General features: G+C 44.7%; 2 protein-coding genes across 3 annotated transcripts; one reads left to right on the forward strand and one right to left on the reverse strand.

Annotated features, from left to right (window-relative positions):
* The first annotated feature begins 5,835 nt into the window (after positions 1-5,835).
* TSHB (thyroid stimulating hormone subunit beta) lies at positions 5,836-7,987 on the forward strand. 2 transcript variants are annotated; one of them, XM_010404445.3, is made up of 3 exons: positions 5,836-5,943; positions 6,797-6,959; positions 7,660-7,987. In XM_010404445.3, the coding sequence occupies exons 2-3, from the start codon at positions 6,798-6,800 to the stop codon at positions 7,900-7,902; spliced, it is 405 nt and encodes a 134-aa protein (XP_010402747.3). In that variant the 5' UTR covers positions 5,836-5,943; position 6,797; the 3' UTR covers positions 7,903-7,987. The 2 variants fall into 2 exon arrangements, with proteins under 2 accessions (XP_010402747.3, XP_010402748.1); XM_010404446.3 differs by having other exon boundaries at positions 5,844-5,980.
* Positions 7,988-11,851: 3,864 nt separating this feature from the next.
* TSPAN2 (tetraspanin 2) lies at positions 11,852-35,701 on the reverse strand (the record flags this gene model as incomplete). The annotated part of the gene is made up of 8 exons (XM_039565554.1): positions 11,852-15,862; positions 17,413-17,496; positions 18,226-18,300; positions 19,510-19,611; positions 20,121-20,195; positions 20,636-20,733; positions 33,449-33,551; positions 35,516-35,701. Coding segments are annotated over 8 exons (789 nt in total), but the record flags the coding sequence as incomplete, so codon positions are not given.
* Positions 35,702-56,316: the final 20,615 nt, after the last annotated feature.

Here is a 56,316-nt window from a genome sequence, read left to right on the forward strand (position 1 = left end):
GGGGCATTGCGTGCTGATGTGAGCTCAGGACTGCAGGGTAGCTTTTAGGCGAGTCAACTAGTGAGAACTTCTGAAGATTACAAGGGGAGAAGATGTTACTTGAGTTTTGCAAACTTACAGTCAGGTTCTACTGAGGAAATTTACTTTGCAGAACCTGATTTTCAATATTTTAAGCAATTTATACAAAAAATATTTATATTATATAATGCAAGTATGTTTGGTCTTTGTTAAAATCTATAAATATATGTAATGTTACATTTTTGGTAGCTTTTTTTAGTAAATATCCTATTTTTCTTAAATATAAATATAAAGTTGAATTGAAAATTCAGTTCTGAAAAGACGAATACTGAGCATTTACCTCTTCTATTCTAATGCTTGTCTTGGTGCTCTAATAAAATATTCAAATGACAAGTTGGTATCATTTGTCCATTCATGGTTTTAGTAAGCACAGGAAATTTCAAAATTATCAGCCTTTTATTCCATTAGTACACAGTGTTGGGGGTTTACTCAGAAGCTGAACTTTTTAAATGAATATCCCAACCCCTGTTATTACCCAGTACGTAGAGTTAACTTCTATACTGCATAATACTGAGAGATTCAGCAAGAGTCTCATACTTTGTGGTGGCCCTGTGTAAAGAGAGGCCTTTCCCCAGCAAGGGAGCCCCAAATCCTTCTCTTTGGTCTGTTTTCTTTGTTGTTAAATGCACAGTACCTTGTAGTGACAGTGGGGGTTGGCACCTACTGTGTCATGAATGCAGTTCTAGAACGGTGACAAAACTTGATGCAATATAACAAGTATTTCCTCCCAGACCTCAAGCTTATTTTGATAACTTGAGAAAACTCACATGTTGTATCTTAGTTGAACAAGAAGAATGTAACCACTGCCAGAATTTAAAACTCCAGTACAGGGAATGCATGTACAGGCACTTCCAGAGACATGTAATTGCCACTCAGCACTACTGGAAGTCATTTCCCAGGGGTATTTACAAATCTGTGTTGTATAAAGCTGCAAGAGCAGAGTGTGCAAAATAGAATGTGGAAAATAAGAACAAGCCTGAAGAAATCTTACTGTTAGGACTCACCCAGGAGTGACAAGTTGAATGCAGTGTGCCTTGCTTCTACCAGGAGTATCTTGGAGAGGAAGAGTTCCTGGGGAAAAACAGCCTTCCCTTTTCCTTCCTTATAGCCATTTTCATTTTTAGTTGGAATCTGAGAGTGGCTTCCCTGTTGGGAGGCATTCACCTGGCAGGTCTTAGGCTGTCACACCTGGGGCAGACTTTTACCTTCGGCATTATTATGATCCTGGGTTGGTATCCATTCATCCTTGACAATACTGCAGAAGGCTTCTGGATTTTCTTTGGTGGTGTTTTTTTTTGTTTGGTTTTGTGTTTAGTTTTGCCCTCAGCACAGTGATTGTGTATCTTAGACTAAAAGAAATATCTAGCACTTTCCAAAGAAATGAAACCAAATCCAAAGGGCTCTACTGTCAGAGCCAAACAGCAAATAGGATTATGAAGTATTTTCAGACCATAAATGGAGATTGCTGGCATATGATATGCAACAAAGAGATTTGCTGTTTTAATCTGTGGTTGATAGGAAATGCTGCAGCTAATCCTAGGAAAGAAAGAGAAGAACAGTCTGTGAATCTATAAATTTCAGAGATGAGAGCTGTGTTTTGGGCTGTTACAGAGATTGGCAATAGGCAGATCAGCTTTGGAAATTCAGCAGCTACAGGCTGTTTAAATGCAAAACCTGGCAAAAACACTTGTTTCTATGGCAGCATATCAGGATCTTATTTCCTTTTATCAGTGGAGGGCTCTAACAGGATGGGGTTGGAAATAATTCCTCTACCAGAATACTCATCTTTCAGAATCTGATGGGTTTTGTCTGTTTTTCATCAGCAGAGCTTCCAATTCTTGGTTGTTTGCAAGTGTGGATGTGTTTTTACTTTACTATCTACAGTTCCATGTTTTGTGGAAATAAGAGTGGCCCTGCTCTGTAAGTAACCTGCTCATGAGATCACAACGTTTTCTTTGTGTTGTACCACTACCAGGGGCAGGGTGAGTAGGAATAATGTCTGATAACTTCTCATTGTTCCTACTTTTATTTTAGGCATTGGTCAGTGACAGACAATCCTACTGAATTACTGTTAGATATGAGCTTCTGGTATGCACTGAATTTCTGTAGCCCATTACAGAGACTCCTGGGGAATTAACCCAAGGTTTTTATAATTACTAAATTCTATTTACAGATATCACTTGAAACAGTTCCTGTAGAATATCAGCACACCATCATTCACTTAATGAAAGTGTAAAATCACTGATGTCAGGGAATGAACTGGTTTAGTTAACAGAAAGGTTAAAGATAAATAATTAACAGTGTAACTGGCTGTTCCAGAACAGGGCTGCAAAGCTGGGCTATAAAAGCACATTAAAAATTTCTGTCACTGAGCCTCTGCAGGTCAGCAGGAGGGCAACAAAAGGAACGGATCCATAAGCATCAGACTATGGATGATGGATTTTAGGAAACTGTATGGAAGAAGCCTCAGGCACTCACAGATTGTGACACTGGACTTTGTTGTCCTGCAAGTCTTTTGTCTTGCTGCTCTCTGTAGCTCGTGGGATCTCACTGCCAACAGAGAGGTCAGTAGTGAATGAGCTCCATGGTCATAGTCAGAAGGACAAGCCAGGAAGTTTTTTACCAGCTTGGTGCTTTGTGTAAATGGCTGAAGATATGTGAATACCACCCTGGTGCTCTTTAGATGGGCAAGATAATGGTGCCAGCAACAGAGAGGCAGCAGCCAAGAGGTTCTGTGACCATATCAGCATGAGGCTGAGCTGATAAGCAGCAGTCACATTGGTCCCAAGCTCCACTCCGACTAATTTACTGCCCTTCCAGATGAACGAATTTTCATTCTTAATACCTGGTCGGGTATTTCTCTAGTGCACTGCAGTGTGTTCAGAGGCTGGGTAAAAACACTGAAGTGAATAAAGGCACTGTTGAGACTACACTGACTGCTCCAGTGGTTCCAGCATTCAGTATCCACCACACTGGTTGTATCCACCACACTGGTTGTATCCACCACACTGGCTCTGCCTGACAGCTCTAAAACTTCCTGACAGGGGGGCTCTGGACAGATGGAACCAAAGACATTGCGTCCGTGCAATTGCCTTAACAACCAAATTTGTAATCACTGCAAACAAGGAAATTGGGTTTTTGTGGCATGACCTATTTTATGTAACAACAGTAATTATGTTTTCATCTGTTAATTCTTTATTGCTCAAATCCTGTATCAATTTTCTGTTATTTTACCCGGGTGGTGGAGAGTTACCTGGGTCAACACTCCCTCCTTAAATATTGCCATAATATTAGCACTTTCTTTTAATATTTTGAAATCTCCTCAGTATTCCAGACTTGCTGAAATGAGCATTAGTTAACTAATCATGTTGAGTTTCAAATATTTATTTCTTATATGATTTATTTAATAATTTTTGTTGTGTGGCTTTCAGTCACTATGTTTTCAAAAGCACAAGTACTTGCTGAAGCCTTTGTACTTTGCATCAACAGCTTGTCTTCATCTTGTAATGTTCCCTGACTTCATTATTGGCCTCTGGCCTGGCAAAAGTGTATTTCCTACTCTTTAGCTTCCTTTACAAGTTTTCTGCATTTTCTCACCTCCAACAGTTATTGTTGGTTTTCTCTATTTTTATTGCTATAGTTTTTATTGTTGCAGTCTCTTTTTCATGTTCATTATGACTTTAAAGCGTTGTTATAATTTGCTACTGATGTTTGCAGACATTTCCCTAAATCTTGTTAAAGCAAATTCTTAAACCTTTATTTTTCACCCTAATCTCAATCCCCTCCTTACACCCATTTTTCTCAATTTAGAAAAATTGGCACCTTTGGGCAGCAAAGAATACACATCTTCACACTCTGACCTGTTCTCTCCTGTGTTCTTATAAGGGGTGTTGAGACACTTTAAACCTGGCTGCGGGGGTTTCCAGGGTGCACAAATCCAGCTCCAACTGCCTAAAGCAGTGAATTCTTTAGAGGAAAGGATCAGCTGTGCATGCAAGGATCACATGTGATATTTTTGCTTTAGGAATGCTGTTTTTTAATTTACTTTGAGTGCTTTTTGTCCTCTCCAGGTTTTAGTTTTAGGAATTGTGTTCTTTTCCTTCCAGGTTCTTTGCATCCTTTGAAATACACTTTGTATTTCCCAAGAAGAAAAATTCTTTTCTGTGATTAAAGCTCTAAACAACCAAGCCCATACATGTATATGTGGTGTGTATGTGTGTGTAAAGTGTCTATATATAAACATATATGTTATCTATGTGTGAGTTGTGCAGTGTATACTGAGAGAACCTGTTTGTATTTCAAATATAGCATAAAAATACAGAGCTCAATAACATAGTGGGGTAGTAGCAAAGTGAGTGTTACACTGCTGTTGCTAAGTGAGGTGGACAGATGTTACAAAGAGTACAATTAATACTCTGCTCATGTCCCTAAGCCAGAAAGAGGTTTAAATATAATTAAATTATATTTAATTCCTGAGAAATTATATGGTAGAAATTAACCCAGAATTAAAGATTCCATGAAAACAGAAAGAATTTGGCTAGTCTTAACAGAACAAAACCTCTATTACATTATCCAAAAAATTCTTGAAAAATTAGCCCAGGACACAGACCTGTGTGTGAAAACCACAGGAAAAGGAGACACTATTATTCAGGAATTAGCTGAACACCAATTGGGACCAACTGGATCACTCCTCCAACAGCTCAAAGTGACCGCATTTACCACCTCAAACTCATGTTTTCCATATTTCTTATGGCTATGTAAATCAGGAAATGTGGTTGACGTGCATAAGACATCCATCAGATCAAGTTGGGAGTTAGGTGATTACCGGGAAGGGCACGTGTTGTTCCCAGAGCTGCAGGCAGGGAGCTCAGGGAAAGGCTGACAGAGAATGGTGGCTTTGTTGACCTGTTCTCCCTCTTGCTCCCCTAAATGTGAGTGTTTTTCCCCCGTCTGAGGACATTGTTTCATTGGTATTGATGCAATATTTTGCTTCTTACTGTGCTGTGAAGAGTGGTTTTGTAAAAGTTTTTTCCCTATCAATTAGTATTGAGTGAATTGCTTGTTACTTCAATATTTGCTGAGTAGGTTCCAGGCGGGACAATTTCTGAGTGTGTTTTGCTTGAGCAGGTAAGTCAGGCTGTACCTGAGCAGGCTGCAGAGTTTGATTTCAGATTTGTTGCTTCATGGGCACTGCATAGACTTAGAGAATCCCAGAATGGTTTGGGTTGGAAGGGACCTTAAAGCTCATCCCATCCCACGCCCTGCCATGAGCAGGGACACCTTCCACTAGACCATGTTGCTCCAACCTGGAACAGTTCCAGGGATGGGACAGCCACAGCTCCTCTGGGCAACCTGTGCCAGCATCTCCCAGCTGTGTGTGCCTGGTAAGGAGCAAACAGAGCGAACTAGACCTCGTTAAACTTTAGCAAAACACAGGTGTAAAACTCATCATCTGTGATCATGGAGAACTCCATATCCATGAGAGCCTTCCTGCCGTGGTCTTGCTGTCCTATGGAGCAATTAAATTAACCAATAATAACAACTTTTTAAAGCACTGGTTAGTTTAAAAGCCTGAGGAGAGAATGACTGTTAATATAATTAGATTTCCAGCTCCAGTTTCCAGGTTAGGATATTATGGACACGTCTGTTCCTATCACATTTGCTTTGTGGTTCAGTATGAATTTTCAATAGATGACTTTGTGATAAGAAAGCAGCAATTCAGATGCAATTATATAAACAGTAAGATCAGCCTGGAATTAGCCTGGAGAGTATAAAGCACGCACAGAGCTTGTGCTGGGTCACTGCCTCTCCCAGCTCAAGGCAGAATCAGGTTCCTGTAATAGGGAAGAATTCTGCTGACAAGAGGTTGGTCTTTCCAGACTGGTGGTGTTGCAGCTACAGGGTAAACCAGCCTGTGTAATGGATGGCTTTGCTATGGGAAACTGGGAGCTAGAAGAGACTAGAGGGTGATGTCCAGATATTGGTAGATACTGTCATTTAAAGTTTGTCATTTAGAGGCTTTAGAGTAGTTCCTGAAATTGTCTTGGAGCTAATTAAGGCTTTGTTCTTGGGATCCCCCCGCAGGTCTGAAAAATGAGGCCAGCACAACAGACAGATAAAGCAGGATTCATTGAGTTGAACTCTTTGCTGATATTCTTTATTGTAATTTACTTGAATCTATTATTTAATTCTTGGCAGTGTTCCCATCTCATCATGCCTCTAAGCCACTGGAAATTGAAAAATCCAGTTTTATGCCTGATATGCACAGCCTTGTCTTTTTCTCTCTTTAACATTTTATAAGATGCTTTCTTTAGAAAATTATTTTTAAACTGTGAGATTATTTTAATATCTCTGGTTAATTCTAGAGCTCATGTTCTCTTACATGTCACACTTTCAAATCTTTCAGCTCCTGTTATTTGTTCTGTGTCAGGATTTTATCACTCATTAGTGAGAAGTTCCATGTAATATGCTTTAGTGGGGGGAAAGTGAATTTATTCTATGTTGTTAATGGCCTCTTTGCCCATGTTCTCTGTTTAATGGTCAATATAATTTCAGTAAGGTCTGAGATTGGAAAGAAATTGTCAGGCTGTAGCTAGAAATGTTAAGATTACTCCAAGACTGTGACTGTCTTGGATGTTCCTGTTGAATGCTGAGGACAGGGCTGGAAGGCCTGTCCCATTTTACCTGTGGTTTGCTCTGTTTGTTCTTCCCCATCCAGCATGAGTCCCTTCTTTGTAATGTCTCTCCTCTTTGGCCTGACTTTCGGACAAACAGCATCACTTTGTGCTCCTTCTGAGTACACAATCCATGTGGAGAAACGGGAATGTGCCTATTGCCTGGCCATCAACACCACCATCTGTGCTGGATTCTGCATGACTCGGGTACGAAGCACTGCTCTGCTCTAGGCAGATGTTTCTGTAACAGCCACCACTGCAAACCAAGGGTCTGTTCTCCCAGAAAATAGTGTATAAATGATTTCATTCTAATAGAGTTTATCACAGGCAGAAAAACTGCACTGTCACCATGTTTTCAAGTTAGTTTTTTGCAAAGGTATGGATGAAAAATGCCAAGCCTCTGAAACTATGGAGTTGACAACACCAGTGGCACAGCAGAGACCTGACTGCTGCTGCCACTGCAGAGCCTCTGTAGGCAGTTTTTGAGGGTAGGATGGAACAGGTGAGGGGCAGATTATATTGGGTCACTCTTAATTAATGTAAATAACTTAGGTAACTTCTGCTCCCACTGCTGCTATCTCAGCTGGCTGTGGGGACAACTCTGCCGCAGCCACACCACTGCACACAAGTTCACTGTTCAACACAGCATTTTGAGTTCCAGCTTGGGCAGCAGGGAGCCAAAAGAGATCACAAAGCACAGGGAACACTCTGAGCCAAGCGGATTAGTTAAACCATAAAAACAAGGTGAATGTATCTGTGTGGAGAGGGAGCTCCGGTCACAATCAGAGCTCTGAACTGAGTAGTGCCAGAGCCAGGCTCAGTGTATGAGTTTTGGTCTCTGCACTTCACAGGACATTCTGACACACGAGTGCTTCTGTGAAACAACACATTTCTCTTCTCTTTGTAGGACAGCAATGGCAAGAAGCTGCTCCTCAAGAGTGCTCTGTCCCAGAATGTGTGCACATACAAAGAGATGCTGTACCAGACAGCACTGATCCCAGGCTGCCCTCACCACACCATCCCCTACTACTCCTACCCCGTGGCTGTGAGCTGCAAGTGTGGCAAGTGCAACACTGACTACAGTGACTGTGTCCGTGAGAGGCTCAGGACAAACTATTGCACTAAGCCACAGAAGCTCTGTAACGAGTAAAGCTTTCAATGGGATGTGGGTGAAATGTACTGCTCTGCTCACACCTGAACAGAAATAAAAGTGTACTTCGTATTTGGTTTGCAAACTGGTGTGCACAAAGATTTATTCTGAAGGTGTATCATTAGTTGCTTCAATTAATTGGGTGTTCTGAGACAGGCAGAAAAGAACCATAAAGGCTGCATGTTTGCATTTAGAACCCACATGAGTTTACTTTGGGGAAGAAGGAGACATGACTGTGTGGATTTATCAGCCTTTGCCCATAAATCCTAAATATTTTGTAAACAGATGCTCAGAGATTCAATATATTGACATATTTCAGAATTTGATATTGATTGATTTCAGAGATCACATATTTCACTTGATAGATTTTGGAGTTAAAAAAGAGGCCACATACATTCTTGGTATTGAACATTTTAAATAGATTTTGACACATACAGCCTTCAAATTAGCAACAGTATTTTTCCATCTATGTAATGTTAGTTTAGACACTGTAGATCTGTGTCCTCCCTGCTATTGTCCAGTATGACAGCTGGTGTGGGGTCAGTAGCTCTGACCAAGGAAGCTGTGACCGGTCCGGAGAGATGGTCCCAAAAAGAATCACCTTCCCGAGGCCCGGTGTCTTCCCTCAGCTGCTGGCCAGGAGGGCCCGTGCAGAAGCTGTCAGCTCTTTAGTGACTGTCAGCTCGTGATTTCAGCTCAGCTCTGCAGGGCAGCCTCCAGGCCAGACCAGGGAGAGAGAGACCAGAGGCCCGTGTAGCTGTTCCACATGAGGAAGCTTTATTGGTCCGTACTCCAGCGAAGGGGAGGCCAGGGACGGGCTCCCTCTGCCCTCGCAGGCACAGGGGGCTGGCTTTACAGGGATACAGGGGGTGGGTGTCAGAGGGTAAAGGCCAATGGGTTACAAAAGATCTGCATAGGGTCTCCCAGAGGATTCTGGGTTTGTCTTCTTCTTGCCGTAACTGAAAGTGGTTGCCTTTCCAGGGGAGTTCCTGCTGGGATATTGCTCAATCTCCTTATCTCAGCAGATGTCCCTCCAGGGCAGTGGCTGGGCACACCCTACAGTCCAGACCTGTGTTTATTGGGAATGCTTCTCCACGGCTCTACACGAATGGCATAACCTCCCCCTTTCCTGCTGAAATACAGTTTGAAATACACTTATCTCTGTGAGCACTGAGGAATCACTGAAGCTTCAAAACTTTTTGCACTGTTCTCCACAAGGGAGTGTGGTGCCATCAAACTGAAAGCAAAACTCAAAAAATCCCCTTTTTCCTCACAGGTCAACAGGTCCCCTGGGAATGGAAGGAGAGCTGAGCCCACCCTGTGTGCTGAACATGCACAGGTGAGAGGTGCAGAGCCAGGAATAAAGGAAAGTAATGCATGTAATTAAGTCAACTAACAACTGCTTCCTTTCCACTGAGATTGTAGCTCCCAAGAAATTAGATATTCCATTCACATTTTGCTTGAAATAGTAAATAAAGGAACCAGAATTCACAGCATACAAATATGAAATTTAACATTCTTAGAAAAGTCTGGCTTTCAGGACTGCAGTTTTCAACAAATGTTCCTGGAATCTACTTCTCTACTCTGAACACCTTCATTTTATTTCATCTGCAGCAAAACCTGTGAGAAAGCCCAAGGGAACCTGCTGGTGCCCCCCTGGAGTAGGGGTTTGGACCAGATGAGCTCCAGAGGTCCTTTCCAACCTCAACCAATCCATGGTAATTTGAATATGTGTCATGGATTCTACACAAGGTATGAGCTGCAATTATCATGTGCATAATTTGGTGATAAAGAAATGCCTTCACAGGCAAGGTTTGAAAATTTTAATTCTCCAAAAACACATTTGAAATTTACAGAAAGTCCAGAGCATCTGCAGGAGCAGTGGGAGCCCTACTTCTGTAAAACTGATCCCTTACACTTATGGTGTAGACGATCCAGTTATGGCTAATTTTGTACAAGACTATTTCTAAAACTGTTTGGAGCAGGAAAGGTGAGTTACAAGTAAGTTACAAATATTTTCTGGTGGTGAGAAGTCTGGTATGCCCAGCCCCTTCTGTGTATGACACAGAGGAGAGCTGTGGTCTCCCAAGCTCTCAAAGAAAGAGCTGCAACGTGAACTGCTGCTCTCTAGTTGGTGAAGAGCACAGGAATTGTAGAAAAAAATTGGGAAAAAGTTATTTATTGAACAAAGCAGCCCTTACAGTATCTGGTAAATGCCAAAGAAACAAAGTGTTCAGCTTTAAGATCAGCCAGAGCTTTTGCAAGGTGTCTGGACTGTTAAAAATGTTATTTAGCCCAGGAAAATATAATTCTGTTTACTATTAAGCAGCACTTGTACTTAGCAAAACATAAAAAAGGTACTTGGCCTACTTCAGTATCAGCAGTACTGCAAAATTATTGTAATGTTCTTTATGGCCTGACAGATTTCTCTTCACTACAAACAAAAACCAAGTCTACTTTTATGGCTAATGCCTATGCAAAATCATTGAGAGAAAAATAACTAATGTGTCTTCTTTTGCACTTCAGAAAAACCCAAATTGGGACGTTTGCATTGGGCTAACATATCTATTTAACTATCCATTTCCATGCACTCGGAGGACTGTCCCTCTGACCTTTAAGCAGATTTCATGTTCAACTTTAAGACCCCCATGTTCAGTGGTAAATCCCTGTTAAGGTGATGATTCCTTACAGACAAGAGTTTGTTACCTTCCATTTATCCTAAGATTCTTTTCACAGAACTGAGGGATGGATTTGCAGGCAATCCAAACATCTTCACCTTTTCTCCACATCTCAGTCCCGGTGGGGAGATCACAGAACGGGCTGGAGGGACACGGGGCTGGAGCCCCGGCTGCTCCCGGCTCTCCGCGCCCGCGGCAGATGCTCAGAGAAGCGCAAACCCGAACGCATTAACATACGGAGCCCGGAGAAGGAGAGAGAAGGAGGGAGAAGGAGAGAGGAGGAGAGAGGAGGAGAGTGGAGGAGAGAGGAGGAGAGTGGAGGAGAGTGGAGGAGAGTGGAGGAGAGAGGAGGAGAGTGGAGGAGAGTGGAGGAGAGTGGAGGAGAGTGGAGGAGAGTGGAGGAGAGAGAAGGAGCCCGCGGGCTCCGCACCCGCGCGGGGCTGCGGCGGCCCGGCCCGGCCCACAGGGGGCGCTGTGGCGAGGGCTCTGAGGGCCATCCCCGGGCACGGCTCCGCCTTTACCGGCCCCGCGCTCCGCCCCGCGCCTGCCGGGCCGGCGCCGTCTCCCCGCGGAAAAGCGCCGCGCCTAAAGCGGCGTGGGCAGCATTTGTGAGGGGGATTCTGCCCGTGTGCCCTGCTCAGGTGAGACCCCACCTGCAGAGCTGCCTTCAGACCTGGAGAAGAGGAACTTCGGAGTGACGATACTGTGGCCTTCCAGTACCTGAAGGGAGACTACAAGGAAGACAGGACATGGGGGAATGGCTTCACACAGACAGTACGTTTAGATTAGATATTAGGAAGAAATTGCTCCCTGTGAGGGTGGTGAGGCCCTGGCACAGGGTGCCCGGAGAAGTTGTAGCTGCTCCCGGATCCCTGGAAGTGTCCAAGGCCAGGTTGGACGGCGCTTGGAGCAGCCTGGGATACTGGAAGGTGTCCCTGCCCAGGGCAGAGGGAAACGGGATGAGCTTTAAAGTCCCCTCCCGCCCAAACCATTCTGGGATTGTGGCACCGCCCCACCCGCAGCACGAGCAGCCAATCCCGGGCACGCGGGTGCCTGAGGGGAATTCCGGCGGTGCCGGTTCGGATCCTGACGGGTCCCGATCCGCGTCCCGGTCCCCATTCCGGGGCCCTGCCTGCCTCGCTGGCCGAGGGCTGCTCCGTCACCTGGAGCCTACTCGGTGTCCTGGATGCAGCAGATGAGGCGGAGGCAGCCCCGGGGTGCCCTCAGGGCCTGGGGGGGCTCTGGCCGCGCGCATCGAGCTCTCTCTGGGAGTCGTTTATTCCAGGTTATTTTTATTAGGCAGTTGTTTCAAATTCAAGACACAAAACGCCACTTCGGAACACATCCTAGGGAATCAAAAGCTAATTTCAGCCACAGAGCTAAGTTTGTTTTCTCTCAAAGCAAGAGGTAATTCTGCCACAGACTTGGCAGCACGAACCAGTTCTGACCAAAATCAGAATTTATGCTCTACCATACACGTTATCCTGAAAGTGGTTTGTGTTTTGGAGAACCTCGTGGCTGGAGCACCAATAGAGAGGAAAAAGATTGAAAAGCTTTATTTATGTACATTTTCTATGAACAGCATCGTATGCTGTTAATCCGTAGCCTGCAAAGGCTGTACAATACAGCATTTGAGGGCTTAAGACAACTCAATTTCTTTTTCAAGACACATGAAACGTGTTTTGCTATAAAACTATCAGTATCAAGACAAGTGAAATACGACTCTTCGTTGTAGGGATGTCACAGGGCTGAGCTTCATCAGCTGCTGTGTGGTCTCTGAGAGGTACCAAAACTGGCTGAGGTTTCCCTGTGACAAAGGAAGCTCCCACTGAAATCAGTTACTTAGAAAAATTAGACAAGGGAAATGTGAATAAGGGATGTTTAGAGACACAATAAGGCCATCAGCAACTTACATCTTTATGCTTTAGAACAAACTTTGACAGGAGAACAAGAAAATGTGTTTGATGTGCTTTCAGAATTATCACCTGGAGGGATCTGATCTTTTGTCGCTTTCCTCTGACACAGGCGCCAGGGACGGGATAAATGGGTATTTTTGCTGCCTTATGTGGCAGTAACTCTTCCAATGAGTTAAAAAATACCTTCAGTTACTAAGATGCAGAGAAAACTGCAATTATATTAAGCACCTCACAACAGCAGGAAACTACAAAAGACCTTTATCCCTGGATTCTGTTAAAGGCACTAGTATATGAATAACATGTTGATTTCCAGCTTAATTTATACCAATAACTTAGAGAACGAAACCAGTAACAGGTATTGTCCTGTTCCTGGTATGCAGTGCAAGTATCCCCTAGACCTAAATAACAGTAACCCTAGAGCTTCTGCAGGAATGCTCAGAAAATTAATGCCCTGTTTAGAGGAAGAAAAAAATTAATCACAAACCCAAAACACTTCAGCATAAAGTTTGGTGGTTCAAGTCTGAATTTACAGGTTTTTGTGTAACACTTTTTCCTGTTTTCTTAAGGCACGGGGGTGGTTTTGTACTTCTGGGGGAGTGGAGGGCTGGGGAAGCAAAAGCAGGTTCTGCAAGCTGCCTTGGCATTCAGTGCATCTCAAAGCAGGAGTGGGTATCTTCCAACTTACTCAAGAAATAATAAATAAAGAGATAAACTCTGGTCCTGTCATTACATTCTGGTGCTATGAATTTGAGGAACGAAACCCAATTATGTGTAGATGTGTTTAAAATGAATAGAATACTGTCATTATGATATGGAATGTAACAGAAGGAAATTGCTTTATTTGCAATCAGTTTCTATCCCTGTAGGGCAACAATCTTGGAACCTGAACCACTGGCTGTGTTGCTATTTTTACTGATTTTCCTGGAAAACTGGCTTGCTCTGAGTGGTAAAAATTATACTTTACAAGAGTTTCTTCTTTCTGCCACTACTACCTTGGGACAACACACCCCAGCTGGGCACTACCCCATCATCTCTTCAGAGCAGAACCATTGCAGGGACACAGCCAGGAGCACCTGGGAGCCAGGAAATTGCTTTGCTGGCTGCTGTGTTAAACTAATTTCTAAGTTTCAGCTTGAAACCCTCATGAATTTGCTGCCAGTGCCATTCTCTCAGCTGAGCCTTTCTTAGGAACAAGCAGCAGATCAGGGCTGTTTCCTGTTCTGGTTCTTGCAGAATGAGGTCCCAGGCCCTGTTTTTAATTAACATCCATTGCTAATCAGCTGTGACAGAATTACATGAGCCTGACTCTTTCCTGGTGTGTGATCTCATGTGTCCCTGCCAGCCTAAAGCTCAGCCTGGGCATGGCTCAGTCAGCAGTGCCTGCCATGCCCAGCTCTTAGTGCAGTGCCACAGCTCGTGGTTGGAAGATTGGAAAAGAGAAATCCGTGTAAAAGGCAGCAAGATGTGTCAACTAAATCAGATACTTGGAGGAGCAGCACTACCCCAAATCCTGAAGTGACAGAAAACTGATGGGAGTTTGAGTTTCTTTGGGGAATAAGAGATAAAAAATAAATAATAGGTAATGGGTGATATATCCCACACAAATGTGCACTAGAATACACGTATTTCCTGAAATTCCATTTTGTTCCACTGTGTTTCAGTGGAACAAAGACCCCATGACTTGCAAAGTCCAAGGCCTCTTAGACACTGGACTATTGCAATGTGTAGTTTAACTGAACTTCTCCCCATCATGTATGGAACAACTGCATCAGGAATCTAAACTGGTGATCACCAGATCTGCTGCTATGGGGGTATAGTTAGTGAAAAGCTGTTCTCTGAAATGGTCAATTATCTCAAAATTAAAAAATTAAAGAGATCCTGAGCCTTTGATGTAATTTATTTTTCTGGGGACAACCTTTCTCCCTTCTAGCCTGGTTCAAAAGGAACATTCTCTTATGAATAAATATGACAAATAGAAAAACTAAAATATAGAAACAAACTATGTAAACGCAAGCCCTGAGGTATTTCAAGCACACAGTGTAATTTTTATACCTGACATGCAATAAAGGTGCCAGTAAGAAAACTTACTTCATGGCTCTGTAAAAATGTCCCATCTTTCTTTCCTGCCTTCCACCCCCAGGAAAGGGCGAGAGGTTGAGGTAAGAGCCCCGTGGAAGCTGTGATAGTCACAGAAGCAGAAACTGAGGATATTAAAGTGCTGCGTGTCTTTTTCTGACCACTTTCACTCTTTGTTTGGCTTCCACAGGCCAGTTAGATTCTCCAGAGGTCTGACAAAGGGGCTGCTTTTCTGGACCTAGGCTCCACTCCTGCACCAGTTTGTAGCCACAGTGAGGCTTTTGGGACAAAGGGGCTGCTGAATGTGGATTTTAGTGGCCCCTTGAACTCACAGTTGGGTTTTTTGGTGTATCTCAGCCTAGCTTGGGAAGCTTAAGTACACTTTGCACTGCGGTTGGTCCCAAATGACTGCCTGGTCTTGCCAGCTTCCCACCTCTTTCCCCTCTTTCTTTAGCCTGGATCTCCTTGGACATGTTTTCTCCCCCAGAGCTTTCTGCATTTGCATGAAGGGTCCAGTCCTACAAAAAATAAATATGCAGTCTCTGCATGACAGTGAAGTCAGTGGGTCTACTCACATGAACTGAAGTTTGCTGGAGCAGGCCCTTAGGCAATAATTATTTTTTTAAATAAAGTCCAATTTTATTAGTTCTACTCTGTTTGGGCTTTGGAAAATAAAGTCACAAAATGGATCCTAGGTCTTACATTTTACAATGGCATTTGTTCCTCTGCTAATTCTTGGCAAACAGGGGCTCAGTGTGAGAGGGTTCCAAGCACTGTGTCCCTGTGGGAGGTGCACATCCTGCACAGGGACACTCTGGATGCACACACAACATGTGCCATTTGCACATACTTATCTAGACAAGGTACTGCACATCCAGGGACCTGCTCACATGCATATGTATTTGTAAGGGGAGAGATGCATGTGCTTACATAAAGTCTATACATGTGTAAACTCTTAATTGTACATATACATACATTAAAAATCAAATTAGTCTTAGATGCACCTTTGCTTTTTTCATTAAAAAGGACATTTTAAACCCCTTTTTTTTGTTCACTTCAGTTTTACTGTAACTAATACAATTCACCTGATCACCTAATGGGATATTTTCCTCTCAGTATGTTAAAACACTGATTAAAATGCATTACAAATATTAAATTGGGTAGAAGAGCACTTCTTGTAAGCTTAGTCTGGAACTCCTGGGGCATAGTTGTGCAGTGACAGTTTTAGATCATTTCTCTCATGTTACGGATCGTACAGCACAGAACCATGCTGAATATCATGCCAAAGATCTAGAAGAGAAGGGATGTGATTTAGGGATCCACTTACAAAACAATTATAAAAAAATTTGCATATCAGAACAATCTGAAGGTCCCTATGGCAGAGTAGTGACTGCTTCCATCTACAAACCCCAAAACATCAGACAATAAACATGGAAGAGGTTTCACTGATTTTATCTGCTCACACTGGTTTCACTGCTCTTTGTTCTAAATGTCTGGGCAAGCACAGCTGCCCCAAATATTAATGTTATTAACATCAATTTAAGTCACATCATAACTGTGACTATTGGTGGTATCCTAGTATTGCACCAGAAGGTTCTGCGTTTCAGAATGCTTCTACATGGAATATTACACACATTTGAGTAAGAGCAGAGGGTGATTCCAGAGTCGCTGGTAGCTGGTGCTGAGCTCTTAATAGTTCCTGTGCTCAAGAGCAAGACTACACATTAAATCTATAACCCCACTCATGTCAGGAAACTTGTTACCTAGAGGGAATGATAAAAGCAGAGAACAGTGGGTGTTGCCAGAGGCTCTGCTTTCTTGCCACAGGTTGATTCTCCAAAGCAGCTCCCTCCTGTGGCTGCACTGCTAAGGGTGGGAGATGGGCAGTTAAAGCACTGGGTTCATGTCTCCTCCCCACACATCTCCCTAGGGACGGGCACAGCTGAGCTCTCACAGCCCTGCAAGTGGCAGAAACAAGCACAGAAAATTGTGCAGGTGCATTTCTGCTGCTGAAGAGGTTGTGGTCACTTCAGGACCTTTGCTGTGTCTGAGGTGGGGATCCAAGGGGAGATGATCCCGGTTCTGGTGTTTCCTTGATGTTATTGAACTCTGTCCCACCCTCGTTGCCTGGCTGTATTTCTGAGTCCCTTCATGTTTCATACAAACCCCAGGATTGTTTAATCCACACACCATCCACACACCATGGTTTCTGTTACTCGCAGAAACCCTTCAGCTGCTTTTCACTGCCCACATAAATCTGTGAATGTCCTGCTCTTCCCAGCAGCTAAAGGAGTGTTTCTTTACTAATATTATGGTTCCTCATGCTGCTGGTGTCTGAGTCTGAAGGAAGTCACGGCACAGACGTGCTGGAAAAAGCTTTGTGCTAAAGCCTGGTGAGCCCCAGCCTGCCGGTCCTGCTGTGTCCTTGGGACAGGGTGACATCTATTGGTCACAGCTCTAGTGGGTACTCTCTATTCCTATGAAAACTAAGGAATGTATCCTAAAGAATTTAAAGCATCAGCCTGCAGTTGTTTTGGAATATATTAAATGCTGCTACAGCCTTTTGCTTTTCAGTTTGGCTCATGTGCACTCTGCTTTCCTACTATTGCAACAAAAGATTACCATTACTTTGGACCCTCTCTAAGGACACAAAACGAACTTGTAAAGCAGTCACCCAGCTCTGCTTGCACTGATGGGGGCAATTCCCAGGGAGAAGACACACTGGAAACGATAAGAATTGAGGAATCTCACCAGTTTCTGCAAAATACCTTCCACAAAGCTTGGAATAAAGGACAGGGTACTGGGCTCAAGGAGAGATTTGAGAACATGGATTTACTCACTGTGATGCTAGCAATTGCAATTCCAACAATTCCAACTAAGCGCAGATTAGTATCAATTACATTCTGAATTTCAACCAGGCAGTCCTATTAAAAACAATATTAAAATATTTTTTTATTCCTGAAAATCTTTATTTCAATCAATTCTATCAGCTGTTCTTACTGAGCAACAGATAAACATGAAAATATTAGTGCAGTCACCATTCTAATTCCTGAATCTAAACCTTGGGTTTTGTTGGTAATTTTCCAGTATCTTCCATTTTCTAGTGAGGCATCTGTACCTCTTGCCTGGAAAGGCTGACACATGCAAGTAATTTTCTTACACTTGGTTTTCCCTAAATTTAAACTCCTTTATATAACAGGCCATGCTAAATCAGGAGGTTTGGTGCTTCATTTTGACATTGTACTTACAAGCAGATTCGAGAAAAGACAGAAATTACAGAAATATCTTTCTTAACACCAATGAGGTTTCTAGTCTGGAGGCTCCATGCTTGACTAAGGTGGGCACTTTGCAAAATTCGGCCTCCACGGGGAATTTGGGGTCCTGTTCCGTTACCTCCTTCTCCCTTTTCCTTTCAGATGATGTAATATTGTCTCAGCTGCCATGGAATGCCACAAACAGGCGTCACAACTGAGGGCAATATGACCTCCAGCTTCATTCTGCCTCCACTCTGCTCCATTCCATAAGGAATTTCATGCTGGAATTTGCAAGGTAAAAAGGAACTTCTTCCTTTCTTTTACTAACAGAATGTCTCCAATTTTACTAAAGAACTGACAGGAAAAGTGATTAGAACAAGCAGGACAGAGGACACTTGCCTTTGGCAGCTGGATGTTCTCTGGACAGGGTAATCCTGTTTGTTGTTCCACATTACCTTTACCACAGCACTGGAGCTGAATGAGAGAGAGATGAAGGATCAAAGAGGGGAAAACCACAGACTGTTTCATACTGAAAGTCAGTTATTACTTTCATACTGAAAGTGAGACAATAAACAACTAAAAAAAAAGAATCTGTACAGATCAAGTAATAACCTTATTCTCTATATTTAAACTGCTGTTTCTGGTAGAGTTCCAACTGCGTGGGACAGAATTCTCAAAAATTAGTTTCAATTGTCTGAGGCCACAGCAAACAGCCACATTTGTATTAACAACAATGTCCAGAAGGGATTTTTATTATGGTATTTCATAACAAAGCAAACAAGTGGATTTGGGAAAGGCAGATCCCTGGCTTGCAAGAAAACAGGAGTTGTTAAAGGGAGAATGCAGAAAGTTCAAATATCACATAGAGAATTATGGGCAATGCACAAAAGCTACAGCAGAGAATGCTGGAATTTTATTTCTGACACAACATTGTGCTGGCTTTGGAGGCAGTAATAAATCAGAGTTTCAGAGGGTTTGTTTTTCCTGTTTGCCTATCTCCCACAAAATGCTTGGAATTCCTCTTTGGGTCAGAAATAAGAGCTATGGGAGAAGGACAAAAGGGTCTGAGGTTGTGAAATGTTTGTTCTAAAGAACGTGGGAATTGCTGTAAGGAGCAACAAAGCTTGGGCTTGCTCTCCATGGGAGGCAGTGTAGATCCAGGATGGACACAAATAGGATTCAAGAAGTCACAGGTTGTAATTCTGATTCAGACATTCACTTTCTGGGTGGCCTGAACTGTGTCACACATGTACTTTTGGTCTTTCACCTACATAGTTCAACCAGAGACAGGATCTGCCCCACTGCAGGTTCTAGGTCACAGGTGACATTTTCTCTGACAGATGCAGAGGGATGCAGATGTTTCTCCCTCTCTCTGCATTTGCGAGTATTTGCCCGTGGATTTCAATATCCAGAAGGGTCATAACAGTCATTTCTTCTGAACACAAAGACCAGAAGCATCAGAAATTTCAGAGCCTGGCTAATTGCACTTTCAAATGTAGAGATCCGAAAACCAGAATTCTGACAGAGCCCTCAGGAAACTCTCAGGGTTGTCAGAGCCTCTGACTTGATTTTAAGCACATTTAGTTCTATTTTTCCATACCTCAGAGGGAGGAATTCTGGATTCTGATGGGCAGTGTGACAGTGGAGCAGTGCAGTGAGGTGTTAAGGTGGAGGAGTACTCACAGCCACGTGGTAGCGATAGATGGTACTGTTGACCTTCCCCACTGGGTTTTTCAGGTAGTCCTCGTAAGCATCATCATAGATTTTCTGGGCTTCCTGTATTGCCTGCAGAAATCAGACTTTCTCAGTGAGCTGCAAATCAGTCTTACCCCCAATCCAAGACTTTCACTTTGTGTCCTCAACCTCCAGGGCAAAAAGTTGTGCCTGGTAAACAGGTATGATGACTCAAAAGCCAGGAGGGTTTGTGGCCTGGTGGCATTCAAAGGGTCAGAATGTTCATAGGCTCTATTCTGTGCTTTGGTTAAACACTCTAAGCTGGGGAAGTCCAGTGCCTGAATTTGTTTGCCTTTTTCCCAGGCAATACCCTCTTTTCATACAGTTCCCCTTGATGTTCCTTCAAGGCTGAACCACACCTCCACTTTTTCTTGGACAGAGAAGGCAAAAACTTCATCCTATTCCAAACTTGTGATAACACAAGCTCTCATTGGCTCCAGATAAGAATGTCAGAGAGTCTTCCTAGGAAAAGTCTCCTGGAAAGCTTTCCTATGGAAGAGCCGTGGGCACTGGAATCCCTAACTACCCCATTATTACATTAGAGGCTGTTTGCTACTTACCACTTTCTTTCCTATGAAGGCAAATACTCCAGCAGTGACCTCACCTGCAAATATCACCAACAGGCAAGCAAAGAACTGCAGAGGAAGGAGAGAGTCTCACATGAGTGTATCTTGTTCACAGGGGCTGGCAGCCAGCCCCTTGTCCTCCCCAGGCCTCAACACCCCACCCTGAACTAAAGCTACTGAGGAGGCCAAGGCAGATTTCTTGTCATATTCAAACAAAGGGGAAATAGCAAAGATGTGGCTCAGAGGGAGATGTGGCTCAGAGGGAGCTTCAGGAAAATCAGAGGGTAATTCCAGGGAATACATCACAAGGGACAAACAAGGGCACCTCCACATGTATTCCAGCTCTGCAGTAGCATGGTGGCTACTGAGTCCAGAGAAACTGGATTAGCCAATAAAAGGACATAAGACCTTTCAGGTGCATGTAAAGATCTTTCCATTAATGACACCAAGCATTGAATGCTTTGGATGGTTTTCCTGCACAGCCCAGGCCCTGGAAACCTTTTACTCACTGTTCCAATTAAGCACTGGGACTCCCGCGCTGCTCCACAGCACCCGAAAAATCCGACTGCCGACATGATGGCCCCTGCTCCCACCAGTACATAGAGTCCTGTGGAAAACCAGGGCCAGGCAACAATTTGAGAAGGCTTCTCTCCCCAAAGCCTGCTACCTATTTCATCAACCCCACCCACTTATAGCCAACAAGGTCGTTGGCTCTCACAAAACTGGTTACACAGAAAAGGTTCTCTGACCACAGGAAGAGAGCAATGCTTTACTCAGAATTCTTGGAGAATTAAATAAGACAATGTGAGATCAGCTCAGTTGGTTAGAGCATGGTGCTAAAACCACCAGCTTTGCAGGTTTGATTCCTGGATGGGCCATTCATTTAAGAGTTGGACCTGATGATCCTTGTTGGTCCATCCCTTCCAACTCAGAATATTCTGTGATGAGAATCTGTGACTTCCACCTTCCAAGTTTCCTGTCCCAGGGACAGCTCAGCACAAGAAGAACAAACCCATCCAGAACTCCCTTACACCTTTGTAATAAGCAATGTATGGCAAGAAAACCCAGGCATGGCTAGAGGGCTTATTTCTGGGAAACCTGGGGCTGGAAATGTGCTGTACTGCTCTGCAGGGGGGAACTTAAAGGAACATGGGAAATGGCAACATAGCCCCATACAGATCTAGGACCTCAGCTGTAACCTGACATCTAGAAATGCTCATATTCCACAGGTTTTTTGGTTTTGTTTTTATTTTTTTGTATGGGCTTTATCTAGGACAAAAGGAAATCAGAGCACAGTTTTTCTTTCCTCACTTGCAAATGTACATTTTTTGATCTGTGCTTAGGCAACACACGGGTTCCTGTGGGGGTCAGCTCCCACCAGACCACAACCACTGGGGCTGTGCCTTGGCTCCGGTACCATGTTGGTATAGTTCTAGCCCTTGCCCTGTGCAGGACGTGCAGAAATCTGCTGTGCCAAGCCACTGCTGGGGAAAAGAGCTTCATTTTTCTTCTCCTCGTGTCCTCCCTGGTGAGGGGACAGTGGAGCTGCAGGCAGAGTGCACTAGAGGGCACAGCGAGCCTTGCTCCCAGCCTGGACTACCCAAACTTCCAATGAGAACCTTTAGTGTGCTCAGTTACCAGTGTAAACACTATTATAAAATCCGACCCAGGGTTAGCAGAGCTGCTGGAATTTGCTGTTAGCAGGCCTTGTGTAACCTAGACTAGAAAATCTTACAGATGGCAGTTTGCAATTGCTAGGAAAATGTAAAAACAGTCAATGTTTGAGTGCAGAGCTTCCATCCAGCTACTCTGCCTCGCTGATGCAGCCTGCTCAGGGAAGGCAAACAAACTCCTGCCTGCTGCCCATTCACTGCCACATCACTCTCCAGTCTCTGTATCTATCCCATTTATTGTGATCTTTCTCCTCCCCTCCCTCCTTCTGCCCCAGTTCCTACTAAGAAATAGACTCTGCTAAATAGCAATAACACAATTACCGGTAATATGGCTTTGCCCTACTAATTGTAGTATCCGTGGTGCTGGGGGGATGCTGCCTGCTGACTGTGTTGGCAGTTCTTATTCCATGTTTTCTGGATTTTTAATAATCAGCCACCTGTGAGGACTAGCCACCACTAGGAGTGAGCATTCTTCAGGCTGATACTTGTACACATATTCTCAGCACTGGTTTTTACTGATGTACAAAGATATTTATGGCTCAGGGGAGAAAGGTCAGCCAGCCCTCGTGGAAGATGAATTGGAAAAGACAGAAAACCCTCTCTCAGGTGCAGAACCTGGTGCTCAACGGCGAAACACCAACACTGCCATTTCCTGAGATCTCCATGGTAACAAACACAGGGCAATTACAAAGATGTTTCCTGGACGTTTTCTGTGTGTCACTCCCTGCTCCCGTCCCTGTAATCATTTATCAGGCCACTTCAGAAAGATAAATTTGAGTAAGGAGACAGGAGAGGACCATTTCTTTTTAGTATTTGCAGCTAGGAAAGACAAAGCTCGATGAGCGTCGGGGGTGAGACCACTTTCAGGGATTTGGGTTTGCATTTGTCAGAGAAACAGCTTGAGCATTTCACTCGCATGACTCAGAGCTAAACCACTACCTCAATCAGAACTTCCCTTTTAAGGCGTGTTACAGGAAGAAAGCACCACTCACTAAACAAAGCCGAACCCCACAGCTGAGCCAGCCAGGAGTTTAAATCCACCTTCTTCCATCTTCTGCTCAGGAGAGTTCGTCCCACTTTGTCCTTTCTCAGCCTGGGACTACCACTTGCTGATACCCAGCTATTTCTAGATGGAAAATAATGTTGACACTTAAAATTTCCACGAAAATCAAGATATTTTTACTTTTCTACTATATATACACACATGTAATCTTTCACACAGGAATGAAACTTGTGATTTTGGGGTTGTCCTGAGGCCAGGACTTGGCCTCGATGATCCTTGTGGATCCCTTCCAACTCAGAATATTCCATGAGACACATGAAGAGTACCTTGAAAAAAAATTCAAAGGGGCCAAGTTATTTCTCAGCTTGCACTGAGAGGTTTCCCAGCACCCACATCCAGGGATGCTCAGCAGATGATGACTTCCAGGAAGGATATCTGTCAGAGACTGAAATGTTACAATTTATGGCTTAAACATCTTCATGAAGGACTTTTGCCTATTATAGCAAAACTGTATTACAAAAGCTGCAGAAAAGACTACCACACCCTGACTAAGGCCTTACCCTGCTCACTCCTCGAGATAAGATAAAGGGACTCAGGTCTGGGGATACATTCACAGAGGGATCAAGCCCAGCCCTTCCGGGCTGGAGACCGCAGCCCCAGAGCTATCAGCTGCCAGGCTCGCACAGACCCTCGCACCAAAGGCTGGCGGGAGGAGGGACTTTGGGTGTGTGGTGAAAAAGCCTCTGGTCCAAGGCAGTGAATGCCCATCCTCTGCAGTGCTGGGGAACTCAGCTGAGGAGCCCTTCACTCCGGGAGAAGCCGCATCCCCGTGAAGGACAGAGGAGATGTCATGGCCTGTCAAAGGCCCGCCCAAAGGTGTCCCCAGACCCTGCACCAGAGCACTGCACAGGATGCAACAGATCCACAGTGTTGCGAGGGGCAGTGTCAAACGCAGCCCCACTGAGGAGGCACGGGGGTGTTACCACCTGGCCCAAAACGTTTATTAATTCCCTGGATTCTATACTTTTTGGCGGCAGCAGCGGGGGACCCTCACCCTCAAGAAGAGCAGATGGAGGGGAGCAACGAGACGTCGTTGGGACCCCTGGAAGGGTGATATGCTTCTACCTAACCCCTGACACCCCCCCCCCCCCGCTTTTTCTATTTCTTCCTTTTTGCTTTCTTTCTCTTTGCCTCTTTTACTATGAAATAAAATTTATCAATTTTTTGGCACCAAACATCTAACCTTGTTTGGTTTTAATAATGTTTTTTGGGTATATTTCGAACCTTTCTGGGTTCGATCTGTTTTATTCACAGACTTAGTTTACTTTGGTCTTCTGTGTTTAAATCGGTTCGTAACGATATCAAAGCAGTAGATGCAGAAATATCCTGGATGGTGTAAGACAGGGATCTGGTATTTCTTTTCCTAGTGGGCTGTACACAGCAATGTAGGCACGATCACCTCAAATTCTTAATAAGAATAGACCTAAATTTTAAATGAGACTCTCTAGAGAGAAGAAAAGCAAAGGGTGGCAATGTCTGGCACACAGCCCTTGGATCTCAGCCTTACCTAAAGCCATCAAGCACTGAGAGCTGTCAGGGTCACCAGCGCAAATCCAGACATTGGGTGGTGTTAATATCACACCCTGCCTTGCAATAGCATCCAGTGTCAGAAGTACCTCAGCTTCACTAAAACCCATTCCTTCCCAAAAAGCAGGATGGAAAGCCTTAATCAGCTTCTATTCATCAGCACTTCCATTGTAAAATACAAAGCCTTGGCATGGCCTCCAACTTGGCATCTACAGCACAGCAGGGAAACAAAAAAAACAGTTTATAGCCACAAAATGGAACAGGTTTGAGAGCTACAAACTGACACAAAAGATTCACCACAAAGCTCAACATGGCAAAAAGAAGTGTGTGAGTCAGATCAGGGTAGAGAGCTTGTTTTGGTGAGTGGAAAATGATGAGAGGACTGTCCAGCTGCAGCTTTTTGTGCAGCAGAAGGGAAAAAGTACAAGGTAGAAAGGAAGCAAAGGTTGGTGGCCTTTGTGAAATTTTTCCTGTCACCTCTTGTTGCCTCTGTTCATTTCTGCAATTCTGGCACTTCGATCTGTGTGTGCTAATGAAGAGGAGAGAAGGTTTGACACCTAAATTGAGAACAGGGAATGCAGAGAGCAGGAATACTGCTGTGACATTAAGGAGGGCAAAACTGGCCCCAGTGACAGAGCTCTGCCATCTGTGATTGCCCACACTTGGAATATTTATTCCACTCGCATTCAGGACCCACAAACAGATCACTCTCAGCCCCTGAATGCAAAGGGATGAAGAGGCACATTCCAAAGATTAAAATCCATGTGTAAATCCGACAGAAAATTGGTTGATTTAGGCAGACACAGCCAGTGCTCTGATTACTGAGGGGGTTCTGGAGGAAATAGGGGCTTCTTTGTAACCGCAAGAGGATGAAAAACAACGTGTCACAGGACTGGGGATTTTTGGACAGAGCCTATTCTCTTCATCTTTTTTTGCGAGGAAATATTGAGGTTTTGGGGTGGTGGTTTGTTTGTTTTGCTGTGCTGACCCACCCCCACACACAGCTTTTTATAGGTGTGAAGAGAAATGAAGACTTCTCCTTTTAGCAGTGAGTCAAGTGAGAGAACACCTGGTAACAAATTGATTTCCCTTCTGGCTGTAACGTAGTGAGTGTAAGAGGGGGAAGCCCCTTCTTCTGCCATTGTTTTATTTTGCAAAGACAAATTTGGAAAGCCATAAAGCAGCAGGTTTTCTGTATATTTGATGTTTTGATTCATCCCATGGGGAAAATCATTATTTCCTGAAAGGAAATTGTCAACTGGGGGGTATTCCCTGTGAAAATTCCTGCAGGAGGGATTCCCATTTTCTAGCAGACTCTGCTTTGCAATTACAAGGGGAATTACAATGTCATCTGGCAATCTCCTGTGGCTCCCAGTAGTGAAGAATGGCAAATCCACAACTCAGCAGATCTCTGGATCAGCCTCAGTGCTGGTGGCACAGAGCTCTTCCCTAAGATACTGTTTCCTCTGGATATCTAGACACATCTCCTTGGGCTGTACTGAGAGACAGCAGATCTGTAAGTGTGAAAAAGCACCTTAAAAAGGACCAAGGTATTCTGTGTGTTATTTCCAAGTGAACAAAACCTCTGTGATTAGCAATGATACAGAATTCCATTACTTTAGACCAGATAGAAGAGAAGGATGGAATTTTACTGGCTGCAATGTATCTTTATGTATATCAAGAGTGAGGGAAGAATCAGCCTGCTGGAAGAGGTCTGATTTCGGACTCTGGAAGAGAATCCACTCCCAGAGCTGCTTTTTGTTTGTTTGTTTGTTTTTCCCCAAGCCTTACAGAAGGTTTGAGGCACAAATCCCTGCCTGGAGCCTACTGCACAGAGCAGGAGCAGACAAACACACCCTGTCTCTGTCTGGCTTTATTTCACATGGGTTTCTTGTTTACCTGGCTGCTACGGGCACTTTCCATTTGAAATAATTCTCCTTTTTTTTTTTGCTCTCTTTTGGGCTGAGTAAATACCACTGAACAAACCCCCAACTGTTCCTACTCCACAGAGAGAACAAGCAGCTCTGTTCTTGGGGTGAGGGACCCAGCGGCAGCGACGGCAGAGCCCGGGACCCAGACAGGGCTTGAAGGGATTTTCCTGGGGTTATGTGTTCCTTGCAGCCCAGGAGGCAGATGTCCTCCTCCACAGAAGGACTGAGGCTCTCCAACCCTTAGGAGAGCACCAAGGAACCTCTAGCACAGACACACTCTTGGAAAATATGAGAAACACACGTAGGAGTTGGAAAAAAGCAGCCAGACGGGGACGGTTGTGTGTGTGGCACCAAACACAGCCCCTGAAACAGGCTTGTTACTAGAAACTTCCATTGTATAGTTATTTATAAAATACATTTATAGAACTGGAGAAGAGCTGCAGAGGCCTCTAAAGTAAGATGAATTTCTGGAGAAGTGGAACATAGCCTTAATTTGAACATAATGGATGTATCTGATTAAGTGTCTTGTGCGAATTCAGCGGGGATTTTGTGGTTAATCTTCCCGGAACCACAAAAGCATTATAGGCATCAGCCAGTTTGGAGGCTTCTGCTGATGCACAAATCCTGAGTTTCAATTTAAAAGCAGCCTCACTGTAATGTAACATCCCAGTCCAGTTCCTCCTTTTCCCACAGAACACCAGCCCTTGTTACGTATCTTGCTCACTTGCATCCCAGAACCCTAAACAATTATGGCCCAAATTCACTCAAGCCGAAGTGCGTTCCCAAAGCTGTTCCCAAAGGCTCTGTCAGTGTCTGTCACCCCCACAGACTGCTCTGAACTCAGGTGTCAGCAACACACCTGTGCCAGCTGGAGCTGTTCTACCCTGGCTGAATTTTGCAGAACCCCGTGGCAATGGATTCTACAATTTAATGATGTGAATAGTGTGGAAAAACTTCCTCATATGGGAGCTGTTCAGAGTGCACACTATGGTCATAACCATGTCAAATGCCTTGGTACTTTTTCTAGTTCTGTTGCACCCTTTTGGACTAGAACTACAGAGCATTCAGGACACTGAGTGCACTGGAAATGTACACAGTGACATTAAGATTTTTCAACTGGATTCACATTTCCTTTCTTCATAATTCCTGACATCCATATGCCTGTTTGACTGCAGTAAGCAAAGCACTTTGTTGTCAAGAGCAACTGATAGTAAGCCTAAGATCATGTTCATGTGTGGTTGTAGCTAATTTAAAGTCTGTCAGTGTTTATACTGCTTACATTATCTGTTACCACTTGCATCACTTTGTTGATACTGTATTTCTTCTGCCTTTGTAATACTCAGTCATTTGGTATTCTGAAATCATCTCGTGATTCTCTGCAATCCTCTCAAGATTAGGACACTCTGGATAATCCTGTGAGTGCATGAACCAGCTCAATCCAAACCCTCCTGAAGATGTTTTTGAACTGACACACACCCCCCAAAAACAAGCCTGAGGGCTTTTTGGTTGCTGGTTTGGTTTTTTCCAGCAGACAAAACACTTTCCTCTTAATGGCTTCAGAGTGGGCAGTCCAAGTGTATTTACAGCTCTGCCAGAGTGAAACACAGCACAGGACATTTCCCTTATGGGAGTTATAATGGGTTATACTGGTTTGGTTGTTACGTAGAACCATCTTCATGCATGTAGAGCTCCTTCTACAGAGACTGTGTATGATAAAGGAGCCTGGGCAACCCCAGAGTGTGGTGCGCTGCTCCAGCAAGAGGAATCATGGAATCATGGAATGGTTTGGTTGGAAGGGTCCTTAAAGATGATGTAGTTCCAGCCCCCTGTCACGGGACACCTTCCACTATCCCAGATTGCTCCAAGCCCCATCCAGCCTGGCCTTGGACACTTCCAGGGACGGGGCAGCCACATCCTGGAGGCATCCAGGAATGGGAACCACCTTGATGCCTCTACTTCCCTCAGGACCAGTGGCAGGTTTATCCCCAGTCACCTCCTGCAGGTGGCTCTTTCCAGAGAGCTCCAAGTGTTGGTGTGGTGAGCTCTGGGCTGGCCATGGGCAGCCTGACCAGAACCAGGGACACCTGGAGCCTGGTGCTCCCTGAGGGGAGCTGAGGGCACTCGGTGCTGTCAGGGCTCAGCAGTCACAGCAGTGCTAGCAGAGGGCAGGAACCAGGGTGGCTTCCAGCTGCCTTGAGGGAGGAGAAGGAAATGGGGTAACTGTGGGTTCAGCTGCTGCTGTGGGGGGGGACTGGCTGGCTTTTACACAACTACAGCAGGGAGAGGAGGGTGGGAGAAGTCACCCAGGAGGACAATTTAATGGGCAAAAAGCATAAAGTGCATTATCATGCTTAAGTGATTAAAAGAAAAAAAAAAAGCCTCCTGAACCTTAGCATCTTGCAAATATACAACAATCACCCTGAGGCAGATGGACAGATTGTTCCATTAGGCTAAATTAGCTTGTTTGGTCAGAATTGCCTTTTTTCTGTCAGGGGGAATACTGACTCTTAGGAACTGCTGCAAGGTTTTATGATCCAGAACAGAGACTGTGGACTTTAGAACAACTTTCATTTTAAGAAAGGTTTTTTCAGGGGGTGGTAGTGGTGGTGTCATATTTTTAAAGCAAATTTCCAGTGCAGCAGCTTCCGTTTTCCACTCAGGTCCACTATCAGCCTTTTCTAAACCACTCTTCCTGAGTGGCAGAAAAACAGAGCTGCATACAAGATGATAGGAAGAAAGACAAATTCATTACTTAAGTCTTAAGTACTGACTAAAAGCCTCTCCAATATATGATGACAGGATCATTTAATGCTCTTCTTGTGGCATCACATCTCTACACAGGGGCTGTTTTGCCAACAGCTTTCATTTTAAAGGCTGGTAGAGTTTGAGAGGTTATGGATTTAGGAGAGAAGATCCTGTTGACTAAGAGTATAGTGCTTGACTCCAAAATAGATGAATAGAACTAGAACAAAGGGAGGCACAGGAGCAGAGAACTGCAGTTCACATGGATGTAACTCCAGCCAACTCCTGTTTGTATGGGCATCCACTACTATGGAGAAAAACTACTAATATCCTTCAGCTCCAGACATGACTTCATATCCTAAGGCACGCTCCATCTAACTGTACCTTTGAAAGCCAGCAGCATCACTCCTGCTCTCACAGACCCCAAGAAAAAGCCACAATCACCCTAAAACTTTTGTCCACAGCTGTTTTGGCCCTGTTGGATGCCTGGACCACAGATTGGATCATGAGACTGAAACAAAGAGAACAGAACAGAGCAGGAGGGTTTGTGAGCTCTGGCTGTGCAGGAGGAGCAACACTTCAGGGCTGAGAAAGAGCCACCCAGATTGATTCATTTGCATTCACCAGGTTTTGTTACCATTCCTGAGGGGGCTTGTTGAGTACATACCCTTCACTTTTATTGTTGCTGGCAGGGATGGGACCCTCTGCACTTCATTTCTTAGGAATACAGAGAGTTTGTCCTGCTTGTTGCCCTTTGTCCACCAAAAGCAGAGATGGAAGAATGGGGGTCTGGAACTGATCCTTAAAAAGTCCCCATGTCAGTTTTTACTTCACAAATGCTCCACTTGCACTCAGCAGCACTTGGTCTGTACTACTGTGCTTTAGGTATTCTTAAAATTTAGAACAGCACTACTACAAGGAATTAATTAAGGACCAATTAATTGTGAGACAGCAATGCTGACACTTTGGGTTCCCACAAGCATCTTATTTCCTTCTGACTGTTGCAGACTTTCCTGCACAGTAAAAAATTTGGCAGTCTTGGTAAAGGAGTCTCTATAAGGATGAGCAGTCCAAGGGAATTCCCTGAATTCTACAGATTTTTTCTCCATTTGATCAGTGCAGTGTCACAGACAGCTCAGATGAAAAGTATCTGCCAGCTATGGACCTTTGCTGAAATTATATTATTTTCTTTCCTTTTTTCTCTCTCAAGTGCAGCTAAGAGAGGGATCTATGAACTCTACTTGAGCTGAACTGCAGCCGAACAGGGAAGCTACAGTTTTGCTTCACCACTTGAAGCACAGGCACAAAAACTGTACTGTGAGATGGAGGAACAAAAATGTTGTCCCGCTGTAGTGGGAACTCCAAAAGCTGGGGAGCTGCAGGGAGAGGATGTCCAATTTTAGGAGCCTGCTGCAGTGTAAGATATGTCTGGTAAAATGGTCAGAGGCTGCATGGGTCAAAAAGTTCCAATTCCAACCTTTGCTGTTGTAGGTTTTTCACTGCAAACTGCAGTGGGGAATATGGATCACCAAACACAAAACCACAAGCAACAGAAAGCTAAGAACACATATGTGCTTGCCCACAGCACTGCTGCCTGTAAGCTGTTCTCCAACCAACAAAAACATCTCAGTGGCTGGAAAAGATGAACAGGCCTGGTTGCCAAGTCATGGCCCGAATCATTCCAGGGGCAGAAAAGACAGCTGGACTGCTGGTAAAGAACAGGGCTATTTAAGGAGACTCACTCTGGCCTAATGGAAAATGCAAGGATAGAATTATCAATTATTTTACACTAACCCAACATTTCAGATCCAGGAAAAAAACCATCACAAGGAAGCAGAAGAGAGAAGCTGGTTAGATTCGGCTGGCAGCTTAATCCAGGTACAGAAAGAGCAGAATGTGCTGCGCTTTAGAAGAAAGAAAATTAACTGCTTTTCAGAAGATGGCGTTTCAGCCTGCAAAGCAAACTCCAAATGCACCTGCACTGTTGTTCCAAGCACTGACACAAAGTTGATGTGATCACGGGGCCTTGGGTTATCACAAAGAGCCACAAAAGCCATCAGTGGAACAGAGATAAAGAAATTATTTTTGGCTGTATAGCTATATGCTTATATTTTAAGTCATACTGCTGATCTGCTTTCTCTTTCAGCCCTCAGGGCAGCTGCTCCTGGTGTGCTGCATAGTGTTCCATATTAAGAATTCCTATGCAAAACCCTGGCTGTCACCCAGAAAGCATGTTAGAGAGCAAACACAGAGCCAAATAAACAACAGTCCCAGAGACTCTGAGAAAGGCCCAATACACAACTGCCAAGGGGGACTCAGAGCTGAAATCTCCTCGTGAGGGAAAGCTCTTCAGCATGACCTTTAAATGCAGCTTTGTCTGCTGCAAACCCCACTGTAACTGAACTTCTCACTGTCCTTTTATCACGGCTTTGGTCCCAGACTATTGACAGCTTCAGCACGGCTGTGCCATCAGATGCTCAGGAATCACAACAGCATTCAGCAGGATTTGTAACGAGGGAGGGAGGGAGGGCAGCAGAAAACTTTGGTTTTCTTTCACAGAAATGCTTTGTTCAGTGTCTATTACGGAAAAGGGCAAAACCTTTGCTTTAGAATCCAGTCCAAAGTGCAAGTTTAAAAGAATTCTGACATCTCTGTACCCTCTTCCTCAGCACTTCCTCTCACAGTTACGTATTTCAACAGGCAGGTCTATAAATATGTGTGGCAGCCCAAGAGCTGAATGTCATGGTATCTGATGAAACTTTTACAAGAACGTTCCCCAGGACTTCCCAAAACTTTGAACAACTTTTGTAATTTCTACTCAGGGCAGAAGCAGACTAAATCTTTTGGAGATTTAAATGCACATGCACCAAAGAATATCTTGTTTACACCGTGTATTCCAGGCTGTACTGTGAAGCTGTGGTGCTTATTCACAGCACAGGATGTAGCACTTTCTGGCTTCCAACAAACCAGCACTTGATTTTGAAGGCCAGAACATCCTTCTGTCTTGTTTGCTCTCCTGGGACGAACGTAAGTGGATGAGGCAGGGAAGCATTCCAATCTACAGCACAGGGAATTCAGCAGGTATACACTGGATCTGGAAATGAAGTTGGTGGTCTAATATGCTGCTGTCATAGATGTAAGAGAAATAGTATATTATACTTCCTGGCTCTCTGTGTCAGTGGAGGTGCTGCAGGGTATTTTACAATAACCTTCAGGTCCCAAACAATGTTTTCATCTGAATGGTTTTATTCAGCCTCACAAAATCCCGCGGAAACATTGCTGGACATAACATCTTCCCCATCTATTCCCAAGGCTGCACAGCCAGTTCTGTGCCTCTAGCCTGGCTGCAGATGTTAAAGAAACTTGGGCCTAGGGCTGTGGTGGATCTGAGTCAAAGTCTCCACTGAGAGAATTGGGGTGTTTAAACTAACTGCACAATCCTGGAGTGATGGGTAACTGCTGCAGGACACCTTGGGTCAACTCCCAGTCCTTCCACCCTGTCAGAGTGGCTGGATAGACAGGGCAGGACTGGGTATTCACTCACACTTGGCATTTGTAGATGGCAAAAATGTTTGCACCAATGGGATTTTACTGAATCCATCTCCAGGGGTGATGTATTAAACAGAAATAATCTGACTTTTCTGGTGTAAAGGTATATTGCAGTTACTAGTGACAGAGAACTGCAGTTGCTGGCAGTCCTAGACAGCTGCTATTTAAGGGTGTCTATAGATACAAAACACAGGTGGCATTTCCAGAAAACCCACCTGAAAATCCTAGGGAGAAAAAAGTTATCTTAAATGCTAAAATTAGATGTGACTAATCCCAATTCTGTGGGCACAGGAACTAGCTGACTCCTGCCCAGGTTGGACAAACAGTTCCTGAGATGACTGAACACCAGGTAGTTTCACTTTTCAGCTGTGGAAGGATTTGCTCTGACACTTCAGGCCCACTGAGGCCTCCACAGGGAGAACTGTGGAGCAGTTTTTTTGCAGCAGAATTTTGCTGCTCTCCTGGTTCTGGGAACATTCTGAAGAAACACTTGTTTTGTTGGCTGGCAGCTGCACAGAAAACTCTGGAGGGATATATTGGTGAGCCCCACAAGTCTCTGACCTGTCTCACCTTCTATTCTGAGAGTATTAGCACAATTCACTTAGGATATGTGGGGACTGGATCAAATCCAGGAGAAGAGATTAGTTAGATCTGAGGAAGTGGATGCCAAGCAGAGAAAGGTCAAAAGCCATCACACACATGGCACGCAGCACCAGAATGTCCAGTTTGTGTAGGTCAGCCCACGAATTGTTGACCTTCTATAAGTCAATGCATAAGGTGTGTCACCTGCCCCAGGATGAAACCAAGGCTGCTGCCCTCCCAAGCACTGTAACTTACCCATGAAGAAAAGTTCTGGGGACTTTTTGTCTGTAGCAAACTCTGCCATGGGCCCACCAAACCGCAGCCACAGCCCACAGGCAATGACAGCCAGTCCCGCCAGCTGCAACACAAACAGAGCAGTCAGGGCTGCAGTGACAAACGGCTGGAGAGCATCACAGAGGTGTCTTGGCACCTTCTGCTTTCTTGAAATCCCACAGCTCAGAATTGCCCTGTCAGAAAATTCATACAGCACTCGCCAGGGTCTGATAACAACAAATTCTTATTGCAGTGCAATGTACTTCTTTCTTTCAGCTCTTCAGTGTAGTGGTGCTTCTGAACTTACTAGTGACTCTCAAACCTTGTCAGTCATTTAATCATCAAAACTTGGCCTGAACTGCCATGAGAAATGGAGTGGGGCAGGGGACACCCACCAAAACTAGGAGGTACAAGGATTGTTACAGGGTAGGTATCTTGGATCACAGAAATTACAAACCAGTGATAGATGCTGTCAAATGCAAGGAAAAACTCCCTTTAATGTGAACAAGACTAGGTCACAAAGGAGTGTCACAGCATGTTGTTTGAGGTGAAGGACCTACAGTCGGAGGTCTCAGCCTCACCACATGCTAGACAGACCATCAGCTTGCCAGGCAATGCTGTGTGCCCCATCAGAGAGCTCCAGCATCCCACAGGATCAGTGCTGTGTGTCCTGCAGACAGCTCCAGCATCCCTCAGGACCAGGCACAGTGTCCTGCTGCTGTCCAGGCCCAGAGCCTCAGTCTGTGGCACCTGCACAACCTGGACAAGACTCACAAACACCTGCTGCTTCCGATGTTCGTGCCAGCCTCCTCTAACCTGTCCTGCATTCCCTGGGCCTTGATCCATTGGCACGGCTCCACCAGCCGAGAGAGCAGGCAATTGTACAGCTGGAGAGCTCGGGATCACAGCTTTCCTCACAGATGTGTCCTAGCAGAGGGTGAGGGTCCCCTGCCACCCTGTCACAGCATGGGGACCTCCCCGCTGGCAGCCCAAGGCTGCCAGGGCCTCTCCAGGCTGTGGAGTGCCCCTGGCAGTCTGGGATGAATGTCCCAGTCAGCTGAGGAGATGGTTCCTTCCATCTCAGCGAAAGGCAGATAACAAAACACAGTACTTGTCACTTTTTAGAAACAAATAACACAAAGCTTTGTCCTTCTGCTGCCTTGCAGCTGCAGCTGGGCAGCATCACTCTGCCCCTCCAGCTCGAGCACAGCAGCACTGTGTCTCCGGAGCGCGCAGCGCTGTCACCAAGAGGGAACAGCCTTTGGTTTAACTGTGCTTCAAGCATAAAGGAGACAAAAGCCCAAAACTGCTTGGTCCGGAGAGGCTGAACAGGATGACTTTGTGACTTCTTTTAAAAAGACTCCAGTGAATCAGAAGGAAAGAAAAAGACATTTAAGACGATAGCATTGCTGATTGTTTTCTGGAAAGCTGAAGGGAGAACAGAGCATGAGGGAAAGTGAGAGAAGAGAAAGCGTGAATTCAGCTGGGCTGTGGAACTGTGAGACTATTGAAAAGGTGCAGTGAGGGGAGAATGGACACAGCATTCCCTAAATCTCTTGGGGGTGATGCGAGGACTTTGTCTTAGGATGAACTTGTAGCAGCTGTTGGCTCCCTATTTGAAACGGCATTAGTAAAAAGCACCGTGATGCTGTGAAATGTTCTGCTCAATGCACTGCACCGGGGAAACTTCTCACAGCCTCCTCCTGCAGCCGCGCGGTTACCGGGGAAATGGTCGCTACTTTAAATGATCAGTTTAGACAGATGCTGTCTCTGCTCAGCAATGTCATGTTAACACCAAGGCGGTGCTTCCCCAGGCAGAGCTGTATCTCCGTAGGAGCGAGCACAAGCCGGGATCGCTGGCCGGGCGCTCCTGCAACCTCAGCTGGGGCAGCCGATCCCGCAGGGCTGCCGGGAGGGACCCGCGCCCGTGCCACCCGCCCGACCCTGGCCCCCCGGTCCCCCCCGGCCCCCCGCACCCCGCAGCGCCCGCAGCGCCCGCAGCAGGTGCCCCTGCCCGCCCGGCCCCGCTCTGCTCGGCGCGGCGCTCACCCAGAAGGTCAGGTTGAAGATGAAGAGCAGGATCTTGATGCAGCGCATCCCCCCGTACCCCCACGCCCATGGCGGGCGCCGGCTCAGGCAGCAGCTCCCGAGGCGGTTCGGCCCGACTCCGGCGGGGCGGCCCCGGGGGCAGGTGCGGGGCCGGGCGGGGCCGGCGCTGCCCGGGCGGATCCGCCGACCTGGGCCCGCCCCGGGGCGGACTTTGTGCCCGGCACCGTGCCCGGGGGTTCCTGCGGCCGCAGCTGCCCGGGCGGGGCACGGGCGGGGCGGACGTCCCGTTTGCCCCGGGCACTCAATGAAATCCGTCTCGGCGTTCCGTGTGTCTCGAAACGACGCTCAGATCTTGCAGATGCTGCCCACAAAATTACAGGCAGGATCAAGAATGTGATGTCGTTAAAATTGTCTTGGTTCACATCCATAGCTAAGAGCCCCTAAAGTTAATGTTCCAATCACTAATTTGTTCTCTGATTTGATCCAAAATGCTGATTCTGCTGTCAAAATGTCACAGCTTTCTCCTCTTACGATTTTTTTCAGCTGTTCCTTCGAGGTCTCCAGGAACTCAGAGTCCAAAGTTGCCTGTGGGGCTTTGACAGGGGAGCACGAGGTAAGGTTGTGTCTCTGGAAAAGTGGGGTTTCTACATTAAACATTTCTTCTCCACGTTTAACGAATAAAGCACTTATTTCCAGTTTATTTTAGTTTGTGCTCTATTTGTAACTGTAGAGTTTTACCTATTCAGATTATTTTCATGTTTTGAATCAATTTTCCCTGAGGTGTGTGTGGAAACCATGCAAAAATGCGTGGGAAAAGATGTTTGCTGTTGTTATTTTGAATTACACTCATCTAATGAAGCAGTAATACCAAAGGATGTTGGAGGTGGTTTCCTTTTTCACTCACTTTGCTCTTCATTTTCAGTTGTGTTAAAGCCCGGCCACATTTTGGAAAAATAATCCCAAACAGTTTATTTGAATTGGAAGGACAGAGTTTAATTAAGAATCTTTTATTCAATTTGCAATGAAATACACTTTATTGGTTTTGGTTTTGTTGGTTTTTTTTTTTTTTTAAGAAACATTGAGTCTACCTTATGACTCAGAGTAAAACCCCACAATTTCCCTTTTTCTTCTGTGACGCTCTGCTAGGTGATGTTGATCTACCAGGTCCAATGTATTCCTTCTAAAATAACACAACCATGAATGCATTTGAATAATCAAAAGAACTTTGTGAAAATGAGATCAAACAGTAGCAAAAGACTTCATTATCCCCTGATACATCTGAAGCAGCGAAAAAACGAGGGAGCGGTTTTGCCTTGGATTATGATGGCAACATAGTTTTTTAAAAAGTCTTTTATTAGGCTTCTCTGTTTCTCTAGTAATTTTCATGCTGAATTTCTCTGAAAGTGTAGGAATGGAGCATTCAACCTTCATAAGTAGTAGGTCTCCTTCCCATGTAATTCTTGAAATGAATGAATCCCAAGGTGCTGATTTTCAGCACATAGTTCTTGGCATCTCTAGGAGGCACTTCACAGCTTCCTCCTGCACTGCCCGGGGGTCCCACAGGTTCGGGTGCCCGGGGGGTTCAGGCAGGTTTGGATGCGTGGGGGACAGGGATTACATGAGGCTGGCAAAAAGTCACTGGTGGGGGTCTGCAGGGCTCAGTTTTAGGGCTAGTGTGCTGCAGTGTCTTCAAAAACAGCTCGGATCAGGACTCAAAGGGATACTGAAAAATTTTGCTAACAACACTAAACTGGGAAGAGCTGTTGACTTCCTTGGAGGCAGAGAGATCTTGAATAAATGTTAAAGCTGGGCAATCACCAACCATGTGGTGTTTAACAAGAGCAAGTGCTGAATTCTGCACCTGAAGAGTTGCAGAACCTGGTAACCCTGGATGTGCCAACAGACTGGGGAATGAGACTCAGGAAATCAGTGCATGAAAAGGCACCTGGGGATCCTGTCGATGGCAAGTTGGATCTGAGTCGGTGTGTTCTGGAGCCAGGAGGGACATCCCTGTCCTGAGGGGCACCAGGCCCAGCATCACAGCCTGGGTGAGGGAGGGATTGTCCCATTCTGCTCTGGGCTGGGGCAGCTGCACCTCCGCTCCTGGGGAGCAGTTTTGGGTGCCACAATATGAGAAGGATATAAAGTTGTTGGAGAGCGTCCACAGGAGGGACACGAGGATGGTGACGGGTCCCGAGGGGCCACATGAGGAGCGGCTGAGGGCACTTGGTTTGTTCAACCTGAACGAGCCTGAGGTCAGAGCTCATCGGGGGCTACAGGGCAGCACAGGGACAGCTCCGAGCTCTGCTCCCTGTGAGCAGGGACAGGACCCCAAGGAAGGGCTGGAGCTGTGCCAGGGCAGGGTCAGGCTGGAGAGCAGGGAAAGGTTCTTCCCCCCGAGGGTGCTGGGCACTGCCCAGGCTCCCCAGGGAATGGGCACTGCCCCAGGGCTGCCAGAGCTCCAGGAGCGTTTGGACAGCGCTGCCAGGGGTGCACAGGGTGGGATTGTTGTGGTGTCTGTGCAGGGCAGGGGTTGATGATCCTTGCGGGGCTGCGGATACTCCTCAGTTCCATGAGGGCTCCGCGCTTCCCGCTCGGGCCCTCACGGCCCGTCCGTCCCGCGGGCGGCAGCGCCCCCTGCTGGTTCGGCTCCTGCGGCCGCTCCCCTCAGCGTGCGGCCCCGCTGGTTTCCGCGTTTCCCACTGATCAAGGGGTGTTTGAGGAAAAGCACAAAGGTGATCAGTGTTTTCATTTCGTAGGCTATTTGGAACAAATCAATATCGTTAAGGAAAGAAGAGAGGCATTGAATTTTTGTCGGTTATCAGATTGTGAAGGCGGCATTTGCTTGGTAGACAATTCACAGTATTATTCCATGAGTTACTCTAGTTAGTCCTGTTTGCTGGGAAGAGTGAGCTTTCCATCTTGAACATGTCCAGCTTCAAAATCCATGGATTTTATTGCTTTTTATATTAAAGACCCTTCTGTTATCAAAGTGTCCTTTCCCCCTGAGGTTCTTAGATGAAACAAGCATGTGGATATTTGTAACAGGCTTCAAGTCTGGCAATTTATTTGCAGTTAGATTTACAATTATGCAGATTCTGGGGCAAAGACTATTTGGTTTTGGTTATTTTCTGATTGCAGACCATGCTCGGAAACTTTTCAGGGAAGTGATGTCCAGCTGTGGCACTAGGAGTTCAGATACTGCTAAACACATGGAATTACTTGTACTTGTAGGGACAGATGAAAAAGAAACTGTCCTTGCTAGAGCAAGTGCAGTTTAATTTCAATTACTAGAAGAAAGCCTGAGTTATTCCCATAAAGATCATCCTGACTTGAGAATTAAAATATTTTAAAATGTATTTGGATGAGGGAGGGGATGAATTTTATCATTCTCCTTCCAGGTCTGACCTACACTTCCTCTGTTTTTCAGTCTTCCAAATGGTTCTCTGGTAACCCATTAACCCTTCAGATACCAGGAGAACACAATATTCTTTTTTCTTTCCAGTGTTTGACTGTTTCCTAAGTGTTTTACAATTCCAGTTTTATGTTTTATGAACAGCAGAACTCCTATGAGTGTTTCTTAGCTCTGCAGAGGATTGTTCAGATTTCATAGCATTATAGAATAAAATTATAGAATGATTTGGGTTGGGAGGGACCTTAAAGCTCATCCAGTGCCACCCCCTGCCATGGCCAGGGAATGAAGAGGAGCTTCCTTAATAAAAATAATCTTATTCCCTGACTTAAATATTTCATTTGCATGGAACTACAACTGATTTTAAATTCCAAGCAAACAACCCCAAACCCATACTGGACTCCCATTCTTCCAGGGACAATGAAACTTGCATCATACCTTTGGCATCTGTGTTGCTGTTTCCATTTCCACTGAGTAATTGCCGGAATTCTGGGCCCGGCAACACTGTTTCTGTCTCTGAATGCAGCTCAGGAATTGCTCCCTGGAATACAAAGATCAGATGGGACTGTACTTCTCCAAGTGTCTGGGCAAATCGTCTGCTCCTTTGTTTCCTCCCATGCTTTTAAATTTGTTTTCGATATATTTACTTGCTTTGCATCAGGCACTTGCATTCTGGATCAGTCTGCAAAGCTCATATGGGGCTGTTGAGAACTGGTTGGATGTCCTGACAACTGCACTGGCCTGGTTTTCTCAGGAGGGTTCAGAATTTGCTGTGCTTCAAATCCTGGCCTGTCTCTGAAAGCTGCTTCTCAGAAAACGCACTGCAAGGGTGTAAAATCCCAGAATCCTGAAAACTACTTAATTTCTATAGCAAGCATAATCTAGATATTATTTCTAGCATCACCCCTTGAAGGCCAAAGTTGGAAGGAAGATAGAAGAACACCAAGTCTGCTTTTCTGTTGTGTTCCAAGAAGCCCTTCCCAGTCCCAGCTTGGCATTTTGAGTCCCATCCCAGCTCTCCACTAAACAAATGAGAGGGATTTGTCCAATTACCAGTTATATTCTCTCTTTGCAGATTCCTTCTGCTTTTGTGCCTGGTTTCTCTCTACTCAGGTAGATGTGAGCTGCACAATCCCACTTGGATTAAGCAACTCTTCCTGCTGAGTCCCTCTGCAAGGTGCAGGTGAGTGGTCCCTGATGCTTACCCAGATGATCACCGTGTGTGTGATTTTGGTGGGCAGGAACAGAGGGTGATCTGGTTTGCAGGCTCTTGTAACAGCCACAGCCTCCACAGCCTCTTAGATGTGAGTGTTCCAAAGGAACATTCCCACTAAATCTTCCCTTGCCAAGGAAAAGAAGCTTCCATATCATAGTTCAGCCTCTCCGCCCCGCTCAGGTAAGGCCCCACGTGCAGAGCTGCCTCCAGCCCTGGGGCCCAGCACAGGAAGGACCTGGAGCTGCTGGAGTGAGTCCAGAGGAGGCACCAGGATGATCAAGGGATGGAGCAGCTCTGCTGTGAGGAAAGGCTGGGAGAGCTGGGATTGTTCAGCCTGGAGAAGAGAAGCTTCCGGGTGACCTTATTGTGGCCTTCCAGGAGCTGAAGGGCTGGACATGAAAGATGGAGAGAGACAACGTCCTGGAGGGACAGGACAAGGGGGAAAGGCTTCCCTCAGAGGGCAGGCCCTGGCACAGGGTGCCCAGAGAAGCTGTGACTGCCCCGTCCCTGGGAATGTCTGAGTCCAGGTTGGATGGAGCTTGGAGCAACCTGGGATAGTGGAATGTGTCCCTGCCCATGGCAGGGGATTCAGTGAGATGGGCTTTAAGGTTCTTTCCCACCCAAACCATTCTGGGATTCTGTGATGCAGGAAGAGCTGGAGTTGCTGTCCACGGGAAGAGCCCCTTTCACACATTTTTCCATAGCAACATCCCATTCTCAGCAGTGGAGTGTCCTTGGCCAAAACACAGAACTGCCAGAGAGGAACTTTTGTCCCTGGTTAATGTTGCCTCTGGCCATGAAGCAGACTTTGAAAAAGCAAGTTTAATTGTTTCTGCTCCCCATTAAGCAGTAGCACATTCTGGGAAGTTGATGTTGATTTATCAATGAACCATCTCTGGTAAAATGTAATGAATGCTCATGAAATGTTTTAATTTGGCATCATTTCCCTGGATGGATTAGAAAAGTAAGAAGATGCTTTGTTTCCCAGGAAACCTGGCCTAGAAGATAATAACATGGTCTGTCAGACTGCGAAAATCACTAAGGAAAAACAGGTTATCAAAACTATTGCTCAAGTTTAATTAGAAGGAATTCTTCTGCTATGTGTGATGGCTGAGGGCTTTTTGAGCTAATCTGGCTGTTTGGGTCAGCATGGAAAATGAGGTATGGAACTGATTCCATGATGAGTCACAGGGGGTCTGGGACAGCTGGACAGGGATTAATTCATTTTGCCCAGGCCAAAGAGTTTCTGCTGTGGATTACAGTGGGAGCAGTTCCCAGGAGAAGAGGGTCCCTACTTCCACGTGGACATTTCTCCTGCATTTGCAGCCTTCCCAGTGAGAAGGACTGACATTCTAATCCTCATTCTTACACGCTGAACACCTCAAGGTACTGCCTGATCCCAGTGCCCAGTGACAAAGGAAAAGGCATTTTTTTCCAGAACTTTTGTGTGTTCATTGTCTCTGGGCTCAGGAGTGTTCCACAGGTCCAGGGGACACGTATCACAACCAGGGTGGAGATTTTCTGTAGAGATTGGGCCACTGGAGTGATCCCAGAACTGTAAGTTCTTGAGTGTTGTCCTAGCTCAGCCCTGTGGTTTACTCCCATATAATCTGTTGTTCTCTTTAGGGAATTAAAATCTAATACACATAAAAGGGTCTAAGAGTGACTTATTTCATAGTGCTCTGGGACTGTTTATTAGAGAAAGCCTATTAAAAAGCTCTGCTAATCTCTGAGCTGTGTTCCATCATCTTTTCCAACCTAAATGATTCTATGAGCTAGAGGAGGGTGTGCAGCTCTGCCCTTAGCCTGGAAAGTAGCAACAGCAGAAACCCAGGGTGCTGTACAGCACTCCAAACATTGCCAGCCATTCCAGGAATACCCCTGGGGTGATCCCCTGGGGGCACGTGGAATTTCATGCAGTCAGCACGGAGGTCCCAAAGGCCCTGACTCACAATCTGCATCACAGGAGGGAACAAGCTGTTGCTGCTGCTGCTGCTGTCTTGACTTGAAAATTGTTTGAGCCAAGTAGGAAAAGGAAACTGCTCCAAAGAGCAATGGAAAATAATAAAGTTACTCAAATTCAAAGCTTATGCCTCAGGATCAAGGAAGTTTACTAGACAGGTTTTAAACTGCACATTTCTGTGGTCCTTCAAAAATGCATCACGGCTGGAATGTGAAATCAGAGAAGTGAGTGGTGAAACGTGCCACGTCGTCTCTGCCTTTCACTTGACTGACATCGGGGACTGGGCTGATTTGTAACACCATGAGAAATACCAGTTCCACCAGTGAGGTCTGGGAGCCGGGTCAGCTCCTGGGGAGGGAGGGATGCGTTGCTGGGTGTGCTCCCTCCAGCAGAGCCTGGCTGCAGTTCAGAGCTGCCTCCAGCCGGCAGGAGACGAAGATTTCACTGACGGCCGAGGCTGAGTGGCACTGCAGGGTTTTCATCTCGTTGTGCTGGTGGAAGGGGTACCCAGCAGACAGCAGAAATCCTTCAAGAGAAGTGTCTGCTTCCACAAACTGCTTTAAGCTGGGAATTGATGGAGGTTTAGGCATTTCTTCAAGTTTCAGTATAAGGACAGCATCAGCAGATGATGTATGAACTGTAGCAGGTGCTCAATATCACAGAGAAATACTCCCTGAAACCCAAGGCAGAGGGAAATCTGAACATGTTTATGGCCTTTAAGGATATAAATTTGTTTGTTGGTTAAACAGAAGAAAACAAGGGAACTGAAGAAGCCTAGTAAGCCCATTTATTTTCCTATTTCTCTGAATATTGATGGCTTTCCGTCAAGAAAGGCAGCTATTAAAACGAACAGACATATAACACTATGGAGTTAGAAAGCTTCATCATTATTAGCATTTGGTTATTGTTATATCTGGGGCACCACCATGCTGCTGCTCTACCCTTACTATGAAATGTGATTTTCTCTTGGCACGGAAAAACTCTGTCTGTGTTGTATCAGAAGAATATTTGGACACAGCATTCAGTTATCTGAGGGAAGTTTTGGTTTCTGTTCAAAGAAACCATCAGTCCAACATGTTTATGATAAATGATTTTGTTAATTTTCTGGGAAGATTTCTCTGCTATTTAATCTGTCCTGCAGGCTGCAGAATGGCAATGGCTCCACTTGAGTTAGACTGGCAGCAGCGGTGCCTTTCTCCTCCTCCTCCTCCTCACTCCAGGAGTAAATTTCTTTGCTGGGCTGCACCTTGAATTCAATTGTTTCAACTCAGCTCCATCACGGGCACCATCAATGTTGAGGGAACTTTGGGATCCAGACCCTCAGCACTGATTAAATGTAAAATGATCCCTGCAGGATGAGCTGCTGCTCAGGACAGAATCTCAGCCAATGACTGAGGAGTCCAAAGAGCTTTTCTGGGTTTTACCAGACTTACTCCTTTGCAAGGACAAAACAGAAGGGGAAGGTCCAAAATGAGCTTTGTTGTGAGAATGGTTGCTTCTCAAATAAACAGAAACACTGCTGAGTTTTCCATCTTCCATGGAAATTTGCTAGAAAGCAGAGGAACTGAGGAGAGAAGGAACTTTTAAAAATGATGTATCCAAAGCTATCCTCGTGCTATTTATACAAAGCCTTTGCATCTGTAACTGCATGTTAGAGAGGTACAAAATGTCCTTCCAGAGCAAATGTACTCAGACTAATTCGGACATATTTGGCAACTCATAAAGGTGTTTAACTGTTTGTGGATCTGGTAGAAAGTCAAGTACTTTTGATTTTAAGACTGAAATCAGATGCTAATAGTGACTGATGTTTATCTCAAGAACCTGCCACTAGGACTAAAATGTCTACTTTCATGCTAAATCAAATCAACCCGTGTCTAAAATCACTATTTATTGCCTGTTAACTACAGAAAACTTCACTGAGTTTTATAACCCTCCTCCCCTTCCCCAATTCCTACTAACCCTGGTAAGAAACACTCATCAGGACTGTTAAAATATTTGCAGGGTGGAAAAATATTTGCAAGTGTGGAAAGGAAAATCAGGGCTGTATGAGGACATAATTCCTATTTCACAAGGATTCCTATTTCAATCATGATAGAATCTCATTTTCTGTCCCATTCACATGAGTGCTACTTTTCTGCTTCTGGCTGGAACTTTTGAAGGAAATATATTGATGTGATCATGGTGTGATATTGTTTGGGTACAAGAAGAGAAAATTTCCATCAGGGAGAGCCGATCTGCGCACAGCTGCTGCTGCTGCTTGGAAACTTGCCAGTGTTTTAAATAGACTTCTACATTTTCCCAGGTCTAAGAAGTAATAGAAAAGGCTGTTAAGAGTGGAGTAGGATTAAGTGTTTAGGAAAAATTGGAGGACAGGTATTGGAGTTTTCGTGCCTGGCTGTGAAGTGCAGAGGAGAATTGGAGAGACCCATTTCCAGTGCTCCAAGCTGTGTAACCATGAGCCAAGGGACAGGACTCTTCCTTTGAAATCATCCCACAGCTCAGCCTGTCCTTATTTCCATTATTCTCCTCCAAATTTTCTTTTTCTGATCTTCTTAAAACAAACATCACTGGATTCCAGCAGGCCAATACTAGGAATGTGCTCCTCCTATTCCTACCCTTACATTCCCAAGCTGTTTCCTTTAGCATTTACTGGCAGCTGCCCATAAAGTGGACAGGCCATTGGTACTACGAGAACATACATTTATTTCTCTGGCATTTCTTTCAAGTCAGCTCTGAGAATTTCACTACTCTGCAAGATGTCTGAAACAACATCAGTCCCCAGCCTGTGCTCTTCCCATTTCCACCTTCAGTCTGGAAAAAAACAAACCCATTTGGTGCCTGAGTCTGTTCGCTCACATGGTGTGCACACGACTGGAGCTAAATCAGAATTAGCTAAAACAGGAAGCTTATTTCAAAGCCTGTGCAGCCCAGCCAGGAAAGCTTCCAGAAACATGTGCTCTGAGATGATCTCAGCACGTTCATTATTCAGCCTGTGAATAGCTTTAAAAGGGCCAAATTTCTTCGGGTTGAATCAGCTAAGAAAGTAATTCAAATGGAGCAGTAAGAATCGCTTGAGAAGTTCAGGAAATGTTTGTTGGAGCCACTAAAAATGTAGGAGGAAGAAAAATAAAAACGACTTGGATTAATATGTATTAAAAGTTTGGGCTTATGAGAAACTGGAGAAGTAAATAGAAGTACCGTATTTTTTTTGTAGAATGGTGATGCTCTAAATCTTTTTATATCAAGAAAAAAAATCCAACAACAGCAACACTCCGCAAGCAGATAGAATGGTCATGAAAATATCAGAGATGTTGAGTAAATTTTGCTATTTTGGGGATAAAGTGAAAGTAGCCATAACTATCATTCAGCGATTTTGTTAAAAAATCACAACTGCCATCAATTTTGCAGTCAACCTGTTTTTCACAGTGGCTTAAGTCACGAAAATCTATGGACCTTTAGAAATGCCTCAAACCAAATCTCTCATTTAGAATCAAAAGCTTGGGAAAAACATGGGACTGGATGTTCTGGAACCACACTAGAGGGCACTTGAGCTGCTTCTTCCCGAGTAGATAAAGGTCAGAGTAGTAGGATGCTTATCCAGGAGCAGCCGTGGACTGAATTGAACATGGGAATTACCAGGATTTATCACTATTAGGTTGGTAGAACAATCAGTGATTTCCCCCAACAGCCTATTGGGAAGGAATAGGTGTGAACTTCCAGGTCTAAATTCTGCTCGTAGGTACTGTATGCAATTAGGAGGAAATAATGTAAAAATTGCTGATTGACTGCAATAGTGTTTTGTCTCTGTGTATGGATCAAGCACAGAAATGTGGGATACTTTGAAGAAAATCTAGTCTCAAACAGAGCAATGTCTGGAGAGCTGAGCTGCTCTTTGCTCCAACTGTAATGATCTTGCTCCTGTCCTCTCCCCATTTGGAGTGTGATGCCCTAAAATGATTGATTTTGTGGGAATGGAGCCAACAGCACCTGACAGCCTTTCTGTAAAGTATCCATACTAAATACTGAAGACTAGGAAGGTAGTGCAGACCCCACTGCTTACAACCCACTTTCAGAGGTTTGGTTAAAAAAAATTAATATGTTGGTCTGGTTCCCAATGTGGAAAACACCCACAGAAGTTTGAGTGTGTTTAGCTGGAGAAAAGAAGGCTCAGGGGGGACCTCCTGGCTCTGCACAACTCCCTGACAGGAGGGGGCAGCCGGGGGGGTCGGGCTCTGCCCCCAGGAAACAGGGACAGGACAAAGGCAAGTGGCCTCCAGCTGTGCCAGGGGAGGTTTAGATTGGATATCGGGGAAAATTTTTTCACTGAAAGAGTGATCAGACACTGGCACAGCTGCCCAGGGCGGTGGTGGAATCACCATCCCTGGAAGTGTTCAAAAGTCGTGTGGATGTGGCACTTGGGGACATGGGTTAGTGGTGAGCACAGCAGTGCTGGGGGAATGGCTGGACTTGATAATCTTAAAATGCTTTTCCAACTGAACTGATTCCATGATTTTCTGATCTCTCAGGGATCAAGGCCTCTCTACCTTTGGTGCTGGGCCCCACGTTTTGAGGTCCTGGACCCCAACCCTAGCAGAGAAGCTCCTGGGCACCTTCTCTGCCTGTGCAGAGCCCGCTGGGCTCAGGTGCTGCTGCACAGCACCATTGACAATTCACTTCCTGCAGATGACCATAATGTGTTTGTAAAACAAACTCTGCTTGAGAATTGGCTGTCTCTGAAGCAGGAGGCACTTGAGTGGCTGAGTTTCAAACAATTCTTCTTTTGCCCTGACAGCCACAAACACACTCCAGCTCATAGCAGCTTCATTCAACAAAGCTACGAGCTGCAATTAAATTTCTGGGTAATTTACAGACTTTCTGGTAAGTCAGGTTTCTTATGAAGGACATGGACTCTTTGTATGTACCGTGGAACACCCATTTTTTGTGGATCACACTCCCCCAGTCGCAGGGAATTGCTGGTCAGTTTTGTGACCTTTCTGTGTTTGCTGTTCCTCAGCCTCTCATCTTTCCCCTTCCTGTGCCCTTGTGAGACCCCACCTGCAGCAACTCTTTAAAAAAGCTGAATTGCTGTCCTGCTACTTCTGGCTTTCAGTACGTGTTTCCTCATGAATATCCCGGCACAGTGGGTGTTTTCCTGCTCCCAGCAGTGAGGTAGGACACGTTTGTTGACAGGCTGACACGTGCAGCACGTCCTTCCAGTGGGGCCAAGCTGTGTGCACAGGGAAAAGCCTTTAGAGAGCTGGCTGAGGGCTGCTGGACAAGCTCTCACAGGATCCAGGAGCCACCTCAGACCTCTCTGCATTCCATTCAAATGCCAGGTGTGCTCTTTTGATCTGGCTCCAGGAGCAAAGAGGCATGGAGTGAGGCAGGAGCACCTCCATCCGTGTTCCCATGGATGAGGAGAGGGGAAGGATGTCTTGTGGCAGATGCTGGTTTTGCTTTTTTGGAGCACTATTGGGTTATGCTTGGAACCTGTTAATGAGATTAATGCAAAAACTGAGTGGGATAGAGTGGATGGAGACACAGATCTGTTTTTTACTACTGACATATTGATCTAATCTTTCCATGCTTTCCATGTATATCCTATGGATATTTATGGCATAAGAACACACCACTAGAAACGCTGAGCACCCAAATCCTCCAAATTTTATCACTTTTTTAAAGATCCTCTTTGAAGTATCTTGAAGGGGATTTTTTGCAGTTTAGTTATAATCAGAATTTAGAGCACATGGGTAATAAAATGAGTTATTCTGTAGTAACCTCCTGAATGGTTCCAGTGCTGTGCACAGGGGAACTTTTCTGTCTAAAAGGAGCATATCCTTTAAAACTGAATAGATTTTACCTCCCTAGGAGGAGATTTCTGTGCCTGGAATAAGAAGAAATTCCCTTCCTTCTGCTGAGTGGAGGTTTTGCAAATATATTTTGTTGTTGTTGGGTTTTTAAATTAATTTCATGTTGTTTTTTTTAAGCAAATACCATAACCTGAAGTGTTTGGCGAACTCCCTCCTTCCTTAGTGTTTTTGGGTGGAATAGAGAACAGGAATGAAAGTTTAGTGAAACTCTGAGGCTAATGATTTTGTTCTTTAGCTTAAATTAGATTGTTTCCATGACAATCCTTCAGTTAATTGCACTTAAGCTACTTAATACCACAGTTTCTTCTGAGCTTCCTGTGCTGCTGCATGTGTGGCCTGACAGGACCTTTCTTAGCAAAACAGCTGAAATTGCATCAGAGAGGACTCAGAATATGGAGAGGAAAAGAGGAGTGAGGAAGAATAACAGAACAATGGACAATAAGTGTGAGTCTGACCCAAACTGCTGGGATGCACATGGGGCTGGAGGATGATTTAGGCAGAAAGGAAGGAATAAGAGCAAAAACTTCTCCCCTGGGTTTAAAGCACTTGGTAAAAGCATAGGAGCCCCTCCAGTTGCTGAGGTCAAACATGGAGGAGATTACTATGTAGAGATTTAGGATGTCTGGAACTGTCAACTTTCCAGTTAAATTACAAAACAGTGCTCTGAACATGGAAAAACATGCAGGAAGAAAGCCTGTGGGATGCCATATGACTTGATTTGGACAAGAGGTAAATTTAAAAAATAGTGCATGGGCAGAGTTGGCAACAGATCTAGACTCAGAATTTTGACCTGTTACTGAAAAAGCAGCATTTCAGATTTTAGATAGGGAGTTGTTTCTCTAAGTTGTGTGGCTGAAGAAAACAAGATAAATGTGAGTAAAGATCTGTGAGAAGTTTCTGGGAAGTCAGTCTTTTTCCTTGGATGTTTTTGGTAATATAACTTGCACCAGTTCCTTGTGCCCCTTAGTGCCTACCAGGTGAAGTTGGGTGACGATGTGTTGGCCAATATTTTCTTTCACACATAACCTGGATAATGTAATGGGAACTCTGTCAGGAATTTATGAATGAAAACAAAGCTGTAGAATGCTGCCAGAATGGGGGAGGACAGACATAGAATTATAAATGACAGATTGGGGAAAACCTCTAAAACAGTAGGTATAACTTAATAATAGCATAGAAGATCATGGATTTGTGTAGGAATAATCATCATCACAGGGGCAGCATTGGGAGCAAATGGCCAGGTAAGGTCTGCAGTGAGGAATTTGGGAGATGCTGTGAGCTGAGCAGAAAATGCTGCAGGGAAGGAGGCAACCCCTGGCTAATGTGGACAGGTCCCAGTTTGTGGGTGACCACGACAATCAGCACTCACAGCCCCTGTGGGATTCTGCTCCCCAGGAAAGGTGGGGACCACTAGGGGACAACCCAGACCAACTTTCAGCTCTCTGATCCCTCTTGGAGCTGTAAACATGAGATAATTCCAGGATATCTCCTGCATATGTCCTACATATGTCTCAAGTCTTTACTGTGAACTCTGCAAATACTGCAAAGAATAATATAAAAGCACAGCCCAGATGAGGTGGTATCAGAATGTAGGAAAAAAGCTTAGAATGTAGGGGAAAAAATCCAAATGACAAAAGCTGGATGAATCTGGAAAATTGCTCCTTCATAGCTTTGTGATTAGAATACTGCTTTCTGTCTTTCTTTGGCTGTCCTCTTTGATTGCTCAGAAATGTGAGAAGTCTAAACCCATTTCCTTGATTCTTAGTCAGTAGTAGAATGTCTTTTTCCCAGCTCTCCCCTGCACTTGCAGGCCAGGTAGGTAACTTCTCGTGGATGCTTGTGGAAGGTGGTGATTCAGGATGCCTTGGAAAATTACTGGTGCTGTTCAAAAGCTGTTGGAAATCACAGGATTTCTGGTGCCTCTGATGCTGGCCTACATCTGGCTTACTTTTGTGACTTTCACAGGTCCTTGAGTATTAAGCACTTCTGCTGGAATTGAGGTGGTGTGGGAGGGTCACCATTCCCAGATCACCTGTTTGTCTTTCCACCCACATCTCTTGGGTGTTTCTGTGCCTGCTGCTGTCACAGTCGTGCCCTATTGCAAACACTTGGGGAGATACAGATGTCTTCTGGCCCAGGATGTTTTAATGCTTTTAAGGGAAAAATTGTTATTTTAGTGTAAAAATGGGACCATCCACCACCCTGTCCTGACCTGATGACTGCCAGCTTCTCCATATCCTGCACAGGGAAGGACATGGATGGGGTGGGTTTAGATCAGATGTTAGGAAGAAATTCTTATCTGTGAGGGTGGGCAGGCCCTGGCACAGGGTGCTCAGAGCATCTGTGGCTGCCCCAGCCCTTGGAATGTCCCAGGCCAGGCTGGACGGGGCTTGGAGCAGCCTGGGACAGTGGGAGGTGTCCCTGCCCATGGCAGGGGTGGAACAGGATGAGCTTTAAGGTCCATTCCAACCCAAACCATTCTGTGGTTCTACAATTCTACGACCCCATCAAAACAATGCTTATTATTGAACATTTTAAATTATTTTTTTTTCTGAGCAGTAACTTCGGTGTCAGTTTTTGGTGGCTGCAGTGAATTCTGGGCTGAGTTCAGATATCAGGGTACTCTTGGCCCTGTATTACTGGTAAGATGCTGACCAACATTTAAATGTGTATTGAGTCCTGTCCGATAAACCTGGCAATTTGCAGTGTCCCTATCAATGCCACTTTGCGTAGCAAATATTTTTCAATCAGTATCATCTGTCTTGCAGGTTTTGCTTCTTCCAGGATAACAAACCCCTCCTCTGTTTGCAAGAGTTTTTGCTATTTCCAAGAGTTGAAAACTATTTACTGATGCAGCCCCAGTAAAAAGAACCATACGGTGAATTAAGATCCTCCAAGGAGGAATATGGCTGGAAGCAGCTCAGGTCTCTGCACTGAGCTGTTAAAGCTGAGCTTCCAAGTTTCTAATCAAAATCTGAAACCAGATGGAAGTAAAATGTGAGGAATAATATGAAAAATATGTTGCTGAGAAGATCAAATGGAAGAAAGAAAATGAAAATGCTCTCAATTGACTGCAGGGTTCCTTCAGAAGCAGCTTTGGAGGAGTCACCTTCTTCATCCTACACATTTATTTTGTCCCTTGGTGCACCCAGGTGAAGCCAAGTGGAGCCTGTGGAGCTGGGGCTTTGCCACAGTGCTCATGCCAGCACTGAAGAGCTCAGGTTTTTTGTGTTACTAAATCAGATTTAGGAATCTAATGGGTTTTCTGTGCTCTCCAAAGGCTCTCCCTGCAGTATCCACCTGAAAGGACAATAATTGAAGTTGTCTGCTCTGCAGGTAACTCTGTTCTCATTTCTTTATTTGAGGCAGTATGATGGCTTTCTCTGAAAAGCAAGGTTTAGAAGGACCTGAAACCTCCTGAAGATCCAACAATTTAAGAAGGAGAAGGGAAAATAAATAATTAAATCTCTCTGACAAGCAAGATGTGTCCTTATTCAGAGAACAGGAATACCATTCTTTCCTTCTTTGGGGAATACATGAACAGAAAAATGAACCCGGAGACAATAACATAAGAGTGTTGTCAAAGTATTCCAAAAAATAACTGAGACTTGTGCTGATGCCAAGTCTAACTTTGGCTGATTCTCTTTTTTAGGAATGTTGTAGAGCAATTTTCTGAATTCTATTAATATAACAAGCAAACAGACTTTGGATGCTCTGGATCTACATTGTGGGAAGTAAAGGTGATTTCTTGGAGATTTTATAGAGGCCAAGAGCCTGTGTGCTCTTGAAATATGAACTTAAATGTTACTTATAAATTAAAAGATGGTTAAAAGTTTGGGGAAGGGAAAGAGGGATGCAAGGCCTATGGAATATGCTGATAATGGTACAGGATATATGCAGCCCATGATGAGGGATGATTACAATGATAAATTCTGTATATTCCAGCCATGGCAGAGAGGATGGAGGGGGGTGGTCTGTCAATGGCTCTAAGTTAATTACTTTCTGTAGCACTTTGCCTCCTGCTACAGCAGCTTTGTTTGAAAGTACATTGCTGTGTTCTTCAAACTTCAGATGAGACTGAACTCTTTCCATCACTGAAGTGCATTTGTCTTTCCCAGATATGGTTTCCCAGACTCCTGGTAACACTGGTGAGGTCCAATACAGGAGGCCGAAATGTTTATTTGATTCCTTGCTCATTCCCAGCTCCTTTAGTGTCTTAGATTTATAAGGGAAGAGGCTAAATAGAGGCACAGGTGCTTTTGCAGTAGTAGCAAAATCCTGTTTAGGTGCTAAAAGCAGCTGGTTTTGACAAGGTTAAGAAGGTTTTTGGGTTTGCTGCTGTTGGCTCAGAGGTCCTCTATTTCTTATCTCTGTTTTTTTTCCTATTTTCTTTTCCCACCCTGATAAAATGAACCAAGAGCCTTGAAGTTTCCTCCCTCTTTCAGGGACCAGACTGTCCCAAGGGCACCACAATTCCCAGGTTCCCAGGTTGAGAGCAGAGGGCTCAGCTTTCCTCTGTTACTGCTCCAAAACATCCCTCAGCTGGAGCCTGAGCTGCTGTCTGCAGTGTCAGAGTTGTCACAAAAGAGCACCACCATGTTCTGCTGCTTCCATCACACTGGGAAAATAAAAAAAAAAGAAATTTCACTTTCACCTCTGGTTTAGAAAGGAAGGCAATTTAAACACTAAGAATAAACATAAAATGGGGGATGTACAGTTGAAGCACTACCAAGTAATTCCTGCATATTCTGTTTATCTTCTGCTGTTGATTAGACTCACTTGACAAAGGATCTTCTGTGCCTTCCCAGCAAAGATGTGAATGAAAGTAACAGGAATTTAACAATACCAATGAATTAGTTCTTGTGATGTTACCTGTCAGCAGTGGCAGACAAGAAGCTGTCTCCAGATGATTTCAATTTCTCACATCTTCTATCTTCTAAACAGCTTTAGGTAATATCCCAGCAATCAAAGAGGATAGGAAAAGCTGAATAATGGTGTCACCTGAGTTAGGAAATGTATTCCTAAGCATGCTGTCACAATATGACTGCAGGAATAAAGGTTTAATGAACTTCTAACAATACGTGTGTCAGATTTACAGGCATAATTCACTATTTTGGTGTCGTGTGGATGTGTGAATAAAGTACTCAGAGCAATCTGCTGGAGCAGTGAGGAACAAAAATTGATAAAACTCACTTGAAGGTGCTAAAAAGGCAAGGCTGTGCAAGTTGAACAGTCTTCATTCAAAGTGAAGGCAAAGGCAAAAATGCCTTTGAGAGTAGAAATGTTTTGAATGAGAAGCATTACAACTCCACTGCCTTGAGTGGAATCTGCAAACTGAACAAGTCCAAACAACTCTCATAGAAGAAGAAAGGGGAGATCAGCAGGAAGGAGAAAAAAACACCCAAGCAACTGTTAGGAAATGTTGCTTCAAAGTACTTGATGAGGAGAAATTACTAGGAACTTAGGTTTTTAAGGCCTCAGAGGCTGGTTAAGCTCTGGCTGGTGCAGCACAGTGGAGGTGCTAAGAGCATTTTCCTGCTTCCAGTTTCATGCTGCGTTTGCGCTTTCCAACTCTCAGTCCTGAAGTGCTCATCTCTCCCACTAGTTCACTGAATGAGGAGTAGTCTTTAGCTAAATATTTCCTAAAGACTCTTGAATCCTAAAATCTAATGAGTCAGGAGAAAGTGTTTGAAGAGAGACTTGAGTGATACCTTCCCTTTCTGATCTCCTCACGTCTCTTCTTCTTCTTTCTGGTTTCCATTTCATGATGTTTGAGTAATTCGAGCTGAACCAAATGGTTGGTGTTAGAGATCATAGAATTCCAAGGTGGTTTGGGTTGGGAGGGACCTTAAAACTCATCCAGTTCTAACCTGGACACCTTCCATTAGACCAGGTTGCTCCAGCCTGGCCTTGGACCCTTCCAGGGATGGACCAGCCAGAGATTCTCTGGGCAGCCTGTGCCAGGGCCTCCCCACCCTCACAGGGAAGAACATGAATGTGGCTGCACATTTGCTGGATGGTCCAATTTTTTTTTCTCCCTATAAACAAGCAAAGCACTCCAAGACACCTCCCTGTAGCAGGACATTTCTCCAGGCCTGGCTGTAACCTTGCCTTCTGTCCTGGGCAGGCCACAGGCACATCTCTCAGAAGTGTTCTTTGGTGCAGGACTTTGTCTAAACATTTTCCCACTGGATCTAATCCAGTCTGGGATCGCAACTGTCGTGAGAATGCAACAAATCATTCTGGGAAGTATCTAATTTTGCCCCTATTGGTCAAAGCAATGTTTATGCATGGCCAGAGCCACATGACAGAGGAGAGGGTACTCTTGAACCCTGTTAGCAATGTGTACTAAAAAAATACCAGAGCTCCCAATTTTTTGTATGAGTAAATGGCAAAACTACTGTTTCCTAGTTTGAACAACCCTTGATTTGAACATCATTGGAAAAAAGCCAGGAAAGCAACTGGAGTCAGCCCAGAAACATATTTTATCCTTGTGCCTGCTTTATTTAATCAAACAAACAAACAAACAAACAAAACCCCTCAATAAACCAACAAAAAAGCCTTTTCAAAAATGTACTTTTTCTTTGAAAGAGTATTTTAGGGCTTTACAATGATGCTTGAGATGTGGTACCTACACAGAGACTGCCAGGGAAATGTGAAACATAAAACAAATGCTGTAAGTGCATGTGGTTTTTCTCATTTTCAATCCTGCCTCAAATAAATAATTGAATAAATAAAGCATTGTTCAGTTCCTCTATAGGAACTTCTTCACATTTCCAAGGTGTCTGGAAAGGCCCAGCCTTGCAGAGAGGTCTCTTTAGCAGTTTTCCAGCAGAGGGGATTGCAGAGCTCTCACACATCCAGGGCAAATGGCCAAGAAATGGATTGTTTCTGTGGGTTGCTCTGAATCCTATGGAGGGGTGGGTTTACCTCCAGCTCTAATTGATGCTTGAGTTTAAAAACAGAGCATTTAATATGTACCTGAGGGAAAGATCTGAGGCAGCTGGGTGACAGAGGCTGTTTCAGGGAAGAGGGAAACATCCTGGCAGGAGCACTGGTGCTGTTGCAGCCTGTTCTGCAGGAGCTCTGCAGGGTAAAATGTGTTTGGTCCCCCAGCCACCACTTCATCATAAGCACCAAAACTGGCTGGGGTGCTCCTGCCTCCAGCTGCCATTTCACTTTAGGGTATTGACAGGGAAGATCTTTTGGGAAGGAATAAAACCTGGTTTGAAGGCTCAGATTGATGGAGCACCCACCCCGTGCATGGTCACCTGCTTGGGGGGAGTCACAGCATCTCCTGGGTGACAATTTGAGAAAGAAATGAAGGTTTATGGCACAAGGTGCAAAGCAGGTAACTGAAAAATATTGCGAAAAATAGGAAAAAATAGAATGAGAGCCGCTGCTGTTGAGGAGCATTTAAAAAATAATATTAATAAGCAAGATCCTGAGCACAAAAGAAAAATAGCTCGTGAAAATAAAAGAGAAATAAGAATGAGATGGAGAAAGTTGGCTAAACCAAAACAGAAACTGGGCGATGCTGAGAAAGTGACAGTGTGAAATGTTTGTTGAATCACCTTTGATGCTCAAACACAAGATCCTGTTACAACTGGTTAACACAAACCCAGGGCTGGTTGATGGATGGGAAGATAAGTGCTGTATACTCTGTCTGAAGAATGATGGGTTGTTATGAACATTAAGAATAAACTATTACAATCAACATCATTATTCAGCCCAATGCTGAAGGAGCCAGAGCAGATCCAGTTTGCAAAAATCTCATTTATTAATTTGATTCTCCCTGTTTGCCCTTGCATGGCTTTGATGTTCTGAAGTCGGTGCTTAAGCCTTGCTGCAGATGACAGCTGTATTGGGAGTTATTAATCACCAAATGAATCATTTGTTCATTCACATCAGACAATGTCTAAGCAGTTTGATAAAGCTGAAGGTGATCTGAGTTTAGGGAAGATGAGATAAATAATATTTTTTTCAATTTGTCCCAAATCCATTGTAGATAAGATAATCTGTATCTTAAATTCTCCAAATAAATGTCTGGTTTTTTTTAAAAAAATCAGGAAATTAGGATCTGTAATGTCTTTAACACATTGGTGAAATAGAAGCAATTCAATTTCAAGTGCAAATTTGAAGAAAGTTTTTGGGTTGGTTATACTTGAGCTGCTGGGGACCCCATCTTCCAATTTCAGAAAGAAAAATCTTGTCTTGTAAATTAATTGGATGGTTTAAAATTGAGGGAGAGTAGGTTTAGATAGATGTTATGGAGAAATTCTTCCCTGTGAGGGTGGTGAGGGGCTGGAATGGATTTCCTAGAGAAGCTGGGGCTGCCCC

This window comes from Corvus cornix, chromosome 26, assembly GCF_000738735.6.
Source record: "Corvus cornix cornix isolate S_Up_H32 chromosome 26, ASM73873v5, whole genome shotgun sequence".
In the NCBI taxonomy this organism is placed as follows: Eukaryota; Metazoa; Chordata; class Aves; order Passeriformes; family Corvidae; genus Corvus; species Corvus cornix.

Coding starts and splice junctions, on each gene's coding strand:
- TSHB (XM_010404445.3), top strand. CDS start 6,798: ATGAGTCCCTTCTTTGTAATGTCTCTCCTCTTTGGCCTGACTTTCGGA. Junction 6,960..7,659: donor CTGGATTCTGCATGACTCGG/GTACGAAGCACT, acceptor TTCTCTTTGTAG/GACAGCAATGGCAAGAAGCT.